Source organism: Juglans regia, chromosome 4 (genome assembly GCF_001411555.2).
Source record: "Juglans regia cultivar Chandler chromosome 4, Walnut 2.0, whole genome shotgun sequence".
NCBI classification, from domain to species: Eukaryota; Viridiplantae; Streptophyta; class Magnoliopsida; order Fagales; family Juglandaceae; genus Juglans; species Juglans regia.
In genome coordinates, this window is record NC_049904.1 from 785900 (window position 1) to 843055 (window position 57156).

The 57156-nt window shown below is 34.3% G+C and overlaps 3 protein-coding genes across 3 annotated transcripts; 1 reads left to right on the forward strand and 2 right to left on the reverse strand.

Annotated features, from left to right (window-relative positions):
• Window positions 1-5431: 5431 nt before the first annotated feature.
• Window positions 5432-7866, reverse strand: LOC108989957 (cationic peroxidase 1-like). Its single transcript, XM_018963747.2, has 4 exons — window positions 7558-7866; window positions 6603-6785; window positions 6321-6489; window positions 5432-6175 (listed from the first exon to the last, which is right to left on the reverse strand). Exons 1-4 carry the CDS (start codon window positions 7795-7797, stop codon window positions 5787-5789), a joined length of 981 nt encoding a protein of 326 aa, XP_018819292.1. The 5' UTR covers window positions 7798-7866; the 3' UTR covers window positions 5432-5786.
• Window positions 7867-27111: 19245 nt separating this feature from the next.
• Window positions 27112-28683, reverse strand: LOC108989982. Its single transcript, XM_018963775.2, has 4 exons — window positions 28500-28683; window positions 28172-28297; window positions 27895-28065; window positions 27112-27467 (listed from the first exon to the last, which is right to left on the reverse strand). The coding sequence occupies exons 1-4, from the start codon at window positions 28575-28577 to the stop codon at window positions 27387-27389; spliced, it is 456 nt and encodes a 151-aa protein (XP_018819320.1). The 5' UTR covers window positions 28578-28683; the 3' UTR covers window positions 27112-27386.
• Window positions 28684-49116: 20433 nt separating this feature from the next.
• Window positions 49117-54071, forward strand: LOC108990021 (alanine--glyoxylate aminotransferase 2 homolog 2, mitochondrial-like). Its single transcript, XM_018963860.2, has 9 exons — window positions 49117-49599; window positions 49801-50031; window positions 50165-50335; window positions 52369-52512; window positions 52611-52790; window positions 53058-53283; window positions 53384-53497; window positions 53584-53670; window positions 53807-54071. Exons 1-9 carry the CDS (start codon window positions 49363-49365, stop codon window positions 53848-53850), a joined length of 1434 nt encoding a protein of 477 aa, XP_018819405.1. The 5' UTR covers window positions 49117-49362; the 3' UTR covers window positions 53851-54071.
• The last annotated feature ends 3085 nt before the right edge of the window (window positions 54072-57156 follow it).

Genomic DNA, 57156 nt, shown 5'->3' on the forward strand with positions numbered 1-57156 from the left:
TCAATTAACAAAAGTAGGTTTTGTATGAATCGATACTGTTGCTGAGAAAATTATTCTTCAGTACTCTGTTAATATAATACTGTTTTTTTTCAACGTAAAGTGGTTATTCTCATTGAAAAAGATAATGACTAGATATTTGGAAGAAAGAAACGAGGAAAGTAGATAAGAAACAGAGATATACAAGTAGCATTCTTTTTCAAAACTATTATGAGATATCGTTTTGTGCAAGTCACATTATTGACTCAGGTACGCGTTCTATATGAAATTACCTAAATATTTCTGTATAATAACACAAGAGAAACTATATTTATAATCATAAATTGTGTAACTATCTCATAATCACTTTGAAAAAAGTGAATAAAATATGAGACCCACATGAAAAAAATTAATTTTTTAATAGTGGATCTCACTCTTTTTCAAAATGATTACGCGACGTTTACGTATTTCATGGTTGTATGTAGAATTACTCATAACACAAAGATCTATAAATTCTCTCAATCAATTGGTTAGTCGATATTCATGCAATTATACGATAAGAAAGCATTAACATAAAATAAATCAACTGCAAAACACCAATATTGGTAACGAAGGGAAACGCTCTAAATCACTCTTTACAGCTAAAACCCTACGTGGCATCAAAATCCATTAGAACATTGGCAATGGCTTATGCATCTTCATATGCAAAATTACATCTTTTGAAAATTGATTTTGCATATGAAGAAAAACTCACACATTAAATTATATATTTTTAAACTAAATAATAAAAAAATATTGATTATTTTATTAAAATTTTGATAATAAAATAGGTTTTCCACTCTCTTTCAGTCCTTCTTTCCCTCTTCTTATAATTTTCTTTCCCCTTTTCTGTTTCTCTCCATCTCTCTTCTTTTCTTATTTTTTTTCTTCTCTCAAGGTTATGCTTCCTCCATCGCCAGCTGCTCTTCCAGTTCTTCTTCTTTTATTCTTCTCCATCTCTCTTATTTTCTTATTTTTTTGGGTTAATTACACTTTGCCTATTCAACTTTCACTCAATTCACAATATGCCTCTGATACTACTAATTGCATTAAAGTAGACTCTTGAACTTTCAAAACTTCCCAATCTCTCTCTTTCGTCTACCAACAGTGTTAAATCTAACGGAAATAAGAGTTCCAACCTCCTACTCTAGAGCTCTGACAAGAGTCGGAGTTGACTCTTGATTAGAGTCGAAGTTGGAGCTCAACTTAGCCTCCAATTTTGGTTAGAGTTGGGCTTTTCGACTCCATCAGAGTCGGAGCCTATAGTTGGGCATTTTACGTAACATAATTTAATTTGGAAGAGAAAAATTAAAATTTGAATCTTACAAATCAAATTTTAACATATAAGTGATGTAGATGTTATGTTCTACATACCGACTTACAAATATAATAACTCTTGTATTTATATTTTGTCACTCTCACCTTTGAGTGAAGACTCAAACCCAAGACTGACTGAGAAGAAAAGAAAACTAAATAGAAAAGAGAGGAAGGAGAAGTTAAAACCGAACTAAGGGAAAGTTAGCATAAGTGTAGGTTTGGGATTGCGGGAGGTAATTTTGCTCTTAGTTTAAGATACTTAAGTAATAAGTGCTAATATTAAAAATTTAATTACTATTTGGGAATTATATGTTTAAACACTTTCAAATATGTTACATTTATTTGGAAACAAATTTAAAAAATATTTTGCAAGGTAGAAATGATATAAAAGGTCATTTAATTTTTTAAAGATCATGACCATATCCTTGATAGAAATAAGAGTTTGTAATAAAAAATAACAAAATTAATCTAATAGAATTTTCAGTAAGTATAATTTAAAAAATCCCTTCAAGGATGCATAAATGATTATTGAATTTATTATATTTTGTATGAGAATTTGAGAAAATTAGAATGATGAGACGATGTGAGATGAGATGAGTTGGAGTGATTCTTGAATCCAAACCGAGTCTAAAGCTTTTAAAGCTTCCAACGCAACTTACAAATAAGCCTAAATGGGCCGGTCAAGTTGGGCTCCTGAGAGCATTAGCATTGGATTGACTATCATATTCTTCAAATTTTGACTAATATGTAGATTTTTCCTTTTTAGCTAATCATTCAAAACTTGAAGTCTACACTGAATTAGTCATCATACTCTCTATAATAATAAAATATTATTATTTATTATTTATATATTTTTTTAATTAATTTTTATTTTTTAATTACTTGTTTATTTTATTTTCATAATCTTTAATAACATTCAACAATCATATTCATATTCATTTTCACAATCCAACAATCTATAATATAATAATCTCAAATGTATATAGATGGTAAAATCTCATATCTATAATATAATAATCTCAAAAAATACTTTTAGACTTACTATAGTTCTTTTCATATTTGAAAATAACAATGAATTTACTGTGGCTTATGTTTTGGATGAAAACAATTTAGCTAATTTAATATGGATCGAGCAAATATGGATAATATTTGCTAAATTTGAAGATGAAAAGACATTTGGTTAATCCAATACCAATGCCCTAAAAAAGCCGAACTAGAGTCACTACAAGAATTATGGCCTTTTGGGTTAAATTTTTTTCCCAAAACACACGATTGTGGCAAATAATTACCGAATCACACGAAAGGAGTGCATGGAAAATAAAACAAGCCGTTTCCCACGAAATATTGTCGGCAAGTAAAACTTTGTAGGGGAAAAGAAGTTTTTATGGCAAAAAAAGAGTTATTGAGGTGAATTTTTATTGCCGCAATATGTTTGGTTAGGAATTTTGTCCATTCGTGGGTAATTATTTTATTGCGGCAAAGTTATCGAGTTTTTGTGGCGAAATTTTGTCGCCGCAAATAACAATACATGAATTAATTATTCTATTATGGGTTATTTCATTTTCGAGGAAAAATTAACTTATGTTGCGGCAACTAAAAATCGCCTCAAAAAGTCGATAACATTAATACCCCCGTTTTCTCATTTTCCCTTTCTTCCCCCATCCCTGCCACCCCGCGTCACTCTCTCTCGTCTCTCTCTCTCTCTCCCCCAGCGATTGCGAGCCGCGACCTCACCTCTCTCACCCTTCGACTACAAGCCTCTCCCCCTGCCGCGAGACCTCACCCAGTCGTCTGGCACCAGTTCACCCCCCATTGCGACCTCACCCAATTTGTCGCCCTTCCCCAACCACCTCCGCCTGCCGCAATCTAGTAGACGCACTAGGTTGACACGGTGAGCCTCTCTCTCTTCTCCCTTCCTCTTCTCTCTGTGTAATTTGTGATGATATGATTGTGTAATTTGTGAATTTGTGTAACGTGAATATGTGAAATTTGTGTTGATTCTGTTGTGTAATGTGTAATCTGTGTAATTTGTGAATCTATATACATTACAATTTGATAGACTGCATGGTTTAAAAAAAAAAAAAAAAACTCAATCTAAAGAAGACCTTTATCTAAATATAAGTATCTAACCATGGCTAACACCCATAACAGTTTAATATGTAGTTAGAATTGTATAGACTTCATCCCAAAGTCTGAGTGATTTTTTTTAGAATTGTATATCAGTTTAGCATGCATTAAACACTGTCTTCAAAATGACCTATAAAAAACGTAAGAATCACAACCAATAAAAAATTAAGGACCTCCCTATCAAAAGAAAGCAAAAAAATTGCCGAACCTCACTTGGGGAACAAAACTATATAACTTCAATGTGGCCAACATCATAACTTCTGGCTGAAATTGTCGCTCCATCAGTTGTGCCTTTTTTGGATCATTCTCTGGCCTCTCCAAAATCTTGATAGCAACATCCTCACCATTATAAGTACCTCTGTACAGTTTCCCAAAAGCCCCTTGAGTAAAAGCTGATCCCATATCGAGCTTCTTTAAATCAATTGTCCACTCATCAAAATTCTCAAGCCTCAAAGTAGGGGAATTGCTACAAAATGACGCTTGGGCAAGAGCATCATTGCTCAAGGCATGCGTGACTCTTCTTCTATGTTTTGCACTTACTGCAACAGAGTGGTTGTCAGTAAAATCTTCAGCATCCCAGAAGATTTCAGTATCAAACCTTGATTGTAATAAACAAAAACTTATTTTGCAAGTAACTTTTGGTTTAAAAGTCTTCTCAATTATTATTTTGAGAGGCAAATTTGAAATTTTTACAAAAGGGAAAACACTCACTTTGATTACTGGGACAGAAAAAAATAAGGACATGAAAAAAAAAATTATACATAAGTTGAATCAGGCACCTCCATCCAAATTTTCAACTACACTTACAAAATTTGGTTGGCAAAGATTAGCTAGTTGTTCCACAAGTTAATAAAGGAAACAACATGAAAAATAAGATTCAAACTTTCATATTTACTTCCTTCAGGACTCTATCAGCCATCTCATGTGTGGATGAAGAGGATATTTGATGGTCATCTGGACAGATCAAAAGTTGCTGAAGTACATCATTAATTCAATCTTCAGCTGTGTTTAATTTGGAGTAAAGTTGTAGTATCATATATGCATACTGATGACCCTCCTGTCATTCACACCCATGACAAACTTAATCATGTATTTCCATGGCCTTAATTGAACAATGGTCCTGATTGGAATTTGTTAATACATATTGATATATAATTATGTTATAGTCCTGTGAGTGTTTATTGCAGTATGTTACATAACTGGGTGAATTTAATACTTAGGTGATCACATAGTTTGAGTGTTTGCATAGATTATTATTGTCTAAAATATTGCTTGCAAAATAGATTTTATCGTGTATATATATAGGTGATCTTCAATGAAAATGCAAAGTTTGATTGCATTGATATAAGAAAATGAAAAAAGTATTGATTGGCTAAAAATTTGTGAGAAATGTCACAAATCTAGGCTATTATTTACGCACGATAATAGTAAAAATATATATATATTTCCCACAAGCTACAGTTTGTAGGTAAAAAATGGTAGCTAAACTCAACCATCAAAATTATTTTCTACAACATTTATTTATGGACATTAGCTGTCATACCCACAAAAGTGTCTATAGTAAGAAGATAAATAGGTAGGAAATGTAGTAAATTATTTCCTACAGGATAAATTCATGGTAATTAATTATTACTTACGGATCAACAAGTTTGTGGGAAAAACTATTTCATTTCTATGAAAAACTATTCCCTACTAGACGTAATAATGGAAAATACAGTATTTCAGACGGAAGCCTCGGTGGGGATAAGTTTGGTCATGCTTTTACTGACTAACCAAGCCGGTGGGATATTGGTTTTCCCCACCACATAATCTCGTGGGTAATACTAATACCCACGAACATTTTCCACGGAATGGATTGAAGTCGAACGTGTTAATTGCAGTGAGCCACTTGAATTTTGTCTTGAGATGTCTCGTGGAAAAATGTATTTATTGACCACAACTTAAACCTTTCGTGGGATATAACACTTTTTTCGGCGAGTTCTATCCCACGAGTTTTTCCCGACAAAATTTTGTGGGAATATAGCTTTTCCTACAAAATGTCTGCTTTTTGCCACAAAAATCCTCCGTGGGAAAATCCCAAAGAAGATTTATGTCCAATTCATTTTATCACTAATATGCATGATAATCAACCCATCTCTCATACATATCAATACAACATACAACATTTCTCAATTTCTCTCAACTTCGACCCAAGCTGACTCTACAAAACCAAAAAGACACAGAAAAACATACGAACGAATGCACTGAATTATTCTTGTTATATTCTAGGCCAACCACAAATTCAATTTCCAAAATACGAGAATTAATGTTACTCAGAAGCACACGACTTAATTTGCTGAATGGCAATTTGTCCTGATCTGGCCGTTATAAGTGCCAGTAAGTGGGCTGAGGTTTCCCATTTTCACCATGGCATTGGCAAAGTCTGTTCGGAAACTTGCCGGGTCGGAGATATAAGCTTTAACTTGAGCATCCGTAGAACCCCCACTAAAGAGTTGTTGGTCGGAGTGCAACAGACCCTTTTGGTCTTGTAAATTCTTGTAGTAAGCATTGTCTAAAGATGTCGGACTCGTGCTGTCGAGAGGGGAAAGATTGTCGTCTCCTCCTGCGCTTGGACAGTTGGATTTCAATGATGTTGCGAACGAGGAATCTATGTTGGTTTCATTGTAAATCCTGGCACGGAAGGTTGCGCACCTAGCTTGACCGATTGTGTGAGATCCTGATCATCAAGAGATCGAAGAAATTGTAAGGAAACTATATAATTAAATTGAATGCTCATTTTCATGAATCCTCCTTATATTGGAGGTTAAAAATTACATGTTTAAAAAGAGGATGATCAATTAATATTTAGAAGTTAAGCCCACCTGATAGAGCGACCATTTCTTTGGCAGTGAAACCTTTGTTTGAGAAGGAAGTGATAAGGGCACTAAGATTGAATGTTGGAGCAGGGATGTCACCAATATTTGCAGTACCCGGAGTGGCCGAGTCTTTTCTGCCCAATTCAACTTTCCAACTCCAACTAGCTCCACTCAGCTGAATCCAATTCAATATTGCGACCAAAATGAGCAACATGTTATAATTTGCCAACATTCATGGTATAAGAGTAAGAACTAAAGTGTATGTGTGTTTCTTCCCCGGCCACTTACAGCAACGACTGAGTCTCTAGCAGCAACAGCTAAGATGTCAGCACAAGACACAACACCAGGGCACAGTTTCTCCACTTCAGATTTGATGCTGTCTATTACTTCAAATCCCCTTAGTGAGTTAGCATTGGGACCAGCTACTTTCTCTCCTCCAGATCCGTCCAACAGAACAGATGCATCACACCCCTAGTTTACAGAATTAATCATGTTTAATTCATTATTTTCCATATCGAGTTTATCAGACATTAATTTTTATATGTCTTATATATATATATATATATATATATATATATATATATATATAGCATGCATGTGAAAATGATTAAAATTAGCGAGGATCGAGGCTGGCCAAAAGTGACGTACCGACTTGAGCACGGAACATTGTTCAACCCAACTTCTTGACTACCTTTTGGATTATTATATGTTAAAATAGCCATATATGATTATTTTATAGGCATCTTTAGCGACATTTGGTCCCACGACTTGTTAATTTACATTAACGTGTCTACCTGATCAAACTGATCAAGGGCAACACGACCAAGTAAAAATCTTGATGATATGGTAAACCAATGCATGAAAAAAATAAAAATGACCAATAATGCATATAAAATATATTTATGTGACTTAAAAATCTTTCAAAGAAGCTGTCATGTCCTAAAGTCTAGTAGTGCTGATCTGAATAGGTGTTATGTATAGTTGTTTGAAGCAAAACAGATCATAAGCTGCTAAAACAAAGCCAAGGTGATGCGCAGTTATTTAATCTAAGGAGCTGGATGTGTACATCATGCAGTTTCACTGCATAAATCAACAACCCACAGGTATTAGCTAGGATTTACTTATATATGTTGTGCGCATGCACTCACATACAGGCATGCACACGCAACACGACATGCAGACATTTACTGATTTGATACTGAAGAAGGAACAAAAAAAATGAGAAAGAGATCAGAGAACTTGCATTAACAAAGCAGTCATGAAAATGAAGACGGAGCAAGGATGCTCCCATGCGTTTCTCACTTTGCACCGCAGAGTCCACACCCGATTTAATGGTTTCAAGGGCTTTAGGGCATGATGTTGCATAGAAATTATCAGAGGATAGTTGTGCCGAAACCATTCCCATAAGAAGTGAAAATAAAAGGCAGAATTTAGTGGCAGTGGGAATAATATTGGAGGTGGCCGTAGAATGATAGAAAGCCATGAGTTCTAGTGATTTCGTCTGAAAAAAGAAGATCAAGATGAGACTAGAAGAAGCAGCTAGGCTTTTCGTTGGTGTGAGACTAAGGCACAAGAGGTATCATATATATATATATGTGTGTGTGTGTGTGTACATGTAATATTATATATATTAATTAAGATAGATCATAGATGGAGCCTTGGAGGTGATCTCGCTAGCGGTGCATTGCATTTTCGTGTTTGTTTAATTTAGTTAATATGTGGAGGAGTTTGTTTGTTAATCGGCGTGTTGAGAGGTTAAAAAATCTGCTGTATTTTGGCATTTTGCCAGACTGTTGTTGACTAATCACTTCTAAGTTTTATAAGACCTTGCCTGGAAGCTGCTGGCCGCCTTGCTCAGACTCAGTAGACGATTTGTCCATTTTTTGATATAATATTTTAGGATGCCAGAAAAAGTAATAATAAATCACCAATAAATTCACTTATTGGTGTACTGAATACATGAATATATAGTAATATATATATATATATATATATGAAATACTACAAGAAAACTTTAAATACACATATTTAAATATTAAGCTCATAGAAGGATAAAAATTATAATATATATATATATATTGATTAGAGGAAGGTATATCTGAATATTTTTTTCCTACAAAGTCTACATGGATGGCGCCGCGCGTATTAGTAAAGGAAAATGCTACATGCCCCGCTGGGAGCTCTCGCTGGGCCTGTAGCATTTTTTTATATATATTTTTTAAATTTATTTTTATATAGATATTTTTAATAATTTTAAATATTTTAAAAAATAAAATAAAATTATAATATTATTTAAAAATATTTTCTTAATTACGAAGTAGAATAAAAATTAATATTTAATGATTTATATTTTACTTTTTGATTAAGGAAGTATTTTTTTTTTCTTTCTGATTAAAGAAGTGTTTTTTAATGATTTGTTTTTTACTTTCTGATTAAGGAAGTGTTTTTTAATGATTTATTTTTTACTTTCTGATTAAGGAAGTGTTTTTTAATGATTTTTTTTTTTACTTTCTGATTAAGAAAGTATTTTTTAATGATTTTTTTTTTACTTTCTGATTAAGGAAGTGTTTTCTAATGATTTTTTTTTTTTTACTTTCTGATTAAGGAAGTGTTTTTTAATGATATTTTAAATTTATTTTATTTTTTTTAAATATTTATAAGTGTAAAAAAAATCTATATAAAAAATAAATTAAAAAATTGCACATAAAAAAATATATGTTAAGCTCAACGGGAGCCCCCAACGGGGGCTGTAATATGATTATTTTAAATATTTAAAAAAAAATCATAATATTATTAAAAAATATTTTCTTAATCATGAAGTAAAATAAAAAATTATAAAAAAATATTTTTTAATAATTTTTTATTTTACTTGGTGATTAAGAAAGTATTTTTTAATATATATTTTTTACTTTTGGATTAAAAAAATATTTTCTTAATAATATTTTTATTTTATTTTATTTTTTAAAATATTTTAAAATATTAAAAAATCTATATAAAAATTATTTAAATAAAATATATATTAAATAATACGCTGGGGACTGTAGCACTACCCATTAGTAAAAGGAAACATTCTATTAACTTGATTAAAAAAACTCTTAAAAAAAACTTGATTATAAAAAATAAAATAAAAAACTATATATTTAGGTACTGTTAAAAGTGACCTTAAAATGACTAAGGCTACGTTTGGGTAGTGAGAATACTTGAGAAATGTTGTGAATATTTGTGAATAGTTATGAGTACAGATTGGAGTGAGTTTGTGGGTTCCATTGAAAGTATTTTGAGTTGTTTGGATGTGTGAAGTATATTGAGTTGTTGACTTTTAGATAGGTAGTTGAAAAATATATGGGTCCCATAAATATTATAGTGATTTTATTTTTAGTAATAAATATTATAATGATTTTATTATAATGATTTTTTAATATTAATAAATATTGTAGTGATTTTATTTTATTTTTATATATAATCATGATAAATATTATATGATTTTATTTTTAATTTATATATAATAGTGATAAATATTATAATGGTTTTATTTTTATTGTAGCTTACATCTCCTATCTTCAAGACAGAAGACGCACTAAAGTTGAGCTCGATGTCACTCTCTCATGTACATCGCCCTCAGTAAACACATCTATTGGGCGACTCACAACTCCCACTACACTGGGAATATCCAATCTCGAACTGACCCTGGCAAACATCAGAGAATTTGTTGTTGACGTCCCCTTCTCTAATCTAGGCTACTGATCTCATCTCCTACTGCTAACATTTTCTACTTTCAGTCAACGTGCCCATCTTTTGTACAATTCCTACTTCCTCCCTGGAAGTCCAGTCAGCTTCTTATCAGCTAATTCTCACTTGCTCAATCTCCCGTCTCACAATATTTTACCTTAGTACCGTGGCTCACTACCTTTTACCTATATGGTATTTTTCAAGGTAAGTAATCACTAGACGCTCTATCCCTGTCTCTCACACCTCTGCTCCGCACCATGGCGTTAGGAGATTTCCCTAGGCTTATATGAGGAACAACAAAACTGACTCCATTTTGCTTCATCATCCGATTCACGAGATCAAAATTGCTTTGTTGCACTCCTGTATTTTCTTGCACATCATTGGACCCTGATGTTAAATACAAAGTGTTAGTTCTCTTACCATGTGCCAATACTAGTGCTCCTTTAGTGACCTTCCACGCTCTTTCAACCGTTGTCTTCAAGCTGTCTCATAGAGATCATGCTTTTCTTCACATCTTGAATGTGTCTAACTTACTGAAAAGTCCACACGCTTATGTTCAGAAGTACGATGCGCATATCGTCCACTCCCACTACATCCAGTCTCTCTCCATCAGCCGTGTACATCTTTCCAAAATCACCAGCAACATAATTCTGTATGATCTCTCGATGTGAGGTGCTATGGAACGAAGCCCCTGAATCCAACACTTAATCATCAACCAAGCTATGGGCTGCAAGAAATAGAGCGTCATGTATTTCTTCAACCACCAAGTTCACAACGTCATCCTCAATACTTTTTTAATTTCAACTGTCTCTCTTGATGTGCCCCGGCTTGCCACAATTCCAGCAAATGATGTGCTGTACATATCTCGACTTGCTCTTATACCTAGACCTTTCATATTCCTTGCCTTGATTGTCAACACTCAATGCAGAACCTGTACCAAAAACCTCCACAGAGTCTTAACTGTGTACCTCCTCAACAAGAACCATGTAGCATACATCATCGTAATTCAGTTTCATCTTGCCAGCTAAATTACTTACCGCCTTCCTCATGGCCTCCCAACTATTTGGAAACGATGCCAACATAATCATTACTCTTATCTTATCTTCAAACTCAATTTCTATAGAAGGCAATTGATTTATGATCGTATTAAATTCATTCAAAGCATTGGGAAATAGACATACCTTCTAACATTCTCAGATTGAACAGTTTCTTCATTATATGCACCTAGTTATTCGCTGACGATTTTTTATACATATCTGACTAAACTGTCATGATATCCGTCGTGGTTCTCTCCTTAATAACGTTGTATGCCACTAATCTAGAAAGGTTGAGCCGAATAACCTCCAGAAACTTTTAATCCAACAAATTACACTTCATATTGCCCATGCTCTCCAGCTTTTGCCCCAACAGAGGAAGATGGAGCTTCTTCCCGTAAAAATAATCCTCGATCTGCATTTTCCACTACCCGAAGTCTGTGCCGTCAAACTTTTCGATTCCAACCTTCACTATGTCTCTTGCCATCGTTCTCCCTTCAAACCTAAACCTTGGCTCTTGATACTAGTTGTTGTAAAAACACCAAACCCACACACAACGATAACGAAACAAACATTTAAATAAATGCAGAAACACAGGAATCAAGCACACACACGACACACAATATTTAACGCGGTTCAACAATGTGTCTACGTCAATAGAGTTGCAGGATATTTTATTCCATAGGAGATTACAATCACATAGTGAGTTACGAGAGCTTTCCTCTACTTACACTATCTCAACTCTATCTCTAAGGCTTTTTCTCTCTCACGAGTGCTCTAGACCGTATGCGTTTCTCTATTCTCTCAATGTGATGCACTTATGAACATAAACATAACATATATATATATATATAGAGAAAATAAAATCTTACTCTCACAAAACAAGTTTCTTCGTTCAAACAAGCGCGTCGTGAGCGAACAAACAATCCAACATTGGTTCAAGTAGACTATCGAGCGTGTCTCGAGTGAATTTTCTATCCAAACTTCACTCGAGGCAATTGTCGAGCACGCCTAGAGTAAACTCACTGCTTGAGCTTCGTTCGAGTGCTAGGTTAAGTGACAGTTAAACAAACAATCTATCTGTTCCTTTCCAGCTCACAAAACTAATCAGACTTCATAAACCAATATTGCTTTACCTAATATAAAAGTACTCATTGCTGATCATGATGAAAGTTCATTCATCAATATGCTTTATGGGAAAAACCCCAGAAAATCTTGACAAAAGCTTTATCGAAACAATTCATTTTTCTTTCCCATGCATGCAGTACTAAATTAACTTTCAAAAACCCATGCAATTAAAAATACCTCAAAAACTGATCTTTATCCAAATACATAACTTCTCATTTTTTTTCCTACCAAATCTTAGAAAAAACCTAATAAAAGCAGTAAATTATTTTTTATATATATATCAATATTTTTTTCCGAATTACTTGTAAAAAATTATTAAAAATTCTACAAATCAAATCTGGTCTCTAATGTCTTTGAATCATCTCCATTTCATCTAATTGAAGGAAGGGATTTAGAACAATATTTTACAGTAGTGTTTAATGATTTACTTTGGCCAATATATATATATACTCATTATGAAAAGTCCTGGCCGTCTTTTCCTCATGATGTAGCGTGTTGTAAGTTTGAAAGCAGAACGTACGTAGATATTGAAAACCGCATGGGGCCTCACTGATCATAAAAGTTACTTGTCTGGCCACATGCATGATGATAAAGGACTTGTAAAAGTAGCTTCTTTTCGCCGTGTCAATAACGATGTGCATGTGAATGGAATTTGTTACATGAACATTACTAGAATCCTGTTAATTTAGTAGTACTCAATCATGGGCTAGGTAGGACGTAAAAAGAAGAAGCTAGAACAAGGATATCAAAGTACGTAACTGATCTCGGTGTATATATGTTACGTTGCTGCTTCGTAATTTGTAAGATATATACCCACTTCAACGAATCGACGAATTCAGAAGACATTGTCAAAAGGATTGCGCGTTTTAGCGTACGTACTTATATATCTTTCACCGTCGATGGATAGAGATCGAGCTTTCCTTCCTCATTATTGCAGAATTATTATTATTGTTATTATTATTATTATTTACCCACCGTTCCATGAAATAGCGTCCACTTTTGACTTTTTCATTAATTGTATACATATTCTATGAAATATATTATATATTTGTATGTTATTTAATTAATTAAACAGTAAGTTCGGACTTCTCTGTCATCTAGAATCCGTTTCCTTTGACTGTTAATTATTTTTATAATTTTTTATTTATTTATATTTTTAAATATTTTTAAAAAATAAAAAAATATATCAATACACTTAAAATATTTCTTTAATTATTAAATAAAAAATAAAAAATAATTTTTCTTTTCTGAGCAGTCAAATATAGCGATAAGATTTGTTTTTCGTTTCTTATTTTGTGCTACGTAGTTGGCGCCGTCCCGCGGGCCGGTGCTTGCCCAAAATCCATTCAAGTCAAACATATATTCACACACTGCATGGTTTAATAGTGGCAATTAAACATCATCACATGCATGCGCGCACATGATAACAATCAGACGTCAGATCATCATGTAACACCCAATTAAGTTGGGTTTTCCACCGACTTTTTGTATTCTAATTTCCATTGGGAGCGGATCATAAATACACAATCATTTTATAATTTTTATATAATTTTTCAATAAAATATAATTTTTTTATTAAATTCAATTTTATTGAAACTTATAGATTAAGTTTTAAAAAATCGAATAGTTTATTAAAAATTACAAAATAATTATATATATATATATATATATATTAAAGTTTCTTGATGATGAGTAGGATTAATATTATCTGATACGCGTTGCATGCACATGCATGATTACCGGGACAAATGTGAAAAGGGCATGCAGAAAATGGAGAATTCAGACTACCAGTGTATTATATGATCATGGGTGACCCACACGCCATTGCTTAAAGTAGTGATGTGAAACTGATAATTGCTAGCAAGCATGCATGCATGCATGGCATTGGCATATGCAATATCGCCATCAAGAATACTTCGACAGACTGTTTGTGCAGATTTGGAAATTATAATAATCAGTTTGACAGTCGTCGTGTTTAAAAAAGAAGGCCGGGTATCGGCCGGCAAATGATAAGATTACGGCCATTCGCCCAATATTTTGATTAATTGCTCAGATTCATGGACTTCTTTTCGATCGTAAATTGGAAATTATATAGGCAACGCAGCAATAACGACCAATGGAAAATCCAGGATGCATGCATACATATATGAAATACAATATTGGAGTACAGGGTACTATAAATAAATTAATTAAAGGCCTTGATCAGATCATGCATGGAAACTGACTATTTTAAGCTAGCTTTAATGATGCAAAATGATATATTCATATTTTTAAGCTAATTTACTTAATTATTTTTCATGCATGCAAATATACATTAACCTACATTCGGTGGTGATCATAAATTGTCAAATCAAAATATGCATGAGGCGTATAGCTAAATGCCTGTGGCCTGGTTGACATAATTTTCAATCTTTAAAATAGAGTTCTAGTGTTTAAAACCACCATCTCCTAATTCAAAAAAAGAAAAAAAAAATGCATGGGACGTATCGATGGTACAAATAAAATAAAAAACATGAAAGTATAAGGCGGTGAAACATTATTGTCAACAATCACCAAAGGTCGACAATATTCAAACTCGCATTAGAAATTATAAATTCATTAAAATTGATTACTATATATATATATCATGTTTCCATGCATGTCCTAATTTAATTCCTGCCTCAATTGATGATCAGTTAATTATTCTGGGGTTTGTAGAAAGGTTTCAGGTAATAACTAGCATAGATGGGTCAAAGATATCATCCGATTTTATCTGTTTTCTTAAAATTAAGGGTTTGGAGCGTAATCCATTTCCCAGCTTCCAATATTATTCTATATATATATAGTACTACTACATCGATTAATTAATTTTACCGGTACGCGGTGCATGTCTCTCTTCTTTTTGTTTTTGTTGCTGCTGCTTACTTTTTCTTTTTCTTTTGACTTCGGACGTGTGAATCAATTTTATTAATAAAGCATGATGTTGGAAAACAAGATTCCATGCGTGTTATTTGCTGATTGACTTCACTCCTAGCTAGTCAGTCCATTTAACGCGGAAACACAAGCCGTATCGTGTGCTTCAGTGCACAAATTATCATGTAAAGAAAAATTATATTTTTGGAGGATGTATTTTAACAGTACTGTTAAAGTAATAAGATTTAATTTTAAGAAATCTAATTTTAAAATTTTTTATAAATTAAATCTTTTCATATTAACAATTTAGGAAATAAAAAATAATATTTCACTAAAAACAATGAAAAATTGACATGTTCACTTGGTACATCTTGGTTCTTAGATACGATCAATATATATTAATCTTCTCGAGAATGAAGATTTTAACGGGTGTCATCTATGATTGAAGTTATTTGCCATATTGGTGAAGGAGCTTCATTTTTTTTTATTGCATCTATTACAAGTTGTGCATCACCTTCCGGGACAGTTGGACTCTTCTCGAGTTGTTTTGCCAGTTGTGAAGCTAGGAGAGCTGTTGAGGCTTCAGCTATCATGATTAGATTGGTTGTTGAAATTTTTAAAATCCATATTTTCAATATATTGCCTTTTGAGTCTCGACATATAGCTGAAAATCATGTAGAGAAAGAATCTCTTACTACTGCATCAAAAGAGAAGCTTCATTGATTTGGAGGTGGTGGTACCCAATTTAATCTTTGATGGACTTTTGACTTTTGCTCTCATGTTTATTTATAGGCTTGGAACATCTTTTCTAGCTGGATTGTTGCTTTTTTAAGCAAGATGGCTGCATGATTGTAAACAATATTGTTTTATTACCTCTATATAAAATTCGGCACTATTACCATGAAAATCTGAAATGGATGTTTTTTTGAGGCATTAATCCCAATACTGGTACTGGATTGATTATTAGTTGTATCCAATCTGACATTTAATTTCTTAGCATTAAGGCAAGCTTTAGTGGTCGTCAGCTGCTTTAATGCCATAGTATGCAAGTGATTGGACATTCAATGAAAAGATGGATCATTGTTTCTTCTCTTCGTTGTACAAGGAACAGTTTTCAGGTTGAAAATTGGAATGACATTGCTCAGTCTTGCCCTTGTGGGAAACATATTTCATATTATTTTCCAAAGTGGTAACTTGTGATAATCATGAATTTTCAGACTCTAGAGTTTTAAAGTTAGAGCTTGGAAAATTTTGCAGTGGTGTGACATTTGGACCTTTTGCCACTATGTGGTGGCCGGTTTCACAGAGAGTTTTACGTTGTGATTTGAGTTCTAAATTATTGAGTCTTGTCTTTGGCTACTTAAAGGGAGAGGAAGTTTTTGAATTTCTATAATGCTATCTTACTCAAACAGAGTAAGCATTTTTTCAGTATTCCAAGAGTGATGATTGTTTGCAATGATATCAAAGACTATCAGGAGCGAGTGTACCTCATTCATTTGATGAAAAGGCTTGGGCTTGAATTTATCCAATGTTGGGATCCAAGGCTCAAACCACACATTGACTGATAAACCATTGAAAATTTGATAGCACTTGTTTTTTTAAAGTAGTTCCCTTGTCTTGAGAAGTCCCTTCCATAACCACGAGTCCAACACTTTTTGTGGTACATTCTAAAAATCTAAAATGTTCAGGTAATATTTTTTAGAGGACCTCATGCCATAGTCCAGTATTTTCCTGGCTCATTTCCCATCCCTTTTTTGCTAGAAGCGTTAAGTTCATATTTTTCATTGATCTTAGTCCAAGCCCACCTAAGTTTTTGGGTTGATAGATAGATTCCCATGACTTTAATATGAGATTGTGATTCTAATTTTTGGAGAAACCCCACTGAAAATTTTTAAAGTTTGTATTCAACGACTCGCACACTGATTTTGACAGCATAAATGATAACATTTAATATGAAAAAACTGTGCTTACCATTGATCTGGTTAGCATTGTCCTCCTTGCTTGTGAAAGTAATTTTAACTTCCAACATTATAACTTATTGTTGATTTTCTCCATTAAATCTTTGAAACTTTTTTTTTTTTTGGCTTTATTGAAAGAACTTCAAAGTCCTAAATATTTCATTCTGGATGAGGATGACTTGTATAACAGTATTTGAGTGATTGCAACTTTGATTGTGGAATTGGTATTTCTCGTGATGAAAATTGAGGACTTATTGAGATTGATTTTTTGTTCCAATCAATCTTGATATTTCTCCAGGTTTTCAGATAGAACTTGAGCACTTTTTTCATCTGTTTTTTTGAAAATGATTAGATCGTTTGCAAATAATAGGTGAGAGATTGGGGGACTGTTTCTACTCAGTCGAATACCTTCAAATTTTTCTTGGACCTATGATCTGGCTATTAGTTTGGATAGCACCTCCATACTCAATATAAATAGAAAATGCGAGATGGATCTACCTTGTTTGAGTCCCCATTGAGCTTTGAAAAAGCCTCTTGGAGATCCATTAATGAGAATCGAAAATGATGTTGTCGTGATAAATTCTTATATCAGATTGAACCAAGTATTGCTAAATCCCAAAATCTGCATCACTGTGAATAGAAAACCCCATTCCATATAATCGAAAGTCTTTTCCATGTGAAGCTTTATTGTAATTAGTCATATTTTCTCCAATTTTTTCTTTAGATAGTGAAATAGCTCATAGGCAATCATCATATTTTCTTTTATGTTGTGGCCAGGGAAAAAAGTCGTGTGAAGAGGCAAGATGATGCGGGGAATGGTGATTTTGAAACGGCTTGCCAGTATTTTAGTGATGATTTTATAGATGACATTGGTCAAACTGATTGGGCGATAATGATGGCGTGATCTTGGATTTAAAATTTTTGGGACGAGAACAATATTTGTATGATTCATCTGTTTAAGAAGTATACCATTTTGGAAAAAAAATTTCACTACCTTGATGACTTCACTTTTGATAATAATCCAATAGTGTCTATAAAATAAAACAGTCGTTCCATCTGACCCTGGGGCCTTTTTTATTTGGGATTTGTTTTAGAGTCACAAATGTTTCTTCTTCACTGGGTGGTGCACTAAGAAAGTCATTTTTCTTATCCATGACTTGTTTATCGAAGATATTTTCAAGTTCGCCCGGAGTTGTCCGGTCTGTAGTAGTATTTATGGACCAGAAATAATTTAGAAAAGTAGATTCAATAATAGATTGGTCCATCGACCAATAACCTGAGCCTAATTTAATAGAATCAATCGCATTACTCTGCCTTCGGATGGTTGTTGATACATGAATCATATTCACGTATGCCCGATGCAGGTAAACGATTGTATTTAAAAGTAGTGGATGGTGATATGATGCCGAAGAAGTCAGATGTTGCAATATGGTGTCTGGGAATAATAGTCTTCATTGTTGGTTTGCAATGTCATGATTCAGTCGCGTATAAGTGCATTATCTTGTCTATTGTTAGTCCACGTAAAAGATGGGTCTCTGAAGCCGATATCAATTAGTCTATGATTTTGCATAAGGTTCCTCAATCCTCCCATAGAGGTAGATGTGAAAGGGAACCTCTCAAATTTTTTAGATTGGTTAAGTAGGTCGTTGAAATCGCCTATACAACACCATGGTCCCAAGAATGTTTTGAATATTGAATCCAAAAATTTCTAAAAACTTGCTTTAAAGTGCCATTGAGAAGGGGCATATACAAATGTAACTGGCCAAAGGTGATAGGGAGGATCAGAGTAAATCAAAATAAAGATAACATTCATATTAATATTAGCAGGTTCAATATCTACACCCAGATACCATAAAAGCAAAAGGCCTCCTTTGTTCCCTGAGCCTGAAAAATTTACAAAATAATGGAAATCAAGCTATTCACAATAGATAAGGTGCGTTCTGTAAACATCATGGTTTCCGAAAAAAAAAATAATATCCGGATTATATTTTCTAATATTGGTTCTTAGAGATCGGATTGCTTTGGGTCAAGTGAGTCTCCTACAATTCCAAACAATTGTCTTCATTTGGCTGGTGGAGACATTTTTTAGCTAATTCACTCTTCATCTTTTTTGAATTTTCTAGACATGGCTAAGTATGACTTGAGGTACAAGGTGGACCTTGGATGCTTCATATATTTTTAATTTTCTCCGTTGATTTGAATTACATTTCCAATAGCATGAAAGGCAAAGTTGAATCTCTATGATGGGTTCGGGGATGTCTTTTGCGGATTCATTACCCTCACTTGCGGGTTGATTTTTTGTTTCTTTTTCTTCAGAGGTTGTGGCTCATAGGGCAAGGGAGGAGTGCTCCACCTTTTTATAATTCCCTCAGAGTTGAGTGAGGACGAGTGGGAGGCTTTTGTCGATGCAACTGGGCTATTGGAGCAGATGATATTTTTGGTAGTGACTATTAAAATAACCAGTGAGCTTAAGTGATTTGGACTACTTAGTTTAGGAAGGATAGCTGACTAGGCTTGCTTGTTAAGAAATGAGCATTGTAGAATTAAATTTGAGAAAAGAGAATTTGGCTCATTGTGATGGGCCGAGAGGAGATTGGCCTTGTGTTTAGCTTGTTGTGCTCAATATCCTTGTATTGCCAACTGCATGTGTCTCCATTGTGAATGCTAATGAGGCTTCTTTGTAGTTGTTGAGGGAGATAAATCTCTTTCTTGAGGGTCAAATCGGTTAGGGCTTGAAAGGCATAATTAGCCCCTAGTGATGGGAGTTTTGATCTTTCCTTGAATGATGATGGGAGAGGATTAACAGCAAAAAAATTAAACCCCGCTCTAATCGGATTAGAGATGGTTGGTGCTGGTGAATAAAATTCGGCTTAGTAAATGTTGTGCAACTGTAGCTCTTTGCCTCGGATTACCGGAAAGTGCATTAGAATCACCAAGTGCCAAAAGTTTTCCGACTGTTGGATCAGCGAGTGGATCTTGAAAGCCAAACCGATGCTATCTTGGCTTTTTCCGCAAGTGAGTTCCAATGATTGAGACTCTGGAAAAAAATTTCTAGTATTTGTTGTGTATTTTCCACCATATACCATTTACCCATTCCACTTTACATTTTGTGTCGAAAATTGTTGATTCTGGATTTGATGGGTTGCTGTGGTTAGAAGAGTTTACTGTGAGGTAGGGATGTTGAGACCAGAATGATGCTCTAGAAAAGGCCTGCTTTGAAGAGGGATCGTTAAGAATTGATTAGTGGAGAGGGTCAGATGTGGTTCTTTCGCTTGGCTTGGGATTTGTTGATTTGTAGTTTGGGTTGTCTAAGATAATGGCGGGTTGAAGTTCTTAACTCAGAGCCATGAACATAATGGAAAGATGTGTCGGAATAGATTTTAGGAAAGTGCATAAAATTTGAAAATGGCCTAATCTTCCACAAGCATAGAAAAAATCCAACAACCTTTCATATTTGAAAAAAATCCAAGTATCTATGTTGTAGGCTCTTGGGAGAGTGAATCCTTGTTTAAGTGAAAAGATGATGTTGATCTTAACTTTTATCCTGATAAATTTCATGCGTGTAATTTCAAATTGGGTGTCTTCTTCAATCTCTAGTAAGGTTCCCAAAGCTTTCTGAATATGTGTAGCATTGTAATGAGTCATATGGTCCAGTGGGAGGCCATGTATTTGCACAAGAAAGGTTGAGTAGTTCAGATGAGTTTTCTACAATATAGAACCAGGTGGCCACGGTTTAAGAATGAGCAGGTGTCCTTTGATGTTCCATAGGGCTTGGTTGAGAACTCTGTGTTTGTCTTGAAGGTATTGGAAAGTGAATAAGATCAAATTTGCTTCCAGGTCTTCTATTAGGAATTTTTATATGAAATTTCATGCAATTTTTATACTTGCATGAATTGAAAGTTTGTTCAAAGGGCGTGCTACAACTAGACACCATACCAATGCAAGTTCTGATGTTTTTTTTACTTCCATTGTAGGTTCTTGCTTGAGATCTTGCGATGAGAGCTTCAGTTTGTGATCTCAGGGAATTCATTTATATTCTGGTGTAGATTGTAGCTAAGCTCTGAGTTGAAATTTTGGTCGTATACCCCTTGTTAGTATTCTTAGATATTTCTTATATATTGACAATGGCAAAAACCCTCATTAAGACATTATATACCTCATATTATTACTTATTAGTATTAAGCACACTTATTTTTTTAAAAAAAAAGTGATCTTCAAGATACATCAAGTTCTAGGTAACTGATTAATAATTCTAAGTCATGCACTTTCTGGAGAAAATATATATGATGTGAACCTTTTGTTAAAGTTAGAATTTATGTAATATAGTTATGGGCATCACAAATCATGGAGAGGTTTAATTATATTTTATGGAGTATGCATATTATTGTAGAGAAGTCAGATTAATTAAAGTATCTACACAAAATGGACAAAATTGTAATTTCAAGGTTCTTTATTCACAGTAATATATATATATATATATGTATGTATGCTGAAAGGTATAACCTCCATGTTGTACTTCGTAAAGCTTCAATAATTAAATTTCTAGTATATATGTGGAAGGATTTTTAGTTTGAGTTGACATCCTTGTGGGCTGGCAAAAAGTAGTCACAATGCTAGACTTTGTGTCCAAATTCAAATGAAGAAATAAGGGAAATGAGAAAATAGAACGAAGCTATGTCACAAAAGTAAGATAAAGTGATCGTTGTTGTTTTCATATTTTCTCCATCAAGTACTGCATGATTTTTTTCGGATAAGAAAGTAAATAATATTAAGCGATAGAATAAAAATATATAATAACATAAGATATGAAGCATTATTTTTTATAGCAAATTGTACATCATTTAATGAATATCTTTCTTGTCCAAAATTATACACAATTCACGAGTATAAAAATTAGATGACAAGTATGTAAAATCAAGCAATGAAATATTAATATTTTCATACATTTTTTATTCTTTTTATGGTATTTCAGAGCCTATGACTAAACGTCTACATGACTTTCTCAAACAACTGCAACAACCCTTATACAATTTCAAATATTAATACCCACCCTATCATCTCTACACCTTCCTCCTTCATTACCTCATCCCAATCAATTCCTGTCAAGCTTGATCGGGATAACTTTCTTCTGTGAGAGGCTGTTTTGGTTCCCTACTTACGTGGTTAAGACATCTTTGGCTTTGTAGACAGTTCCACACCACCTCCACCACAATTTATTTCGGCTTCCATGTATGATAATGGTGAGATTTCCACCATCCCCAATCCAGCCTATCATTGTTGGATTCAACATGACCAAGCCCTGCTCAGCACCCTCATGTCCTCCCTTATTGAACTAGTACTTGCCCAAATGGTTGGCTACTCAACTTCCAATGAGGTCTAGCTTGCCCTCAAGAAAATGTATACGTCTCAATCTCGAGCTCGAATACTTCAAGTTTGCATAAAACTACCCACCTTGTGAAAAACAAGTTCTACTATATTTGAATATTTTCATTATGTTAATAGCCTCGGTGATACTCTTGCCGTTGCTGGACATCCCCTCATTGAGGATGAATTCATTGCTTTCCTTCTTGCAAAGGCTCAGATCTGATTATGATTCCTTTGTAACTTTTGTCACCACTCGACTTGATCCCTTAAGTCTAGAGGAATTATTTAGTCATCTTCTTACTCACGAGATACGCATTGAGCAACAAAATTAAACTGTTAACCTCTCACACTCCTATGAAAATCTTGCATCTAAGCATTTTAATTACAAAGGAAGAATTCAACAGAATGACTCTGCCAACTCCAACAAGTCTTGTCAAAGAGGAGGAGGATGTGTTGGCTATAGAGGAAATAATTCACATTATGGACAACAATCAAGTTCATCCTGACCTTATGTAAAGTTTGTGGCAAGGCCAATCATACCACATGTAAGTGCTATCATAGATTTGATCTAGTGATCTTTCAAAGTAGAAACTTTGCCACAACTTCGAATTCTCAAACAAATGTTGATTGAGATTCAGACACTAGCACCACCCATCATCTTACAACCAACATGAACAATATCTCTCTAAGGAATAAGGAATACTCTAGCAGAGATCACATTCAAGTTGGTAATGGTATAATTTTACCCATAACCCATATTAGCTCTTCCCAACTTCATGCTTCAAATAATTCATTTCTATTTAAAAATATATTGCTTGTTCCTGCTATTTGCAAAAAATTATTATCAGTTTAAAAATTTGCTCACGGTGATAATGTCTTTTTTGAATTTCATTCAAATTTTGTTGTCATCAAGGATTGCAACTTAGGGAAGCTTCTTCATCTAGGACCTCTACATAATGGTCTCTACTCCAGGACTTCTTACGCTCACTTCTCCTATTCATCTACTTTTATTGGCTTTCGTGTATCTCTTACAGATTGGCATAAAAGGCTTGGTCATCTCACTTTTCAGACTGTGACCAAGATTGTCTCTCGTCATCATTTATCGTTATCTAATAAAATATCTCCAATTTGTTCTGACTTTCAAAAGGCCAAAAGTCATTGTTTACCTTTCTTGTCTTCTGAGTCTCGGTCTAAAGGCCCTTTAGATTTAATTTTCTCTAATATGTGTGGACCTTCTTCTATTGTTTCCTCAAATGACATTGTTGTTATCTTGTTTTTATTGATGATTTTAGCAAATATATTGATTTTATCCTCTCACTTTAAAATCCAATGTTGAGGCTACATTTCATCACTTCCAAACTCTTTTTGAATGTCAATTTAACTGTAAGATTAAAGCCATCCAAAGTGATTGGGGTGGCGAATATCATCACTTCAACAACTTCTTTAAGAACACTAGTATTCACCATTGTATCACTTGTCTCCATACTCATCAACAAAATGGGTCCATTGAGAGACGTCACTGACACATCGTTGAAATCTCAATCCTCATTGCCTCACACCTACTGGGAAGAGGCTTTCAAACTGCATGTTATCTCATAAATTGACTATCTACCTCGATGTTACATAATATGTGTCCTATGAAATTCTCTTTAGAAAACACCGTAACGATCAATTCTTAAGAGTTTTTGGTTGTGCATGTTGGCCTTGTCTTCGTCCCTATAATAATCATAACCTTGATTTTCGCTCTAAAATGTTTTAAGCCAACAACTTAGTTTTGACTTCTCTAAAACTTTTAAGCCAACGAACTGTTTTATCCATCGCCATCTCCTCCAAATGGTCCTTACGTCAAATTGATATTCAAAATGCATTTCTTCATGATTCTCTTGAAGAAGTTTATATGGTTCAACCCCTCGGGTTTCAGCATCCACAATTTCCCAACCATGTGTGCCGTCTACATAAATCACTTTATGGGCTTAAACAAGCATCTTGTAAATGGTTCTCAAGACTCAGCACTCGTCTAATGGAACTTGGTTTTCATGGCTCCAAAGCAGACTCATTTCACTTCATATCCTTCGTCAAGGCTCACTGGTAATATTCTTTCTCTTTTATGTTGATGATATTATTGTTACTAGATCATAGTCCTTGGCAGTTGAATACATCATTAAGTCCCTTCATGCTGAGTTTGCTATTAAGGACCTTAGTACAATTAATTATTTTCTTGGCATCGAGGTTTTATTGGATCCCAAAGATTTCTTTCTAACATAGAGGAAGTACACTCCTGATTTGCTCAAACGTAGCAAATGGACCTTGCCAAGCCCGCCTCCACACCCATGGCCTCCACATGTGCCCTTTATGCCCATGAAGGTGAACCTTTTGATGATCCAACTTTATATCATAATATCGTTGGTAGCATGCAATATATATCCTTCACGTGCCCAAATATTGCTTTCTTAATGAATCGTGTTTGTCAATTTATGAATTGACCATTACTTCCTCCTTGCCAAGGTGCTAAGCATATTCTTCGTTATTTAAAGCATAAAATCTCTCGTGATCTTTTCCTATCTCACTCATCACCAATGCATCTTTCTGCCTATTCCGACTCTAATTAGGCAAGTGGTCATGATGATAGACGCTTTACAAGTGCATATTGCATGTTTCTTGACAATAATCTTGTGTCATGGAGCGCGCGTAAGCAATAAATTGTTGCCCGAAGTAATACTGAAGTTGAATACAAAGCATTAGCAAATGCTGCCGCAGAACTTCAATGGTTGGAAACTCTACTCAGTGAACTTGGGTGTCCTCTCTCTCATCCACCTACACTTTGGTGTGATAATATTTGTGCAACTTATCTCTTATCCAATCCGGTCTTTCATGCTCAGAACAAACATATAAAAATTGACTTTCACTTTGTACGTGATCGAGTTGCAACTAAGAAGTTGATAGTTAAATTTCTCTCGAGCAAAGATCAAAAAGCTGACGTGCTAACCAATCCATTATCCCATGTCCGCTTAACTATGTTTTGCACCAATCTCAACGGCCATCCTCTTTTGTTTAGACCGCAGGGGAGTTTATAAGATCTCTCTGCATCCCATGATTTACGGAACAATATAATATCCCACAAGTCAAGCATACCCAGCAAGGAATGAGTACTACTAGAAAAAGGAAATCCAGTCTTTGTATTAACCACCGAATAACACAAGATCTGAAGCAATAATTGACAACAAATTGTACAGCATTTAATGAATATCTTTCTTGTCCAAGATTGTACATAGTTTACACAATTCGCGAGTATAAAAATTAGATGACAAGTACGTAAAATCAAGCAATGAAATAATAATATTTTCAGACATCTGTTATTCTCTTTACAACCAATGGAAAAAGGGTATTATGGTGACCGTGGAGGCTGGAGGCCATTTTGATTGATGGATAAAGAATGTAGGTAGCTAGGTAGGCAAGTTTTCTTATGAATTAGAGGCTCTGGATGAGTCTTTACCATAATTTGGTTGAAGCTCATGAGAGCATATTAATTAAGGGTCCTACAAGCATCATGAGAATGACAAATTGCCATTGATGAGTTGGCTTCCATTGATATCCAAGCCCCCATATATATAATAGAGACGGTAGTGCTGCATGGGACATAATCAGATTGAGGAGACTTCACTACAATGAGAATGATCAGTGGAAGTGCTACATCTGATCACATAATCTTTCATACTTTAAATCTGTATAAAAAGAGTGCTTCTTTCATATATATATATATATATATGAATTTTTATAAAAAGCTTGACCCATGATCAACTCTTGAAAATCTGTAGAAACTAGCTATAAACGCTTCCTTTGCCTTCTTTCTCTGTTTTTTGTTTCCTTGGGCTTTGATTCTAGGAAGAGTTTTAGATGTTAAATACAGCCCGATGGACCTCGTTGGGTTTGAAAGCAACAAGCCGAATCCAATCTATTATTAGCCTTAGCTAATTCGTCAAGTAAGATACTATATTGGGCTGTAGAGGGCCCAATATCTGGACCGTCGCTTATAAATCAATGTAAGATCATTTGCGGTAGATTTATCAATTTAAAGTCATATGTATCCAACTCAAATGTAATTGAGTCCAACTAACAATAGTTTCACTATATATATTTATATTAATTCACAAAGATCTTCGAATTCCTATACTTATCGGCCCAAACCAGCTGGATAGTTTCAATTATATTCCTTCTTATTGATGATTTTCCTGATACCAAACTACAGAAAAGCTTTACATATACAACCTCTAGAGTACTTTATTTCATGGAGACGATTCACAATAGAAAAATTAAAGAGGTTCTGAAGCCACTGCGGTGGTGATGCAAACCCAAATTGATATAGAGTATTTAGGTTCAAATTCTACGTTGATTGTATTGAAGTACTACATTAATAAGATGAATCTGTACAAATATAGAAGAAAAAACTTAATATCTTCCTTGTTCCAATTAAGTTGGGTCTTTAAAGGTACAAAAGTTTTGTACGTACGTAGGATTAATAGATCTAATCCCGGCCCACACATATCACATGTTCTTGACTAGTCTTGCATGCATGTATATGTCATACACCACAAAATTACTGTACATATATATATATATATATATATTAAGACATGTTTGGATTATCTAATTAAGATAAGGCATCAGAAAACTATAAAACATAAGGCCACGAAGTGTCGATGAAATTACTGATCAATGGAAATCCAATATGTATTATCATCTTTCATTTTTTCACCAAGAAGGCATATCGGGTTTCTTCACCATCAATGCCCAATATTGTACGTACGTACATGCTTTCTGCATGAAATTAAAATACAAATTAAAGTTTCTCGCTTTTGGCTTTCCTACATACCGTACTTTTGACATGGGTTGAATACTCATGATAAATGATCGTTAAACGACGCAAGAAGATCATGATCATGATCATGATCCAATTTTACTGCTTTAATTCATGCACTGCAGTTCTTGATAGCTTCCAGCACTGCTCGCTTCACTACTTGAGCATCTAAGCTATCAACGTGCTCTGGATTCTGCAAAATCAATGATCATGTAAGCACAAAAATGGGTGAAATTAAGAAAAAACAATGATTTGATGCCAACCACTCATTGTTGCGTACGTTAGTCTATATATACACGTACACAATCTGATAACCTGATCAAATGTGTGGCTTACACAGTACTATTTGTATAATCCACACGTGATATTCTTTTTTTTTTTTTTTCTTTTGTCCTTTTTGAAGCTTTCTACGTACGGATCAAGAAAATCAGCAAACTACAAAAACCGCATAGGATTAGGCTTCAGACACGTACTGATACATGCAGCACGCGTGATGCATGTAGGCCCGTATAAGTTGAATGAAAAGTACGTACACAGTCGAATTAGCTCGATCAATTCTGTTTATTAGAGTACTCCACATATATAGATAAAGCACTAAGGAAAAAGACATTCTTGCTTACTTCTCCTCCCACTGCTTCTAGCTGGAAAACGTCTGAACAAGAAACCCTAGCATCAAGCACATCAAGACCCAGCTCCTCGAAGGCTTCGAGTATCGAGACGAGCAAACCCGGACAATTTTTTTCCGAGAACACATTTATAAGGAAACCCCTTTCTAGGGTTTCCACAGTAACCTGATTAAAGTACAACAAAGTAGCTGGCAGAGGTTATTTTATTTTGTAGAACAGGATTCAAGAAATTAGATGGATTCAACTAAAAGTAATATGTGCACGTACGTACCGCGGGCAATGGATTTTGGGCGCTCGAACTACTCTGTGAAGTTCCAGCATCTTTCATTCTTTCCACTTTTCCCTTCAACTCCTTTATATATTTGGATGCGTCTACTATGATTGACGCTTTGTTCAGCTGCCAAAGACACAATATCAGTTAATTCACACACACAAACTACGAAGAACAACTAGAGAAATAATATTATTGCTGGGTTATCGGATCCGAGGAGCGCCATACGAGAAAGTTTTGCGTCTTCAACAAAAAAGCAGATATTAACAATATAACAAAGTAAAACTTAAAGTATATATGAATGAGTTGATAATTAAATGCCAATTACAGCACTAGAGTTGGTGGCAGCGCGAAGCTGTTGTAATTTCCCATTCAAGGCTGCTCTTTTTTGCTCCCTAGAACCCATGCTAGCTAGCTTTCTTCTACCTCTTATTTTGACCTCTAATTAATATATATACACATATATTCTGTTTTCTCTCCCTTATTCTTCTGTTTGCATCTTATGAATGCCAGGTGCTTTGGGGGCCTTTTAAAGAGGGGGATGAGCTAATCTCGATCCTATACAATCCCTTGTTTGTTTCCTGCACGAGTGCTAGCTGCATGCCTCGATCCATTTCCTTCCAAGAAACTCTACTTCCTTGTATTGATATACGATATTGACCTTCTCTTCTTCAAAATTTTGATAAGGGATATGTCATATATATCATTTTATAGTTGGCCGAGTAATTTCAATTGAGAAGAAACAATATCTGTGACACAAATTTTAAACCAGTTTAATGACGATAATGAATATAAACACGAGAAGATTAGGTAATTAAACAAATAAAACCAAGATTTTAGAATATTAGCTAGGCCAGAGGTCCTAATAATATTTTAGTGATCTTTAGTACTTAATTAATTCCCATTCATTCTATATATTGCTGGACCGATCGAGATCAGTTATAACCAGCTTGAAAAATAGTACTATCTATGTATGCCTTTTCTGGAGATCATACCTCGGCCAAGATGCAGATTTATGTTTTTTCTTTCTGATCTCCGATCCTAAAAAAAGGGAAAACTTTTGAGCCCCAGGAATGTTGGCGTACTGGTCCAAGATCTGATCCATATTCAAATAATTAAAGGAAAATGAGTTTTCGAAATCCGATCCGGTTCATATATATATATATATATATATATGTATGTATATAATATGGGTTATGTTACGTCGAGATATATGGAGAATCATGTGCAGCCTAGACATGATGATAATAAGGAGCTTATTTAGAAAATTTAAAATATGTTTAGTTGATGATAGTGCGCATTACTTTCATTAAGTTTTGAGCTTAGGTAGATGTTAAATCAAACTACCTCTGATAGGGATCTTATAACATTCTCTGCCTAGAAAGACAACCTTAATTATTACATCCACGCATATAATCAACCCACACATAATCAAGTTGATCTATTCATTATATAATTTCTAGCTAGCTTAATTAAACCTGCTGGTCGACCCCATGCATAAGATCGCATTGGTGATAATGTATGTATGGTACTTTCTCTTTATATGCCTATATATTTCATTAATATTAATTACCGTCTCGACTACATATCTACGTATAATTACTATACGCATGCTTTGAGGACGTCTCGGTGAAAAGGCACGCGCGTTGGGCGAGATAATATTATTGGATTTGCATGAGAGAGAGAGAGAGAGAGAGCTAGGGACAAAAGGGTGACGGGAAGAGAGAGAGAGAGAGTAGTGCAGGGATCAGCCCCGTGAAAGTGTTTGGAGGGATTGACAGCTAAACGACCTTTAACGCTTGCTTCGCTGCTTTCGATGCCTTTCTTCCCTGAACCCCAGAAACTTGAATGCCTCTACTCACGTGCAGATTCCTTTCCTAAACGCGTTTAAGCCCACAATTAATTAATTAATTAATTAATATTCCCTCCACCCTCTCGTTGCACGTGCCCCTCATCTCTCTCTCTCTCTCTCTCTCTCTCTCTCTCTCTCCCCGATAGACCTAGATGAATATCATGCGCATCAAAGAATTATAGGCATGCATGCAACAACCCTAACTCAACAGTAATATTTTGCCTGTGGCGGTTCCATCTGTATGTCATGCGTGTATATATATATATATATAGGAAGGAATTATGTGCACTTGTGTATCATGTGTGTGTATATATATATAAGATTGCCACTCGGTTCGAACGAAGCATTTATTTAGCTTTTTTTAAGAAAGAAAGGATAAAATAGATAACTGTATATACTTGGAGCTGGTGATATCGCCAATCAGTACTATATATATATACAGTGAGAGGCTCAGAGATCATATACTGTCGAGTTCGTGAGGTATATGAGAGGAGAAAGAAGCAGAAATGAATGCTAGATGATTAAGAAATTAAGCGATTATTAATAATGTAGGAGATAAATTAATTATGCATGCATGGGAAGATTATTAATATTTATGGCCACAATATCCAATTAAAAATAAAACTGTAACCGATTGATCAGATGGATTCATATATAATAAAGAGCATAAATAAATAATTTAATAAATGTAAAATATTAATTGCATTTGATCATATATCTCCAACATGAACAATATTGTCTTCATCGTATAAAAACAAATCACAGTTGTACCCACCTATTCACATGTGTGCTCAATAATCATCACATACAACAAATAATTCACCGCAAAAATAATCTATCTGCTCCGAGCTTGTGATCTCTGGCCAGCAGCCCTAGATATATAGCTAGCTAGTTTGATCAATTTTAATATTCTTCATAGCTAGCTAGCTAGCTAGGGTATATTAGCTTGATCAGTGCCTGCTCTGGCCTGCTACGTACGCGCGATAGATCGATCGATGCCTTTATTATTCATTGTTTATATATATATTATGATGTATAAAACAAATGATCCATTCCCAATTTGTGGCGAATTCGTGCATGGCATGCATAAGAAAGCAGCTGGAACGGTCCATTAATTAGTCGGTGGGGCAGGGTCAGAGAAACAAACCAAGTTCATGCGGATCCAATGGCCAAGAAAGGTGCAACTGCATGCAGGCTGCTGAGATTAGACAACATGCATGATTTCTATAGTACTACTTGATTGTCCATATATATATATATATATATATATATATATATATATATGTAAGCGTTTTATCGCTCAAGGCTCTTATAATTAACATTATGATTATGTGAAGGTTATATAAACATAATTATAAATGTGATATTTTATTTTAAAAAAAAACTGTTGAGATCCATTAATATTGTTTAAATATATTATCAATGTCATGAAATATATGTTTCCTATTGAAATATATATATATTGAAGAAATTCATGAGCGTAGCTAACTCATCTCATAAAACCGGTTCTAAAAAAAAGGATTATTCATTTCTTATAAACATGTCTAAGACCTTGTCCACAGACAATGTAAGATTATTCCTCAACATATATAAATTACGAATCTCCAAATGGTTTAAATTGAAGATACCACTAAACCGCTTTTTTTTTTTCTTTTCCGACATATCTCGATCGATCCAGCAATCTACCTAGCTCATTAATATATCATTCTGGTCGTGAGGCGCCATACATCCCAAGCCACTTTTGCAAATACATGGTTATGATACAAAAATATCCATCCATAAGAAAGAACTTTTAAATTTTGTCCAACCAGCTTTATTATGCTTTTATAAAGGATATATATATATATATATATATATATATATATAATGGAGGATATTTAATTCCGGATAAGTAGGAAGTTAAAAGTCTGTATGTATTTATGCTTTCCACCAAATCTCTAGCTACGATCTCATTTTTTACTTAATTCTTGAGGATCCCTAGCTGGGTACGTTGTTGCTAGCCAATGACCCATCTTGGGAATTAGTTTATTATATATATATTTGACACAATCAAATCTGCTCAGGATTCCCAATTGCACAAAATCAGCCTCGGAATCATCACCATAATTTTAGAAATAGTTATTACTTTGTAAATATCAATTATTTCCTTACATTTGTTTATTTCATACTTAGTCTAGCTTCCTGTATCTATTTAAACAACAACGTATCAATGTAATTAGCAAGTGATTGAAATAAAATTGTTCAGTTTTTACATTCTTGACATGGTATCAGCCTGAACACGATCCCTACCCTACCCAAGACCTCCATGGCTTCTTCCTCCTCAAATGTTCCTTCCCAATATACCCTTCATCCCTCTGATTCCCCTAGTCTAATCCTTGTTTCTGGTCTCCTTACAGGTGATAATTTTTCAAAATGGCAAAAAGCCATAACCCGAGCACTCAATGCCAAGAACAAGCTCAGGTTTGTCAATAGCTCCCTTCCCACTCCTAATCCTAGCTCTCCCAAATACAAACAATGGAACCAAACCAAGGACATGGTCCTTACCTGGATTTTAAAGTCCATCAGTTCATCTCTAGCCAACTCTCTTGAATATCACACCGACCCACGAGAAGTTTGGATTGACCTCCAATCTCGTTTCAGCCACGGCAATAATGCCCACCTTTATCACCTCAAACGTGAGCTTTCCTTTCTGCAGCAAAACACCACCTTTATCCATGAATATTACAACCATACCAAACAAATATGGGATACATTAAGCCATCTTCAAAATAACAATGATCTCAAGGATTTACGAAAACAAGCAGACGATGAATGTGTCTTCCAATTCCTTTTTGGCCTAAATGATTCCTTTGCCGATCTCAGAACCCAAATCCTAGCTATGAAACCCCTTCCCCCCATCACAAAAGTTTTTTATATCTTGTTTCAGGAAGAGCAACAATGCCTACTTCACATACGCCCAGTGCCGATGGAATCCATGGCTTTCGCAGCAGCCAACGCCGGCAACACCAGAAGCAACCTTCATTGCACTAAATGTGGCAAAACGAGTCACACCCGTGACCGATGCTGGAGGGTTATCGGATACCCACTTGGGCGCGATCAACGCTCCAAGTCGCGCCCTTCTCTTCTCGGCAAACCATCGCCTACCTTGGCTCTGGTAGCAAGTCAGGCCTCTTTCTCCTCAGACTCGTCGCCAGTACCTGGATTAACGCTGGAGCTCTACCAAAAATTGCTAGACCCTCTCACCCCGACACCCACTCCCTCCAATTTCGTCGGTGATGTTACTTCCTCTCCCTCCTCCTTTGACAGCCATCACGATTGGGTTGTGGACAGTGGCGCTAGCGCCCACATGTGCCACAACCGGCGTGCGTTCTCTGATTTCAAATCCCCTCTCCCTTCTCTCTCGGTGAGATTGTCGAATGGTCATACCCTCTCCATTAAGGGTATCGACAATTGCTAACTATCCCCCTCCCTTACTCTTTCAAATGTCTATTATATCCCTAATTTTCATTTTAATCTCTTATATGTCCCTCAGCTTAGCACTAACACCAATTGCATTGTTTCTTTTTACTCTGAAAACTTTTTGTTTCAAGACCCACAGTCGACGAGGCTGATTGGAGCGGCTGATTTTTGCAATGGGCTTTATGTGTACCGGCCCAACAATGTTCTTGCTATTTCCATACAATCCATTGCAAATAAAGACTTATGGCATCGAGGCCTAGGTCATCCTTCTCGTCTTCTTATTTCTCAATTATTTAATAATTCTCATGTTGTTTCGGATTGTGATATTTGTGCTCGTTCTAAGCACACACGTTTGCATTTTTCCTCTAGTGATAATAAAAGTTTTTTTTTGCTTTCAATAGAATATTTTGTGACATTTGGGGTGACTACCATATTTCTTCCATTTGTGGTTCTTATTATTTTCTCACTATAGTCGATGATTTTTCCCGCACCACTTGGATCTATCTTATGCGTTATAAATCTGAGTCATATACAAATCTCATGCATTTCTTTGCCCTTGTCCAAAATCAGTTCAATACCACGATAAAAAAAATTCGCACTTAAAATGGACAAGAATTTCTTTCGCAAAAATTTCAATCATATATTCATAATCACGACATTATTTATGAATATACTTGTGTTGAAACTCCACAACAAAATGGCGTTGCGGAGCGAAAACACAGGCACCTCCTGAATATTGCTCGAAGCCTTTGCTTCCAAGCACACTTACCTCTCAAATTTTGTGGAGAATGTGTACTCACTGCGGCATATCTCATTAACCGTACACCAAATTGCATTCTTCAAAACAAATCTCTTTTTGAACTTCTCTTCAACACCATTCCAAATTATACTCACATTCGTGTGTTCGGTTATCTATGTTACGCCCAAACCCTTTGTGCTCATCGAGATAAATTCTCTCCCCGTGCCTCAAAATGCTTATTTCTTGGCTATCCCAGGAACCACAAAACATACAAACTCTACAATCTCGACACACAATCAATCTTTTTTTCTCGAGATGTTACCTTTCATGAAGACATCTTTCCCTTTCAAGGTCTTCCAGATATTTCCCATCCATCTCCCTCTATCCTTCCCTTACCCATTCCCGAACCTATCCTCCCCTTACCTGATCCCGAACCTATCCTACCAACTCCATCCTCTCCTCCTTCTACTAACACCACAGATCCTCCCTCTCCCTCTACTTCTCTTCATCCTCGTCGCACTACTTCTCAACCAGCTTATCTCCAGGATTATGTTTGTCCAACTCTACACGCAGGGCCCACGACATCATCACTCGATGTATCAACATCAGGTATTGCTCATCATTTATCTGTTTTTCTTTTATATTCTCATTTTTCACCTTCTCATCTTACATTTTTACATGCCCTCACCATTTTTGTTAAACTTTCTTGCTATTCCACTGCCCTTCGACATTTCCATTGGCGTGAAGCAATGTCTAATGAGCTTCGTGCCTTTGAAGTCAATTCTACCTGGACACTTGAACCACTCCCTCCTGGTAAAAAGTTCATCGGTTGCAAATGAGTCTTTAAAATCAAACTCAAAGTAGATGGTTAAATTGAAAGATATAAAGCTCGCCTGGTTGCAAAAGGCTACACTCAAGTTGAAGGCCTTGATTATCATGTGACTTTTGCACCTATTGCAAAAATGACTAATGTCTGGTGTTTGTTAGCTGTAACCGCCACTCAGCAATGGATAATACATCAACTTGACGTCAACAATGCCTTCTTACACAGTGATCTTCATGAAGAAGTGTACATGACACCTCCTCTCGGATATGCCGCCTCCACAAATCCCTCTACGGCCTCGAACAAGCATCCCGCAACTGATTTTTTAAACTAACTACTGTGTTTCTTGATGCAAGTTTTACTCAATCTCAAGCAGATCACTTTTTATTCACCTTGGTCAAAACCACAACTATCACCATTGTGCTTGTCTACGTTGATGATATTCTAGTTGCTGGAAATGATCTCTCCCAGATTAAGACCTTCAAACGTGCTCTCTCCACCAATTTCAAAACCAAGGATTTCGGCCCCCTCAAATATTTTCTTGGTCTCAAAGTTGCTCCTTCACAAAAATGCATACTCCTTAATCAACGAAAATATGCTCTTGATATTTTGAATGACAGTGGCCAACTTGGCGCTCGGATTGCTCTCTTTCCCATGGAACAAAACTTGAAACTCACAAATCAAGATGGCACACTTCTTTCCGACCCTAGTGCCTATCGACGACTCGTGGGACAACTCATCTACCTAACCATCACTCTTCCTGATATTGTCTTCGAAGTCAACATCCTCAGTCAGTTTATGCATGCTCCTCGTCTTCCTCACATGCAAGCTGCTACTCGTGTTCTTCGATACAACAAAGGTAGCCCAGGCCAAGGCATTTTCTTTCCATCCTCCAATACTTTACATGTTACTGCCTATACTGGTTCAGATTGGGCCAGTTGTCCCACTACTCGCCGCTCCACCACCGACTATTTCATTCAGCTTGGCACGAGTCTTATTTCAGGTTGCACAAAAAAACAAACGACAATAGCTCACTCTTCCGCTGAAGTTGAATATCGTGTCATGGCCGTCACCACTTGTGAGTTCACCTGGTTAAAACAACTCCTCACTAATTTTGGTATTCCCCATCCAGAACCTTTCAGCTTACATTATGATATATAATCAATATGTTATGTACATTGCTCATAACCCTGTGTTCCACGAGTGTACCAAAACATATTGAGATTGATTGTCACATTATTCGAGATAAGATCCGGTCTGGTCTCCTCACTGCGGTACATACGTCATCACATGAGCAAATTGTGGACATCTTCACTAAAACCTTAGGACGAGAACTTTTTCATCACTTTTTATGCAAGTTGGGCATTACAGATCTTCATGCGCCAACTTGAGGGGGAGTATTGACACAATCAAATCTGCTAAGGATTCCCAATTGCACAAAATCAGCCACGGAATCATCACCATAATTTTTGGAATAGTTATTGCTTTGTAAATTTCAATTCTTTCCTTACATTTGTTTATTTCAAACTTAGTCTAGCTTTCTGTATCTATTTAAACAGCAACATATCAATGTAATTAGCAAGTGACTGAAATAAAATTGTTCAGTTTTTACATTCTTGACAATATATATATATATATATCATCGAGACCCTTGATAGCTAGGGTTTTATACATCAATTGTATCGGTTAATTTTTGCATGTACGAAAGTTTTTATACATCAATTAACTTTTTGAATTAATTACCAGAAATAATACAAGTACTCTGCCCGCAGCTTTTCAAGATATATGATCAATATATTAATACTCCAGTACATATTGGGTATATACTAATTATTCGTCAGGGGAGAAAAACTTATATATATATATATATACACACACACACACATGCACACACTAATTACAGTAGTCTATTTTTATATATCTAGCTTCCTAGTGTTTAGGAACAGGTAATTAATCATTCTTTGATTGGGCGGACATCATCTATAAATTGAACATGGGCGCTCAGATTTTCTACAAAAAATAAAACCCTTCTTCCCACTTTTTCAAGATAGTACTGAGATGGCCCCATCATGGCAATAATGTGAGCGTTTGAATAATAAACATGACAAGGAGCTAGCTAGCTATTATCTGATCAAGATCAATAATCCGCAGCACGTGCTTTCCTTTTTTTTCCTAGCTTATTGACTTGTTGATCAAATGATTAAGTGCTTAGCAGGGTTGTAACATGCTTGATTTAGTTTGTTGCTTGTGCGCAAAGAAATTCGAGTATATTGTTCTTCTAGCAAAATCTCGAGCACTAGTACATGATCAGTCAGAATTAATGAGTGTGACTGCGTTCTTATCAGAATTAATGATCATTTATATATAAATATATATATATACATATATACCTAGGATCGGTGATTATATATTAGAATCAGATCACAAACAACCAAAGTTCTAGTACGTTTGGATTCTTAACTCCTCTCAACTCATTATTATAATTTTTTTAAATTCCAACACAAAATATAATAAATAATTCAACTTTTCAAATCTCAAAATAATAATATTATTAAAAAATAATATTCTAACAATATTTTATCATCTTAACTCAACTCAGTTCAACATCTAAACCGAGAATATTATATGCATGGCACCTTAAAATGAAGTTATTTTTGTTTATTTTCTTTAAACAAATAATGAAATATTAATGCTGGCCTCATGAGAGGATCAAATATCCAAGAAATGGTAAAAATAAAGCATAAGTATTAATTAGTGTAGATAGGGATCGATCAGCATGATTAATAAAAGTCTAATCAGCCAATACGTGTGGAAATTAATATAAAACAGTGCCAGATTTGGAAACGTGTCCCGTGACAATCCCTTTTTTTTTTTTTCTTGGACGTACTTTTCCTGCATACGAGATTCCAATACCTCAAAATTAGATCAAGCTGGGACAAAATTCCAGATCAAAAATCATATGGTGGAGAGCTTAATTAAATTAATGTAGAGTACTCGATCTATATATGCACAAGATCATCATGAACAATTTAATTAGATTCCTCAAAACACGGAAATATTATTTTCATAAAAGCTTTAATGTATATATCCTAGACATAACGTCGATAAGAAATTATGAAGGTCTGAAATATAATCCCTATAACCTATATATATAAAAAAAAATTAATTTATTTTTACGTGAGTCTTATATTTATTTATTTTTTTTAAAATAATTACACAATACTTATACACTCACGATTGCACGTATCATATATATATATATATATATTAAAAGCTCAAGAAAACAAAAAAGTACGTCATATTATATTGACTTTCTTGTTGCAAGTTATTCATGTGACTAATGAGTTGCAGATTTGCAATCATGCATTCTTTAACCATAAAGAACTGTACGTACGAACGTACTATCGAAGGGTATACATCCACATATATTTTTTTCCCTCTGGTTGAAGAGAAGGCTAGAAATCAGATCGAGAGTTACAAGGCAGGCCAGCCATGATAGATCGAGATCAGAGAGTATTACAGGGCAGGCCATGCATGATATATAGACGACAAAACTGTAAATAAAAAGTACTGTCAATTTTTATGTGCCCTAAAGTTCCCATAAACTGGCTGTGCTTTCCAAGACAAGCACTCGTGGTATGCAGACAAGAGGCAAGGTGCAGCTAGCATGCATGGCGCGCAGACGACCATTCATACCTGAAAAACAAGCATCATAATCTCTGACAGCTATATATATATATATATATATATATTCCCTTTTTCGCAAACGTTTGTTCAATCCACGTACGTATGTAAATATATTGTCGACGCTCAAAGCTAACATCCATTGAACTGATTGACATTAAACTTGTGGCCGGGTTAGGCCAATGTTGGGATCGTGATTCTAGCTAGGTAATCCAATATATAGCACATCCACCTACGATCACATGATCTACGCGTCAACTTTTATATGAACGATCTTCACATGGATATAATATTAATATAGTTTTTTTGTATAATAGACACTTGGTTAATTTGAATAACTTTGGAACCGGAATGTTATTTCTCAAAGTATCAAGAAAGAAAATGAGTACTGTTTTTCTTTATCTTAACTAGATTTTACATTTTCAGTCATATATATATATATATATATATACACTTTTTGATAATTTTTAATGGTTGTTCATTTAAGTGCAGATTGGTATGAAACCACCTAAAATTTGTCATATCGATAAATATGATTAGGGAAGGGCCAAACCTTGATAAAGATTAGTTTTGCACGCCAAGAAAATAGCTGTTGATCATGGTTCATTGTTTAACGGTTGAGTCAGCCCTACCCCGCGTAGAAAGTTAATCCAGCTTTGACGTTGTAAGAGTGGCCAAATTTCTGAGTAATTAATTACAATGCATGGTTAACAAGGTAGGCAATCTTCTGTTTTTGAGTAGGATTTAATTGGAATCGAGCAGGCTAGAGGTGTCTGGAGTGCTCTGACAACTGATGTTTAAGTGATTGCATGCAATGCATGGGGCCCTGCGGGTCCAGGGGCAGGGGCGGACATGCCACGCCACAGCCTCTGTTGTGACGTGAGACTAGTGACATTTAAGGTTCACGGGCTATAAGGTTCAAACTACGAAACATAACAAATGCATCTAAAATTGTGTAAAAGAAAAGAAAGAAAATATATATATATATATATATATATATATGTATATGTATGTATGTATGTCTGTCTTTATGAGTGGAAGAACTCAGTAGATCAGCAGATCGTACCAAGTGCATGGCACACTGTTTGTCTGTTTTCCTCACATGCATGTTGGATATATAGGCAGCAACAAAGGAGATCAGACGAAAACAACCAAACTGCATGATACCCACAAGGATATATGTATATATAATCCAAGTAACCCGGCCTTTTATCAAACAGTACATTTTTTTCTAAGTGGGACCGCTAGACAGCTATAAGACTTCTTAACTTTAGATCAGTACTCAGACGTTTAATTATATATTTCCCAACAAAATAGGAGCTCCTCTGCAGGGAGATCTCTCTCTCTCTCTCTGAGTTAAAAGGCTAGCAAGCTAAAGTGACAGCAACTAGTCTTCGAGCTGCCATGATGATCCAATATTATGTAAGGCCTGATGGTACATGTACAAGTAATATTGATCAATAGGTGAAACGATAGGCCAAAACTCCTAGAAAATCGGCAGAAATTGGAACCTCATCCTTCGTCGAGGTCTTTCCTTTCCAATAATTCCATTGATTTTCAGTTTACTTTGTAAAAAAGGTATGTAATGATTTTCAACAAACAATGATGAAGAGCTTGACCAGAACCATATATAATTGGAGGCATTTTCCTCGAAGGAATCTGACTTCTAGTGGGATCCACTCTAACTAGCTTACATTAACCTCTTATATATTTTTATTGTAATATATATATACGTGTCTTCATCCGATCACATTAAGATCGATTCTCACTGGATTTATACTAAAGCATGCATGCACTATATAAATATATATATATATATTATTTCTTTTGTAGGAAGATCATTGACATCATTATAAATAAAAAGGGATCATTAGATTCATTACATCAGAGCATGATCATCAACTACGATCTGGGATTGCACTCCACCACATGACTTCCACCTCAATTCAATATTAATCCCATTAATATCAATTCAATTAGCTAGAAGTTCATAGTACTATCAATTACTTTCAATTTATAGTACAAATTTTGGCTATTATGAATTCACAGATTCCTATACATGAGCGCAACAAATTGATCCGGCCCACACTATTAATTGTAAAAGTAAAAAATAAATAAAAAATAGCTAATTAGTGATCATCTAATTAACGAGATTTTTCCTTTTAAGTCCCAATTAACCTAATAATTCAAAGATGGAAGGCTTATAGTTATGGAAATCAGGCTCGAGAAACCGACCTAATTAATTGTCACTGTCACACGGCTGGCCTCCCTCATTTGGTCGGGGACATACATATAAAGCATGTAACGAGAGTACATTAACCTTCTGCTTCGAGCGAGAGCTTACACAAATCACACTTGACATCTCTTGATCATCAGATCATATTGATTTGTTATTAGATTTCAGAACAAGACCTCTAGGCAACAGCTGTTATCTTGTTTGACATCTTTAAACTTACTGGTGCTAATTTTCTGAGCTACGTACCAAACATGATATATATATATATATATATATATATATATATATGAAAAATGCTACTTAGTCCTCTCAAATATTACTGCTCAAAGTTACCGCTCGAGTATTTTAATTTTTTTTTAACTTAATAATTAAGAAATTGACTATTAATGAAGTTGTAATGTTGTATATTGTTTTAATTTTTTTTTAATGGTTAAGGATGTTAAAAAAAGACTTAAAAAAATTTGATAAAAAAAATTACAAATTTGTACTAGTGATACGCCCAACTGTAAGTACTAGGTGGCCCGATAGCACCACCCTATATATGTGTGTATGTGTGTATATATATATATATATATGTTTGTGTGTTTGGGCGTGTGTATATATATATAATTATATATATATATATTATGATTGGTTGAATTTTAGTGGATCAAATACTGCTGCAGAAAATTCAAAAACCAAACAGCTTGCAAGTGATAATGATAAGCCTGAAGAGTGGGCCACTGATGTGTGCTGTATAGGAAAAAAAAAAAAAAAAAAACTTCAAAATATGGACTTACGACTACTGTCCGAGTCATCCAGCCCGATAGTAACTACCCACAAAATCAAGTCTAACTTATTTTATTCGTGCAAATAGCTCAGCCCGCCCACATGCCTTACCTTTTTCCTTGTTGACTTTTCTTTTACTCTTACTTTCCTTTTAAATGAGCCCATCAAGATGACCTGGAAGGTTATATTAAACCCATAAGAGAAACTTGCATGGATCCAGCTCATATATACTCAATTGGGAGTTGGTTATCTGTTTTGGTTCACATCTAGTCCGTCGACTAAATATTATAATAGTATTTTATTATTATTAAAAAAAACTAAAAACAATTGTTTTTGTTATCCTTATTTTCTAATAAATAAAATGATATAGTCCTATATTTACAAATACAGAATAAATAGGCTTACTTACAATATTGTGCATGTTTGCATGCATTTTCTTTAAGACTTGTACATTTTTTGTATACATAAACAATGAATGATGGACAAAATCAACGATTTTGATTGGTTATGTATTCATCTGTTGTGAAATAAATCATGATGAATAATTGGATTTTGTTATTGATTGTAATTGGATATTACGAGGAAAAGAAAACTTGTAAATTCTAAGATCCATGTAAATAATTATTTTCATCCTATCGGTGAATAATTATGTGGGAGGATGCTTAGAACGATAAAGAAAATTATTAAGTACCTTGGACTTAGTGACTCATTCATATCCTACTGATAAATGGGTCATCTTAAGTCGTTGTATTTCACTTTTTTGTTTTATCATGCGTAGGAGTCCATCATGTTTTACGAACTTTAGCATAAATTTAGATACGATTATGTGTAAGAATCCATTTTGTGTTTTAGATTCTAGCATATGCTTGAGGTAAAAATCCTATTTTCATTATGAGGATATTTATGGGTGCATATTTCTTGTATATGTATAATAATTTTTGTGCTATCCTTAGCTTTTGGCAATCTTGCTATATCTCTACAATTGTCTGTCATCAAGACTCTAACTGGAACTAATTATGAGGATTGGTACGAGTCTCTCACTATCAACTTAGCTATCATGAATTTGGATTTAGCTTTGAGGGTGGATGCGCCTGCTCAACTCATTGAGGAAAGCTCTACTGAGGGTGGATGCGTCTGTTCCGTTTGATGTTAAGAATATTTCAAATCATTTGTAAATAGTAATGAAGTAGTTTGTAAATAATAGTGAATAGTTTATAAACAATATTAAACTGTTTATAAATAGTTATAAAGCAGTCTAAAATAGTTTAGTTCCCTAAACACACCCTTAGCAGTGAAAATGGAGCAACAATCTTCATTTGCATGCTTCTTTGCGTCTGCTCTTATAGCATTGGTATTGAACTAGGCAAATGTCAGCCAAGTTCAAATTTTGACTAAATTTTTTCAAAATCAACTGCATTGGACTAGTCAAATCACTTCAAGTCAAGTTATAAGCTACAGTAAATAGAAAACCAAAACCTTATTTGGTGAGTTACTGCTCACCAATTAAAAAAAATATTTTATTAAAAAGTATTCTCACTCATTCCCACGCATCCTCTCTCCTTTCCTTCCGTTTCTCTTTATTTCTTCTTATGTTAAATAATTTGTTTGGATAGTAAAAATTAAATTATTAATTAATATATGAAGTATATTTGTAAAATATAAAAAATATTAAAATATATAATATTATATTATTATTTTAATTTTAAAATAACTAATCCAATATAAATTAACCTCTTCAAAAATTTTAACTTTACTTAAATTTTAGTCAAAATTTAGACTTACACCATTGCCAATCCTCTTGTTAATTAGAATCTTCCTTATCCATGCCCAGGTACAGTACTCATGATCAGGGATTTTGAATTATTCTTCTGAGCTTTGAGAATTAGCTACCAAGAGGACAGAGTACTGTTGGGTATTTTCAAAGATTACACAGTATCCATCCATATATGTACATAAAATAAAAAAGGAAAAAGGATATTTACGTAATAAATTGATTTCGACTCGTCCCTATAATCTTCGATCGAATCAAGGGAGGTCGCACGATTGACGATTTCGCTAGACGATTTCAAAGATTAGTACTGCATGATTTCATTGTTTATTTTTCTCATTTTATAAATATCAGTCCTAATGATGCGTTATAACACGTACGTAATTTGTTTATTTCGATGATCATCTGTAAGCAATTTTGATACCGACATTTATATATATACATACATACATATATATATATATATATATATTACTCTATTATATTAAAACTTCAGTTCATGTCATTTTTGGTCGTGTTCTATTTTTCTAGTTGCTTAATTACACTGATACGCCATGTTGGCGTTAATATCTAGGTGCTTCGGATGGTGCATGCCACATGCAAGTGTTCGATTGGTTTGTTGTGAGCTGATGATCTATATATATATATGTCCCAATTTAATATTAATAATTCTGAGCCATGCATTCATTCAGTAGTTGGACATGATCATGTTCATATATAGATCTAGTAGCTGTCTTTTTAATTCGTGTACCACATTATCTCAACATCTTTACATGCATTATTAATGTTTTATACATGTCAGAACAAGATATGCTATCAAAAACATCCAAAGTGAAACCGAACAGTGGCTGTAGGGATATCTTTTTGGTTAGGAAGATAAGGGTTACTCTCGATCTATAATTATTATTATTATTATATATATATATATATAGATGGGTTATCATATCATGGTCATGTAGATCAGCACTTTATCATGCGCGCAATTTGGTAAATCCATCCAACACACCTTCAATTTGCTGACAATATTTGATTGATTCTTCTCTGGCAGCTTTGCATCATGTCTTTATTATCTTATTTTCTTTATTTAATGAGTATTATATACCTATCTAAAATCCGATTAGAAAATAATTAGGACCTAACACTTTTATATTCGGGTAAATAACTTGCTCACACGGCTCTTATTATCAAAGATATATATATATATATATTCGCACACAAGAAAAATAAGTATTTGTGACAGATTATTTACGATAAAAATATATTTATTTTAACAAAAAATAATTATTTTCGTTGAAAATATCACAAACAATTTCTTTGTAATGAACCTTTTAATGGGATAAGATCATCATAGAGATCTATCGTCAAAATTCATAAAAGTGTCAACTGGCTAGCTGCTAGGTAATGTACCATATTATTAAAGAAGTCCGTTTTTTTATCGTAATTTAGTAATGAAAAAATATTTGCATCAACCTGTAGCCACAGCACACTCAATGTATTGAGTGTAAAAAAAAAAAAAAAAATCACGTGAGGTGTGCTGCGACTACAGGCTGATGTATAGCATTGTTCTTTAGTAATATATATCATATATATATATATATATATATATATATGTATGTAACTATGAGAGAACAAGATTTAATTAAACCTCTCCCCTCTTCAAATTATTTGTCGTTTCAGTAAAAGAGCTTATACTATACTTTCACAATTATCAAAATCAAAATCAAGACGTACAGGAGAGGGAAGTGGGACTCTACATGGCAAACACTACAAAGGTGTCTCTCTCACCGACCAAGGATCGATGTTGAAAGCCATATTGTTTTGTTGTTTGTTTCTTGTGTAACACTTCCGTCGACGTTTGCACTCGGTCATTATATTCATGATCATTATAGCTAGTTTCGTTGCATTATTAATTGTCATGGACCATTAAAAATCTAATTTATAAAAATATTAAGCCAACTGTTAGATATTAATTTGGTTAAATCTTAATCTTTAAAATCACAATAATTAATATTCTACCACGCTTTCAAATCCAAAATTCACGGCGCACGTACCATTTTATAAACATTAATTTATTGGTATCTCTTAATATTTTAACGATTAATTCACTCATCTTCAATAGTTAATATCATGTACGTCTAGTTAACGATGAGTTCGACTACTATATATAAAGTTTTTATTGTTTTCTATGTATAACTTGTCTATAAATTTATAAAACAAATTTATGGCTGATATCCGACGAGGAGAAACAAGCTCTACGTAAGTTTATCTTTATAAGTTCTAGTTGAAACCCCACAAAAAAAATGGTTAGGTACATTAGATCCCATGCATTTACCAAGTTTCCACCTTCCCCATATCATCAACCAGGTACATTTTGGCTTAGTTCTAAACATATATATGATTAATATTAGGCTCCAATTATTGGTTATAAATGATCTCCTTTGTGGAATAATCGCCTAATAAAAACTATTGAGGAGACCCATCACTCCCCATTTAGCCAAAAGGCCATGATCATTGATATATTGATCATTGGAATTGCAGGGCCACATGACGCTTTGTGTTATCTGAATAGAATTTATAATTAAGTTGCTTTTCTTAATTTGGTCGCCATTCATGCATCCATGCTTATGTTGCATTAATTCAGCTCAAAACTCGACCATGTTCATTAAGTAGTACTACAGCACTGCATGCTGAAGTCATTTGGCACGATTTCAGCGATCATTTTTTTTTTTTTCTTAGTGCTTAGGATCGATGGATATTAATACACATCATGATGATGAAGGTCCTCTTAATAAGCATCTTTTAAATCACATTTAAAACCTATTTTAGCATTTTAAGGAGCATCTTTATTTAGTCGGCATGCATTTACATATTTGTATTTTAAGTATTTTTTTTTTTTTTTAAAAGTTTGATTTCTAACTTTCTTATATAGTTAATATCTAACGCACACTTACAATGTATATCTATAAAGTATAAATTTTTTGATCGTATGCTTTTAAAAAGTGTAGAACCGTGTTTTCCGGGAGGGTCGGATCGGATCTATCCAACGGGTCGGGTCTACACTTTTCTGCACAGCTTTTTTTCCCCTTTCCTTTTAGCTTATCATGTCACCCAGATCAGATGCAAAGAAAATTAGTGACTAAACAAGCATTCAATACGCATAAATTATGTGACATTAATAGGAATTATTCATTGATTTTTATGGTTTTAAATTTTAATTATTTTTTTTGTTTTTTATGGCACCAAAACTCAAAGAAACAAAGAAAAGTATCGTTTCTCCTTAATTAATGAGCTCCATAAACTGAAAATAAAGTTTTAAAAATAAGAAATAAACGAAATATGTAAATGCTCATTTATGGTTAGAGAGATGTAATTACATTTTAATAAAGAAACGATTAAATATACTTCATAAGACCGAGAATGAAGGTTCAAGCATGATATATATATATATAACGGATCAAATGAAATTATGTTAATTTATGAGTTTAATTTTATATAATCAATTTATATTTGTTATACTTCTCATCCAGAATACTCATGCGTGCACCTTTAATATTACTTGTCTTTCTAGCGAAATTCGCCACTCCTTTTGTATATGGCACTTTGGCAACAAGCTTTCCAAATTCAGGCACAATACGAGTAATGTTATATATACTCGTAAAGTGTGCAAGCGTCACGTAATTATTTTGAAAAAAAGTAGGGTATATATGCTATTAAAAAATTAGTTTTTTTTTTTCATGTGAGTTTTGTATTTACTTACTTTTTTCAAAAAAATTGTACAGCGTTTGCGCATTCCACGACTGTAAATATCATTTCTTTTTTATTTATCTGTTAATTATTGGGCTACATTAAGAAATAATGAAATGATAATTGTTAAAAGAATATTGATTAATACTTTTATTACATCTAATGTTTAATAATCTTCTTTTAACCATTATCCTTTCACCATTTCCTTATGATATTAAATTATTAAAAAAATTATATAATAATTATTTGATGGCTCTTCAAAAAATAATAAAATTATAAATAGTATTTAATATAATACATTTTTATTTAGAGCAATTATATGCATCAGCTACTATTTACTTTCACAGCCTATATCTATAATTTGTTTTTTTTTATAAGGTGTGTAGATGTATTTTTCATAAGATATGACATGTGAAATGTGAAGTAATGAATAGTAACTAACAAAAAAAAATTTTCTTTTATTTAAGTGCTATGAGGATCGAATAGCCAATGGGTCGGTCAGATTCTTCTCTCATCGATAACGTTACAAGCTTTTAACTATTCCGATTGTTGCTTGTGAAAGAAAGGAATACAAAAATTTTTTAGCCCTTCCCAAACAAAATAGTTTAGGTTATCTCTATCAAATTATTCCGGCGAGGCGACACTCTCTAAGAAACCATGATTGGACTTACGCAAGCCCTTAATTTGTCTCGCAACTACATAGGTTATCGAGATGATGAAAGGAACCGATGATGGGGAATTAATTCTTTATAACTGTTACTTTGGAATATCAAAAATAAATCATAACAACTAAGAATCTGGTTATCATACTTATATATATATATATATATCAGTTTTCTAGTTTAATAATAAAAACTCTTGAAGTTATAAGGTATTCTATGAGGTTGGCATGGTCGCGTTGAGTAGTACTGTTGGATTCATAATATGATCTACCACATCGTACAAGTCACGTTAATTTTTTAGTTTTATTTTATAAATATTTCTCTAATTGATCTCATCATGTCAAATAGACAAATATTACCTCTTAAAGAAAAATCTTACGTGGAAGTCTTATACTGAACAATTTTATCTAATTAATATGTGATTTATCATCTTTATCATTATATCTTAATGCTTAAATATGTATATGTTTAATTAGAATTAAAAAAAAATGACAAATCATGCACGTATTAGTTATTCAAATGTGTGTGGTGTAAGACTTTCTTGTAGCATTTCTCAATCTTAAATATCAACACTTTTTGGATTGCAAAATATAAATAATTTAACTAATAACAATTATTTGTGGCTTTACTAAATTATTTATAGTTCAAAATAATTTAGTGTTTAATAAACTCAATAATAATACAAAAGTAATTCCTTCTGCATAGAGGATCATATGAAATCAAAAATTTAAATAAAAAGATATTCTATTCTCAAGGGGATGGTGCTGTAAAATAGGTTGGAAACTGATTATACCAATATTATTATTTAGGTCCTGTTTAGATGTTGAGTTGAGTTGAGTTGAGATAAGTTGAGTTCTTTATAAATAGTAATAAATTGAGATAATAGAGTAAATTTTGTAGAGCCAACCTAACATGAATTTAGATGTATTTAAATGTTAAGAAGAATTTAAATATATTTAAGAAAATTTTAAAAAAATTACGGGTCTCGCATGTAAAAAAGTATTGAATTAAATTAAAGGTTATAAATCAGACGTATAAAGAGATTTTGAGTTGAGATAAATTTAATAATTCAAAATTTAGATATTTAAATATTAAATTCAATTTTAAATTAGACTGAATTAAATTAATCTCGTATCAGTCGAAATCAAATTCTAATAAGGTTAATCTATTTTTGTTAGCATATAATGTTGAGGCGTTCAAGAATTTCAACGAGTCAACCTCAAACACGTAAGCACAAATAAATTTCTCCTACTAGCTACTACTTCCCTCCCTCCCTATATATAAATTTCCAGCTTCGTTTATATTTAGGATCAGCCATTACCGCAGTCCCTTCATTCTCGGAATCTTCTTCCTCGCATCTCCAAAACCAACAAAACATACACGAGAAGAAGCGAGAGGAAGCGTTGATTTTTTTTTTTAATTTTTAGACTGAGAGGAAACAAAACAGGGAAAAAAAATGCAGGGACTTGTAGTGCGGAGGGTGTTGTCGGGAAGAAACTCTGCGATTGCGCAGCGCTGCCTCTCGCAGGTGGCATCAAAGGAGGCCTCTCTACCTGACAATGATGTTTTCGCCCGGAAAATGCCCCCCTTCGATTACTCTCCACCCCCCTACGACGGCCCTTCCGCCGACGAAATCATGGCGAAGCGGAAGGAGTTTCTCAGCCCTTCCTTCTTTCACTTCTACAAGAAGCCCGTGAGTCCGCACCAAACCTCATCTTGCATCTATAAATATAAAGCATTTAATGTTTTAATCTTTGAGCATGATAATCAAAGATCGAGTTTTTTTGTGGGTTAATTTCTGTGTGTGTGTGTGTAGTCGTGTGAGATTGGAATTGATGTTTCTATTTTTATTTTTTTTTGGGGGGGGGGGGGGGGGGGGCGTTGGCTTTGATAGCTGCACGTTGTAGCGGGGAAGAGGCAGTACTTGTTCGATGAGGAAGGGAAGAGATACGTGGACGCTTTCGGCGGGATCGCTACGGTTTGCTGCGGGCACTGCCATCCCGACGTGGTGGACGCCATCGTCAATCAAACCAAGCGCTTGCAACACTCCACCGTCCTCTACCTCAACTCCGCCATCGCCGATTTCGCAGAGGCCCTCGCCTCCAAGTTGCCCGGCGACCTTAAGGTTCCTAGTTAAAAAATTTACCAACTTTTATGATAACATCACGTTATTTCTAATTCACCGATTCTAAACTGATCGGAAAAAGCTGAATATATATTCTGGATCGACTTTATTAGAGAATTTGGGAACACCGCAGGTGGTGTTTTTTACGAATTCTGGGACGGAAGCGAACGAGTTGGCGATCATGATGGCCAGGTTGTACACAGGGTGCCACGACATAATATCACTGAGGAATGGATATCATGGAAACGCAGCCGGGACGATGGGGGCCACCGGACAGAGCATATGGAAATTTAATGTCGTACAGGTACTTCTCTTTGTGGTCATGACTTTTGTATTGATCTTAATTCCCCTTTACAAAGTGCCCACGACTCTGAACCCAAGTTAGGGACTAAGATGGCAAAGTTGGGTGGTGATTTAAGTAGTAATGATAGATAAAATTTTATTTTTTATTTTTTAAAAAAAAAAAAGTGATAGTCATCATTAAAAAATTAATTTTTTTTCATTTGAGTCTAAAGGCTCGTTTGCATATAGAAATTATCTTATCTCATCTCATCATTATAATTTTTTAAATTTTCACATAAAATATAATAAACAATTTAATTTTTTTAAATCACAAAATAATAATGATATTCTAATAATATTTTATTCAATTTATCTAAAAATATTACATCTCACTATCTAAATAGTTTAATTTTATGTAACCAAATCAGTAAAAATTTGTCATATCATTAGTGCGAGAAAGGTGAATACTTCGTATGGTCTTATAAATATAATTTTCAATTTAAACATCCAAATCCAATATGTTCTTCCGGCCTGTCAGTATCACATTAAGCATGTCACACCGTAATGAAGCACTAGCATATTAGCTTTTTAAACTTCAATTTTCTAACACTCTTTTAAGTGCTAAAAAGTAAGCTAAACAAATAGCTTATAAATGGTTTTGTACTTCAGCCATACGATTGCGTATGAATCATGAAAACGTTAAAAAAAAAGGAAATGCAGTTGATAATAGTTATCAATGGATGTATATCGTTACACGCACTAGTTTTGCTTCAATGGCCTGTTTGCTTTTAAGACTAAAATTTAAAATTTTAAAAATCTCATATCTCATCGTTATAACATTCTCAAATTTCTACATGAAATAAAATAAATAATTTAATTTTTTTAAAATTTAAAATAAAAATAATATTAAAAATATATAATAACAATTTTTTATTCAATTTTTTAATTTTAATTTTGATTCATCTCATTTTTAAAAATAAACGAGATCTTAAATAAAAATATCGTGTTTTAATAAAGAAAAATATTTTAACTATAAAATAATTACATAAAAATAATGATAGCGTAACTTGATTTGATTTCATGTCGAACCAAAACCAATCGTCACGTTCATTTTCATATGACTCATCGTCCACTTTGTTACTGATTCGTGACCATGATTCGACTGAAAAGGACAAAAGGATTTTTGGAAAGGGGGGGTTCTTGGGCTTATATGGTTCAATTGTTAGGTGGCTTGCAAAGAGGTCATATCATGGAGGGTGAGGAAGGTAACCCCACTTTGCATTATCAACAATGCCAAACTCAGGCCAATTGGACAATCACAGCTACTGAACTAAGCATTATATATATAACGATGATGAAACTGAACGTGTCACCATGACCATTGTGGTAATATTCGAACAAACTTGATGCCAATTCGATGCTTCCAATCATGTAATCAAGATTTTTTTCGGTGCGGGATGTAAGGGGAATAGGTTGTTAAGAAATAATAAATAATAAAATTTACCTCTTTTCATCAGCTTAAATTTTTTAGACAAGTGGTGATTTCACATGGTATCAGATCAGAAGGCCTGAATTCGAATCCTGACTATACACTCTATCCATTTGATTAAATATTCCACGTGTTGGACCTATTCATTGAAGAAGATATTGGCCCACACGTGAAGGAGAGTGTTAAGAATATAATACAAGTAATAAAAAATTTATCTTTTTCCATCAGCTTAAATTTTTGAGATAAATGGTGATTTGAGATAGGTATCATGATTTCTGTTTGTTGAAAACAAAAAAAGTAGGCCACGAGCCTGACATCATCAATTTATAACACAGAAACAAGTAAATTAAAGAACTACTTGTTTTATGATTTGGGTTGTTTCAAATCAGGAGCTAATTGTGCTCTTACAATAATATTTATGCTTTGTTTGAACAAAACATGCAATTTATATCGTTTTATTTCTTGTCTGTGAAACCTAGTAAACCCTAGACAATTTTTATAGATATAGAGGTTGACCACCAGATATATGCTGCTACTATACTAATTTTTATAGCTTTGGTCAATAGAGCGGAGTTCATCATGCCATGAATCCAGACCCATACAGAGGTGTTTTTGGCTCAGAGGGTGAGATGTATGCAAAAGATGTCCAAGATCTTATTGATTTTGGAACTTCTGGAAATGTTGCTGCTTTTATATCTGAAGCAATTCAGGTAAATCATCCACCCACGAAATTGTTCATTCCCTAGCTATACTATATATGGACATGACTATTCATAGTCCTCCTTAACCTCATTTTTATGTGTAACAGGGTGTGGGGGGGATTGTAGAATTGGCCCCAGGTTACTTGCCTGCTGTCTATGGTAGTATTAAGAAAGCAGGAGGACTTTGTATTGCTGATGAAGTTCAGTCTGGGTTTGCCCGCACAGGTAGTCACTTTTGGGGTTTTGAAACCCAAGGTGTCGTGCCTGACATAGTCACAATGGCAAAGGTTCATTTTCTCTTCTTTCTTTTGCTCATTATTTATTGGGGTTCTGGAGATGTTGATGAGAACTTGTAGTACAGTAACGTTATAGAAGTCAACTTGCCATCTTTGAAAAGTTTTTGGAGTTGAGTACTTGTAGTGATTCAAATCTTCGGTAGTGCTTAAAATTTGGGATGCCAGAAGTCATCCACTCGCTTCATTTCAAGCTGTTACACAATGCTTCATAATTTTGCTGGTTTATCTTGACTGATTTTGTTATCTTGGTATCTGCAGAGCATTGGAAATGGCATTCCCCTTGGGGCGGTGGTAACAACTCCTCAGATTGCAGAGGTCTTGACTCGCCGCAACTACTTCAACACTTTTGGTGGGAATCCAGTATGTACCGCTGCAGGACTGGCAGTTTTGAAAGTGATCGAGAAAGAAAATCTTCAGGAGAATGCACTTGCTGTGGGGTCATACCTGAAAGACAGGCTACTTGTCCTAAAGGATAAATATGAGAGTAAACCGTTTTCCACAAGCCTTTGCGTCTAGGCAATTAAACCTTTGTATAACTTTACAGTCTCTCATTTTTCTCTGTTCTACCATACTGATATATGCAGTTATTGGGGACGTGAGGGGAAGAGGACTTATGCTTGGAGTCGAACTTGTCACTGATCGCCAGCTGAAAACTCCTGCAAAGGCTGAAATTCTTCATGTATTGGACCAGATGAAAGGTCCGCATCTCTCTCATCTGCCATACCTTAAAACTCACTAGCTAAGTCTCATTCTAGCAGCTAATGGAAATCTGTGGATATTGCAGAATTGGGAGTGTTGATCGGAAAGGGTGGATTCTATGGAAATGTATTTAGAATCACACCTCCCCTCTGCTTCACCAAGGAAGATGCAGGTAGGTCTTTCTTTACTTCCTAAACATGTCGACAACCGAGCAAATTAGTGACTCGAAATCTCGAGTTACCTTTGGTGACATTGGTATCATTGCCATTAGTCCCTTTGCTAAAGAATGCTTTTTTTTTGGGGTGCAGATTTCCTGGTGGATTCTATGGATTACATCATGTCTAAGATGTAAAGCCCTCCCATCTATATGTGGATGAAGATGTCTAAATTCGATCGTTTACAAATTGTACTAAATAGTGGTGTATGATTTCGTCTATTCTGTGAGTGAAAACTATTACCATATAAAAATACCAGGTATCTACATCATCTTGAATAAGTTGCTATGATCCTTAAAAAACAATGAGTCAACTCCTCGTTGTCTCTCGGGAAATCCATTCGTCTTCAGTTTGTTGATCTTGGCTCTTTATATTCTGTCTCTTTCCCTTTCATGCTTACATCCGAATATTTTTTTACGGGAAAACAGGAAACAAACGACTACAAGGAAAGGATGCATCCATTTTTTATTTTAAGGGAAACTGTCATCATTCATTGATCAGAGAAACTTACATTCATGACTGGATACATTCTGAGATGTCCCCATATCAAACATGACATCATAAACCAAAATAATGCATTCGGAGCTCCACTAGCATATATACTATTTCATTTTGTGATCGATCTGGTCCTCACTATTGTTGATACTCTTTACAGACAAACGTCTAAGAGAGACAACACATTTTACCTAAACAGAGACTCAATCTCACCCTTCATAGAAAGAGATAACTCAACCTCTACAGATAAACGTCTGAGAAACGAACTTTTTTATTTATTTTAATTAACAATAAATAAACCAAAAAGAAAAATAGTAAGATAAATATGAAAATTACACATTACAGTTTGAATCAACTCCGATAGACTTCTGAATTTGTGACGGCCCGTGAAGGCAACACACTTGTCTCTTTTTATCCACAAAATTTAAATCTTAAATGTATGGTGCTGACGAGTCTAGTGATCTAGTACGTGTGTCGAGAAAAGTTGCAAGAAGAGATGGCGCATGAGGACCACACACAGATGTGGGCGACGCATGAGAACCATGCACAGTGATTTTTTCAAAACCACAATTTTCTTCTAAACGATTTTCAACCTATGAATATGCTTATGTCATGTGTGTCTCTCTGTAGTTGCCAAAAAGTTGTAGATCTATCTTTATCGGCCTTGAAGAAAGCAAAATAAAACTAAGTAAAAGAAACATTGATAGACAAGGTGGGTGAATTGAGGAATGAGGGAATGAGAGGGAGGAGGAGGAGGAAACCAAGGCCTCTTTCCCCTCTGGCAAAAATCAAATCTAGAATCTAGGATTGTTCATCCGGGCCGTGTGAAACGTGATTCAGTTCTCTTTACCTGCAATTTGATTTCCAAGTTTCATATATCAATTACTTGAATCCATGTAGTCCAGTTAGTTTACTGTTTTAAGCATCAACTTGGAGAAATTGAGACAGGAAGAAGAAAAGTATTGAAACCTAAAAGATTGGCCAAAAGCATTGGAGTTCGGCAGAGCAAATCCAGCATCTGGTGTTGCATGTCCACCATTCTGTGCCAGGTCTGAAGATTGCTTCTTATCCTTTACTTGTGACCCTAATATTAATTTCCAAACAAGAGAAAAACAACTTTCAAACTGCAAAATGTTAACCCAAAAAGAAAACAAAAAACAAACTGCATGGACGAAAGAAGATGATGCATCATGCATGGACAAAGAGGAAGAAGGAGATCATGGATTCAGGAAATTAAAGGAATCGAAGATGTAAATAAAAAATAGAAAAGTTTAATTGTGCGTGCATAGTAGTTTCTTTCGAGAGTAGTGGGAAAAGACTTACCGTTGATCCAATGCTTAGGAGGTTGAAAATGGAACCCAGTTCAATGAAGTAGTTACACCTCAATGGCATGCATAGAGATTCATGGGTATCAAAGTGATACCAAGCCCTGGATTCTTGACCGAGAAGCAAAGCAAAGAATTTCTCTTGAAACTGAGAAGAAGACCACGTGCGACTCAAAGCAGGAGAAGCAAAGCAGAGAATAAAGGATTTCCTTCGTATGTACTATGCAGACTAAAACAAAACACCAGGTTCAACCCAGAATCCGGGTTTTTTACAAGCCCAGGTCTGACCCAAACTAATTTGGTCTAGGTTCCGATTCGCATATATCCGAGTTCCCGGGTCGGAACCCGAATGAACAGTCCTACTGGAACCTTTGATTTTTTACTTTTGGGGGGGAGGCGCTAGGGTAAGGTCTTTTTAAAAAATGATGGTGAAAGTCCGAAAGGACGTATTCATTGATGAGAGAAAAGAATGCCATAAACATATATCCACCCCAACCCAACATAAACCAAACCTTTATTGGTCGAATTAAGATTGTTCTTGTATGGGTAGTACTCTATATCTTGATTTTAACTTGTACTGGAAAAAAGGCCTTTAGATTAATGTTCCATACATAATTGGGATAAAAATATAGTACTACATGATTGCTCAAGAGAGGCTTCTCATATGTCTGACGCGTTCTTTTGTTACTATAAAAACATGAAATGAAATGATATCCAAGAATATACTATACTAAATGGGGGAAGCTTTGAAAACATGAAATGATAGAATCATTTTTTATAGTTACTATAAAAAAGAAAAAATGAATCATTTTTGGTAAAAATTATCTTTACATGTATTTCCTTATTCTTCACTTTCTTTCTTTAGATAGGATATAAGAGTCTAGATTCTTCCTTGATATTTTCCTCCACCTCATGCTTTTGAGAATTTAGTTTGATAATGCTAACCTATCTTAGAAAATATATAAAACAAAATCCGTTTTTTCCTCGTCAGTTCTTATACTCAACTATTGGCTTACTAAAATAGGGTTTAAAGTGGAGGATTGACATACAATGGAGGAAAAAGTAAGAATATGAGGCAACAAATGGTTATCATCTCAATCCTTTGTCTTTATGTGTGCAATCTCCTGTAAAGATTCTTAGTGGGGAGGCCAATGTTAACAAGTTAATTAATGAACAGTCCAAATCAATGTTTTGAATATCATATCGGATGTCGTATCGGTCAAGGCACTGAAACAAAATATTTTGATACCGGTATCGTTTCAGGATAGTCGATATATTAATAAATTACATATATAAATTATATTCCAAAATAATAGTCTATATATGAATAAATTATATATAAGTACATATATATAAATTATAAATAGTCTAGTCTGAATTGATGGTCAAAAAATAAACTTGTATTTTGAAAAAATGAAAAAAAAAATTGAAGGCCGAAATATCGGCCGGTACAAGCCGAAATACAGGCTAGTACAGCCAGTATTTGAGCCGGTACGAAATGTATATGATACCTGTACCGACCCAGTAGCCGGTATGAAAAATTTCGGCCGTACCGGCTAGTACGGTACAAGATTAAAAACACTGATCCAAAGAGTGGGATGATGAATTTCTCAAAGAAATATT

What these genes read in the sequence shown, in the direction of transcription:
- LOC108989957 (XM_018963747.2), bottom strand. Translation starts at nt 7,797, where the DNA reads ATGGCTTTCTATCATTCTACGGCCACCTCCAATATTATTCCCACTGCC. An exon ending in CTAGAGACTCAGTCGTTGCT is followed by an intron (nt 6,490 to 6,602) that starts GTAAGTGGCCGG and finishes AATTGGATTCAG; the next exon opens with CTGAGTGGAGCTAGTTGGAG. An exon ending in AGAAATGGTCGCTCTATCAG is followed by an intron (nt 6,176 to 6,320) that starts GTGGGCTTAACT and finishes CTTGATGATCAG; the next exon opens with GATCTCACACAATCGGTCAA.
- LOC108989982 (XM_018963775.2), bottom strand. Translation starts at nt 28,577, where the DNA reads ATGGGTTCTAGGGAGCAAAAAAGAGCAGCCTTGAATGGGAAATTACAA. An exon ending in CTGCCACCAACTCTAGTGCT is followed by an intron (nt 28,298 to 28,499) that starts GTAATTGGCATT and finishes TGTCTTTGGCAG; the next exon opens with CTGAACAAAGCGTCAATCAT. An exon ending in CCCAAAATCCATTGCCCGCG is followed by an intron (nt 28,066 to 28,171) that starts GTACGTACGTGC and finishes TACTTTAATCAG; the next exon opens with GTTACTGTGGAAACCCTAGA.
- LOC108990021 (XM_018963860.2), top strand. Translation starts at nt 49,363, where the DNA reads ATGCAGGGACTTGTAGTGCGGAGGGTGTTGTCGGGAAGAAACTCTGCG. An exon ending in TGTATTGGACCAGATGAAAG is followed by an intron (nt 53,498 to 53,583) that starts GTCCGCATCTCT and finishes TGGATATTGCAG; the next exon opens with AATTGGGAGTGTTGATCGGA. An exon ending in CTTCACCAAGGAAGATGCAG is followed by an intron (nt 53,671 to 53,806) that starts GTAGGTCTTTCT and finishes TTTGGGGTGCAG; the next exon opens with ATTTCCTGGTGGATTCTATG.